The 62,940-nt window shown below is 30.4% G+C and overlaps 1 protein-coding gene across 2 annotated transcripts; it reads right to left on the bottom strand.

Moving 5' to 3' along the window:
* Window positions 1-6,962: 6,962 nt before the first annotated feature.
* On the bottom strand, window positions 6,963-46,541 carry pdgfd (platelet derived growth factor d). 2 transcript variants are annotated; one of them, XM_051130206.1, is made up of 7 exons: window positions 45,708-46,541; window positions 28,175-28,385; window positions 26,671-26,848; window positions 18,363-18,416; window positions 16,416-16,611; window positions 13,709-13,923; window positions 6,963-7,675 (listed from the first exon to the last, which is right to left on the bottom strand). In XM_051130206.1, the coding sequence occupies exons 1-7, from the start codon at window positions 45,916-45,918 to the stop codon at window positions 7,547-7,549; spliced, it is 1,194 nt and encodes a 397-aa protein (XP_050986163.1). In that variant the 5' UTR covers window positions 45,919-46,541; the 3' UTR covers window positions 6,963-7,546. The 2 variants fall into 2 exon arrangements, with proteins under 2 accessions (XP_050986163.1, XP_050986164.1); XM_051130207.1 differs by having other exon boundaries at window positions 28,175-28,361.
* Between the last annotated feature and the right edge of the window lie 16,399 nt (window positions 46,542-62,940).

Below are 62,940 nucleotides of genomic sequence, written 5' to 3'. Positions count from 1 at the left end.
TTTCATCTTCTCATGTGGCAGAGTGGAATGATAGAAAAAGCTGTGGAAATATGTCTTGTTCAATGCTTTTATGCTCATTAGCACATGCAAGTTTGTTCTAATGAATTCCTTCAAGAATTCCTTAAAGTTCAATACATCAGCATATCTGATTCTTTTTATTACCACTGAAAATAATTTAGAACACATATAAGTATATTTAGAACATATTTAACATATATTTATATATTAACACATATATATTATATATCCTTAACATATATTTAGAACATATACAAGCAAAAAAAATGTTTACAGTAATGAACAAATATCATGGAAATGTAGAGAAGATTGTTTTAGCATCAAAGAGCTTATTAATATTTTTAATTCAGTTTTAGATTTTATGCTTTCATTTTAATTTATATTTTAGGTAACTTTGTTTTTGCTTTTTTTTGTTAATTTTTTTTAAATATATAATTTTTATTCATGTAATTTAATTTTTAGCAATTGTAGTCAATTTAAGTGCAATAAAACTTTATTATTGTATAATCATGATGTCGGGTGCAGAGTTTATCATTTACCAAAACTAAAAACATAAAAACATTACTTAAAATATATAATAGACATTACCTAAAATTAAATAAAAAAAACAAAACAAAACTGAAAGGTAAAGTACTAACATAAAACTAAATAAAAACAAAACAAAAAAAAACAGTACAAACACAAATAAAACTGACAAAATCACAACAGAACTATTGAAACTTAAAAATTAGTTTGGTTTGAGATTGGATTGTTATTATTTTTTTAAACAAACGTTTACCTCAATGCATTCGCCACATTTTCTTACTGACATGCCCCCAGCTCACGCAATTAAAAACCATCAAATTTTCGACTCGTAATTACGACTTCTGCTGTCGTTCATGTGTGTTCAACTCATAAATGAACACACCAGTAATTCATTTAGTAATGTAGACTTAGTTTCTTGCGTAAAAACGCTAATATTTCTCATAATGACTTGAGAAAAAAATGATATGGTGCCGCCTTAGCTTCTCATAAAAATGTGTAAATTTCTCATAAAAATGACTTGAGAAAAATTCATGTAGTAATGACTTGCGTTTCCCATAAAAATTCTAATATTTCTGAGAATAATGATTTGTGCCAGTGACTTAGTTTACAATAAAAATGTCTAAGTTTCTCATAATAATGACTTGAGTAAAAAAAATAATGTGCTAATGACTAGTTTCTTGTAAAAATTCAAATATTTCTCAGAATAATGACTTGAGAAAAAAATCATGTGCTAATGACTTCAGTTTCTCATATAACTTTCAAAATTTCTCATATAATGACTTGAGAAAAAATTATGTAGTAATGCCTTAGTTTACAATATTTTTTTCTCATAATAACATAATAATGACTTGAGAAAAAAAATCATGTGCTAATAACTTAGTTTCTCATATAAATTAAAAAAATTCTTATATAAATGACTTGAGAAAAATTCATGTAGTAATGACTTAGTTTCCAATAAAAATTCAAATATTTCTCAGAATAATGACTTGAGGAAAATTCATGTTCTAATTACTTAGTTTCTCATAAAAATTCAAATATTTCTCATAATAATGACTTGAGAAAAAAAAACATGTAGTAATGCCTTAGCTTCTTATAAAAATGTGTACAATGACGTGAGAAAAATTCATGTAGTAATTACTTAGTTTTCTCTTACAAATTCAAAGTTTCTCATAATAATGACTTGAGAAAAATTAATGTAGTAATGCCTTTGTTTCCCAAAAAAAATTCAAATATTTCTCATAATGACTTGAGAAAAATTAATGTGCTAATGACTTAGTTTCCAATAAAAATTTCTACATTTCTCCTAATAATGACTTGAGAAAGAATTCATGTACTAATGACTTAGTTTCTCTTACAAATTAAAAAATTTCTTTTAATGACATTTGCTAATGACTTATTTTCCAATAAAAATGTCTAAATTTCTCATAATGACTTGAGAAAAAAATCATGTAGAAATGCCTTAGCTTAGTACATTTCTCATAAAAATGATGTAAGAAAAATTCATGTAGTAATGACTTATGTTTCCCATAAAAATTCAAATATTTCTCAGAATAATGACTCCAGAAAAAAACGTGTAGTAATGCCTTAGCTTCTAATAAAAATTTGTACATTTCTCATAAAAATGACATAAAAAACATTCATGTAGTAATGACTTACGTTTCCCATAAAAATTCAAATATTTCTCATAATAATGACTTCAGAAAAAATTAATGTGCTAATGACTTAGTTTCCAATAAAAATTTCTAAATTTCTCATAATAATGACTTGAGAAAAAATCATGTAGTAATGCCTTAGCTTCTAATAAAAATTTGTACATTTCTCATAAAATGACATAAGAAAAATTCATGTAGTAATGACTTACGTTTCCAATAAAAATTCAAATATTTCTCATAATAATGACTTGAGGAAAAAAAATGTGCTAATGACTTAGTTTCTCTTACGAATTAAAAAATTTCTCTTAATGACTTAAGAAAAAAACATTTGCTAATGACTTGAAAAATGTCTAAATTTCTCATAATTTCTCATTCTCATGTAGTATTGACTTGTTTCCCATAAAAATTTAAATATTTCTCATAATAATGACTTGAGAAAAAATTAAAGTGCTAATGACTTAGTTTTCAATAAAAATTTCAAAATTTCTCATAATAATGACTTGAGAAAAAAATCATGTAGTAATGACTTAGCTTCTTATAAAAATGTGTACATTTCTCATAAAAATGAGCAAGAAAAATTCATGTAGTAATGATTTAGTTTCTCATACAAATTCAACAATTTCTCAAAATAATAACTTGAGAAAAATGAATGTGCTAATGCCTTAGTTTCCAATAAAAAATTCTCATAATAATGACTTGAGAAAAAAATCATGTAGTAATGCCTTAGCTTCTCATGAAAATGACATAAGAAAAATTAATGTAGTAATGATTTAGTTTCTCTTACAAATTCAAAATTTTCTCATAATAATGACCCTCAAATTTTCCACTCACAATTACGACTTCTGCTGTCGTTCACGTGCGTTCAACTCATAAATGAACACACCAGTACTGACATTTGTGAACCCCAAAGAAAGTCCCGAACAAAAGTTGAATTAGAACTTGAATTCTATGCATCAGACATGCGCACTGCTCCGACAGAGACTCAATGACGTGAGACGCTCTCTACTCCACAGACCAGAAAGAATCATTGGTTTCATTTTGCGTGTCTTAAAGTTTAATAAAAGCACTTTAAAGCCTCGCAATTAAAGGCTAAATCCACACTGTCAACATCCGTCCCTGCGGCGCGGTGCTCCCGCTGTACCGCGGCTTACTGCAGAATGAACGAGTCCCGCAGGGCCGCGCCACGCTCCGCCACAGCCGCTAAATTAAACTCAGATCAGGGAACAGAGGAAAACGCGCGGATTTACAGCGGGATGAAGGAGAGTCCGGGGGCGCGCGCTGCTGGAGCCCATCATTACGGATCGCGGTGAACAGAGAGAAAAGACGGAGAACATCACGTCATCTGAATAAATATACAAGACAATTCTATGAGTACAAATATGCGTTATGAAGTGCTTTTGTTGGCTTATGAAACATCAACAGACCACTTTCATCTACTCCTGGGGCCCAACTCTGTGTGTGTGTTTTTTTTCTTGGTCCCTTTTGTTTTCATTTGTGTTTTAAAGTCATGAAATCTGACAAGAACATGTTCAGGCCATATTTTACCACAAAAAAAAAAGTTTTTGCTGGAAGAAAATAAGTCCTATTTTTAGGACCAGTTAGGGGGAAAAAGCTCCTAGAATAAAAAAGCTTCTTTTTATAATGTGAAAATGTCATGTAATGACTTCAGATATTCCCAAATGTCCCAAAATAATGATTTAGTTTCTTGCAAAAATTCAAATATTTCTCATAATGATTTAATAAAATTTCATGTAATGCATTTCTCATAAAAAAAAAAAAATCCAAACTTTGTCATAATAATGATTTGAGAAATTTGATGTAATGAGTTACCTGTAAAAATTTAAAAACGTCTTATAATAATGACTTTGTTTCCCATAAAAATTTCTCATAATAATCACTTAAGAAAAATTAATGTCGTAATGTCTTTGTTTCCCATAAAAATTCAAATATTTCTCAGAATAATGACTTGAGAAAAAAATCATGTAGTAAAGACTTAGTTTCCCATAAATTTTCTAAATATCTCATAATAATGACACAAGATTAAATTTATGTACTAATGACTTGGTTTCTCATATTTTCTCATAAAAATTAAAATATTTCTCATAATAATGACTTGAGAAAAAATCATGTAGTAATGCCTTAGTTTCTCATAAAAATGTAAAATTTTTTATAAAAATGACTTGTAAAAAAATAATGTACAAATGGCTTGGTTTTATATAAAAAATTCTAAATTTCTCATAATAATGACTTGAGAAAAATTAATGTACTAATGACTTAGTTTCCAATAAAAATTCAAATATTTCTCATAATGACTTACAAAATGACTTACAAATTTCAAAAGTTCTCATATTAATGACTTGAGAAAAAAAATCATGTAGTACTTAGTTTCCCATACAAAAATTTTTAAATTTCTCATAATAATGACATAAAAATGTCATAATAATAACTAATAACTCTTGTAAAAATTCAAATATTTCTCATAATAATGGCTTGAGAAAAAATCTAGTATTGACAGTTTCCCATGTAAATTTCAAAATTTCCCATATAAATGACTTAAGAAAAATTCATGTAGTAATGACTTAGTTTCTCATAAAAATTCTAATATTTCTAATAATGACTTGAGAAAAATTAATGTAGTAATGACTTTTTCTATACAAATTTAAAAATTTCTCAGAATAATGACTTGAGAAAAATGTATGTGCTAATGATTTAGTTTACCATAAAAATGTCAAATTTTTTTTATAGAAATGACTTGATAAAAATGTATGTGCTAATGGCTTAGTTTTACATAAAAAAAATCAAAAATTCTCATAATGAAAAATCATGTAGTCATGCCTTTGTTTCCCATACAAATCTCTAAATTTTTCATAATAATGACTTGAGAAAGTTCATGTATTAATGACTTAGTTTTCAATAAAAAATGTCTACATTTCTCATGACCTGAGAAAAACAAAACACGTGCTAATGCCTTAGTTTCTCATAAAAATGTCAAAATTTCTTATAAAAATAATTTGTGAAAAATTTATGTACAGATGGCTTAGTTTTACATAAAAAAATTTAAAATTTCTAATAATAATGACTTGAGAAAAAATCATATAGTAATGACTTAGTTTCCCATAAAAATTCTAAAATTTCTCATAATAATGACTTGGGGAAAAAACACGTAGTAATGCCTTAGTTTCCCATACAAATTTCTACATTTCTCATAATAATGACTTGAGAAAAATTCATATACTAATGACTTTGTTTCCAATAAAAAAAAATGTATAAATATCTCATGACCTGAGAAAAAAAAATCACCTGCTAATGCCTTAGTTTCTCATAAAAAAGTCAAAATTTCTTTTAAAAATGACTTAATTTCCCATAAAAATTCTAAATTTCTCATAATAACGACTTGAGAAAAACTCATGTAGTAATGCCTTAGTTTCCAATAAAAATGTCTAAATTTCTCATGACCTGAGAAAAAAAAAATCACATGCTAATGCCTTAGTTTCTCATAAAATTTCAAATATTTCTCATAATGACTTATAAATTTCAAAAGTTCTCAAATATTTATGACTTGAGAAAAAAAATCATGTAGTACTTAGGTTCTCATACAAAAATTGTACATTTCTCATAATAATGACTTGAGAAAAAAATCATGTAGTATTGACTTATTTTCTCATGTAAATTTCAAATATTTCTAATAATCATGACTTGAGGAAAAAATCATGTAGTAATGACTTTGTGTCCCATACAAAATTTTCAATTTTCTCATAATAATGACAAAAATGTATGTACTAACAACTCTTGTAAAAATTCAAATATTTCTCATGATAATGACTTGAGAAAAAATCATGTAGTAATGACTTTTCTCACAGAAATGACTTGTGAAAAAAAGAATGTACTAATGGCTTAGTTTTCCATAAAAATTTTAAAATTTCTCATAATAATTACTTGGGTGGGGGGAAAACACATAGCAATGCCTTTGTTTTCCATACAAATTTCAAAATTTTTCATAATAATGACTTGAGAAAATTCATGTACTAATGACTTTGTTTCCAATAAAAAAAAAAAAAAAAAATGTAGAAATTTCTCATGACCTGAGAAAAAAAAATCACCTGCTAATGCCTTAGTTTCTCATAAAAAAGTCAAAATTTTTTATAAAAATGACTTAATTTCCCATAAAAATTCTAAATTTCTCATAATAATGACTTGAGAAAAACTCATGTAGTAATGCCTTAGTTTCTCATAAAAATGTCAAAATTTCTTATAAAAATGACTTGTGAAAAAATAATGTACAAATGGCTTCGTTTTATATAAAAAAATTCAAAATTTCTCATAATAATGACTTATGTACTAAATTTATGTACTAATGACTTAGTTTCCAACAAAAATGTCAATTTCTCACGACCTGAAAAAAAATCATGTGCTAATGCCTTAGTTTTTCATAAAAATTCAAATATTTCTCATAATAATGACCTGAGATTTCCACGTAATAATGATAATGAAGTTTTATTAGAAACTAAAATAGTTCTCATAGTTACCTTGAGGAAAATGTGTTATAATAACTTGGTTTCTCATAAAAATTCAAATATTCCTCATAATTAATAGAGAAATTTCATGTAATTCACATAATGGCTTAATTTTTCATAAAAAGTCAAACTCAATTATAAGAACATTTCTCATTAGTATGGCTAAGCCATTATTCAGAGAAATTTTCTTATGATATCAGAAGTCAAAATTACTTACAGAATCCCATTTTTTTAAGATCAAAACAGGCATCCATAGTGGTTAAATGAGTTTATTTGTCATAAATTAATGCAAACAAAATAAAAAATATCAGACCTAAAAGTAGGCTGTTTATCTAATTTAAACAATGTTTCTTTCTTTTGATTTTGGGGTGAAATGAACACCTTTTTATGAGATTCACTCCAGTATGACCTTTGATCGGACAAGAAAGAGAATATGAAAACAAAAGCCACATACAACAGCATGAGCACAAATATAAAAAGACAATGACAGTTCTTTTAATAAATAACACTGGATTGGATCAGATTGGTGAAGGATCCGCCCCCCCTCAGGGAGCTCTGACTTCTGATTGGTCTCAGAGAGCAAAAGCCTCATTAATATTCGTTTACATTCCATTGGTGAGCTCCATGTGACTTTACTGGACACAATAACATCTAAACCATAAAAATAAAAAAGAAACAGAGAAGCTACATATCAGAGTCTCCCAATGCTGGACAGAAAACTGAAGACTTGTGTGCGCGAGTGTGTGTCTCGTGTTATTAAAAGGGTTTGTGTTTAGGTGGAAGTATGACCTGAAGATATATGTCTGAATGGAGTACAGTATGTGTGTGTATGTGTGTTCATCGCGGCGGTCTAGACTGACACACACAGTCACATCTCTCATGATGCTGCAGGTGAATCTCCTCTAGAACCCAGTGAGCACGTGTTTTCGTCTTGTAGAAACCCGGACCTGGAGAAAACTTCAGCACCTGACAACATACATACACACATATAAGAAATATTAAAAGAGAAATTCAGTATATTTTGCTCTTAACTAACAACTAAACATGAGTCAAATCATTTAGCAGTTTAAAAACCTAAAAAACAAATACAGAAAAAATGTGTTCTTTAACCACTGAACTATATACATCTGTACACACACACATATATATGTGTACACACAGCACAATGCCACAGATGTTGCAAGTTTTGAGGGAGCGTGCAATTGACATGCTGACTGCAGGAATGTCCAACCAGAGCTGTTGCCCGTGAATTGAATGTTTATTTTTCTACTGTAAGCCGTCTCCAAAGGCGTTTCAGAGAATTTGGCAGTACATCCAACCTCAGACCACCTGTAACCACACCAGCCCAGGACCTCCACATCCAGCATCTTCACCTCCAAGATCATCTGAGACCAGCCACCCGGACAGCTGCTGCAACAATTGGTTTGCATAACCAAAGAATTTCTGCACAAACTGTCAGAAACCGTCTCAGGGAAGCTCATCTGCATGCTCGTCGTCCTCATCGGGGTCTCGACCTGACTGCAGTTTGCCGTCGTAACCGACTCGAGTGGGCAAACGCTCACATTCGATGGCGTATGGCACTATGGAGAGGTGTTCTCTTCACGGATAAATCCCGGTTTTCACTGTACAGGGCAGATGGCAGACAGCGTGTATGGTGCCGTGTGGGTGAGCGGTTTGCTGATGTCACCATTGTGGATCGAGTGGCCCATGGTGGCAGTGGGGTTATGGTATGGGCAGGCATATGTTATGAACAGCGAGCACAGGTGCATTTTATTGATGGCATTTTGAATGCACAGTGATACCGTGATGAGATCCTGAGGCCCATTGTGACCATCTCCTCATGTTGCAGCATGATAATGCACGGCCCCATGTTGCAAGGATCTTTGTGTACATAAAGTCTTAGTCTTAGATCTTTGAGTTCAGCTCATGAAAAATGGGGGCAAAAACAAAAGTGTAGCGTTTATAATTTTGGTCAGTGTGTGTTTGTGTGTGTGTATATAAATATATATATATAATTAAAAATGAAATAAGTTGAGCAATTTTTGCTTAACTATAACAAACGTGTATATATATATATATATATATATATACACACACACACATACATACACACAACTAATTGTATAATAAAATGTATAATAATAAATAAACTCAGCTAAGTATGTTCTGTATTGATAATAACAATGCAAATTAATTATTTTTTTAAGCTAATTTTCAACAAACAAACAAAAAAAAAAAAAAAAAAAATTCAGCAAAATTGGTTCTTAATAAATTCAGTTAATTTATTTCTAACTATACCAACCAAACATGTTAATTTAGGGGTAAAATAAAGTATAGAAAAATAAATCACAAATTAAAAAAAAAAAAAAACCTTGCTAAACACAATGAAACTTAAAAGTCGGGCTCTAAATTTTATCAACAGCAATAAAAAAATAGTATTAGGCAACATATGCTGTTTATAAAAAATAAACCCAGAACATTTCATAAGAATGACTGTAAGAGTGTGTTACAATATTTATTCTGTATCAAAATAACCAAAGCCAAAGCTGCAGGTGTGTCTGGAGCTGCAATGCTGTTTATTTGTTCGATCAGAGCAGGAAATAAAAGATTTATCAGTCGATTTGTCTTCATTGATTTGCTTACCAATCGATATCCGTCCTTGACCCTTGACCTCTACATGTACTGAAGCTCATATATCTGTGTGTGTGTGTGTCTGTCTTACATTAGTCAGCACAGACAGCCGCAGCCAATCACATTTAGCAGATGTTGCCGTGGGTAACAGTCTGTTATTCGACACGACAACAGCACAGTGACAGCTGTCAATCACTCTGCAGCTGTCTGGGTCATGCTGATGTCAGGTGTTTATATGCAACTACAACTCCCAGAATGCCTCAGACACATCCTATGAGGCTTCACTCCGAATAATTAACACTAGATTGGGTCAGGTTAAAATTTGACTAAGTTTGTGTGCCTTCAGTTAATTGTGTTAATATGTTATGACGTTAAAACAGAATGTGGATGAATGTACACAGAGCTGGAGATGTGCAACAGATATTATTCAGGTGTTTCCTGCACTGCTACTGAATCTACAGTACCACAGTAACTCAGATGATGTTTTATATGAGTTATGAAGCATTTGTCCAGCACAAAATAATAAAAACACAATAAACCAAGCTCAGACACTTTCTATTGCTTTTTTCTCACCGGAGTCAAACGGTAACAACAAACACACAGCGCAGACCGAGTCACAAACAAACAACTCTTATAGGATACCTGAACAACTCACTAATCTATGCTCTAAATCTTGTAAAGACATTAGAAAGACTTATATATGACTTACATATCATCTGATATATGTAAATTAAGGACTAATCTGAGTGCATCTTTTTTGTTTTCATATGATCAGAGTTTTGTTGGTAAATGAATGTATAATTTATATAAATGTCTAAAAATTTCTATTTTTATATATTTAAAGTTAAAAATTATACAAAACATATATTTAAATGTATTAAATATTATAAAGTAAATAAAAATATATTTAAAAAATTATAATAAATAAATTAAAATGTAATGCTTCTCAAGCATACATCAGCAAAATAAATAAATAAATAACATGGACAATTTAATTCAATGTTATTTTGTGGTATAAATGGTTACTACCACAAAAAATAAATAACTTCCAGGTTTTTTTTTATCGTATTTCAGTAACACATAAGAAGCTTCCATTTGGTTAAAAGAAGATTAAAAATGATACAAAATATATATTTAAATGTAAATTCTTAAATATTATAAAGCAAATAAAAATGTCAAACATACATACATCAGCCACTGTTTAAAAAAAAAAAAAAAAAAAAAAAACATTTCGCTTGTTTTATTTGGTTAAAAGGTTAAAAATTATACAAAATATACATTTAAATGTAATTTATTAAATATTATAAAGTAAATTAAAATATAGAAAATAATTATAAATAAATTAAAATGTAATGCCTTTCAAACATACATACATTAGCCACTGTAAACTACATAAATAATAAATAAATAAATAAATAACATGGACAATTTAATTCTACACTCATTCATGGTATAAATGGTTACTACCAAAAAAAAAAAAAAAAAAAAAATCCCATCTAAAAAAAATATATATTTTTCAGTAACACTTAAAAATATTCCATTTAGTTAAAACTTATACAAAATATATATTTAAATGTAATTTATTAAATACAAATAAAACAAAACATAAAAATATATAAAATAATTATAAATTAAAATGTAATGCCTTTCCAACTTACATCAGCCACTGTTCTAAGAAAAAAAATAAAAAAAATACATTTACATGGAAAATTTAATTTAACATTATTTTGTGGCATAAATGGTTACTACCACAAAAATAAATAACTTCTAATTAAAAAAAAAATGTATTTCAGTAACACTTAAGATTAAAATGAGTTATTAAAATTAAAAATGAATGATTAAAAATGAATGTTTAAAATATAAGCATGTTAAACATTTAAATTATAAAATAATAAATATAACTAATATTGTACTATATTATATTTTATTATATTATATATCAACCTTGGCAGCTTAAAAAACACGAATAAAAATAGAAAAAATAAAATAAAACAAATAAATAAATACATAACCTACACTGAGCATAGTAAACACTGGGGAATAAAACTAATAAAAATGTTCACAACAAAAACAAAAGAAAAAAAAATGAAATTCAATTCAATAGATAAAAAATAGATATAAAACCTATATTCCTATATTGTCCTACACAGATAAATTAAATTCCTTACGATTCAGGTAACATTATTTATTAAACCTGAGTGTGTGTGTGTGTGTGTGTGTGTGTGTGACTGTGTTATTTCACAACATTAAAAAAAGGAAAGAAAACAGTTACAGACAGCACACTTCACTGCTGTCATCAGTTCAGATGAAACACTACTCTGTCAGAGTGTGATGTGTGTGTGTGTGTGTGTGTGTGTGTGTGTGTGTGTGTCTCGAAGGATTTCATGTGTCATTTGCTGATAATCTCAGACACACAAACAAACGTCACATTGGTCAGAGCTGATCAGAGGAAAACAGCAGCAGACGGAGAAACGAGTGAAGGCAGACGGAGACAAGGAAAAAGAAAGTGTGTGTGAGCTATAGGATAATGGAAAGCGAACGGATGGAGAGATACGCTGCAGTTTCAGCTCACAATATACAGTATGTGTGTGTTTGCAGCTGATAAGCAGAGAGAGGAACACACACTTCACTCGCTCAAACTCCACTGGAAAAACAAACGCCACTTCTGACAAACACATACAATTCAACATTTCATGTCTATACAAGAAGTCTACCGCACACACAAACACAAATGCTCAAAACTTCATGCCAAAACACTAACTTTTGTCTGCACCCACTTTGAGACGCAAAAGCAAAATCCAGTTCCTGAATGAGCTGATTCATTTAAGCGAATCGGTTCACAATTCGCACTAAATGATTCATTTGGATTTCATAATCAGACTGATCTGACTGCAGTGATTCTTGAGTCAACAACTTGATTCAGTGATCTGTTTAGTGACAAAATAAGCCAAGAAGCAGTTTATCAACATGATTACTGTCAATAAAAATTTTTTTTATACATTTTGTCCATAGATGTACATTTGTGTCAGTTTGTACAAGGTGGGCAATTTAAAGTAAAATAACTAATTAATTTTAAAAAAAATGTTACTGGAAATAAATGTTAACTGAAATTATATAAAAAGTTATTTATTAAATTAAACATTAAAGTTGTTATTTCAGCAATTAATTCAATATTTATTCCAAATAAATAGAATAAATAAATAATTAATAATAATTAATAAGTAATTTATTTATTAGATAAAATAAATCAACTATGTAAGAATACAGCATTTAAATAAATATAAATAAAATAAAATATAAATATAAAATAAATTAAATTTAAGAAACTTCATTTCCCAGAATCCTCTAATTTTATTCAAAATCAGTATATTCAAATATACAAATATGCTAATGTATAAAGTTTTATAAAGTACAAAATGTGATATTTCTATACGCTAACAAAGATAAAATAATAAAAATAATAAATTAACTAAATTAACTAAAATGGTTAATGTACATCAAGGAAATTTTTATTTTATTTTTTTGTAAATGTATATTTTGTATCAAAACATATTTCCTGTGAATCAAATTCTGAACTGAAATAATAAAAAATTATTTATTAAACTTAATATAAAAATTACAATTTCATCACATATTTAATTTGTTTTATTTGGTTTAAATAAACTAAAACTAATAAATAAAAATTAATAAAAACTACACAGATATTTTTTTTAAAAAAGCAAAACCAAAATTACCACAACTTAACTAAACTCAAAATATTAACAAAAACTGATCAATGATACTAAAATAATTAAAATAATATGATACTAAAATATTAAAATTATATATACATTATATATACATTATATATATATATATATATATATATTTTTTTTTTTTTTTTTTTTTTTTTTTCCACAAACAGGACAAAAATTACCAAATAAAAAATGTAATAACTAGAATTATAGTAAAAAGAAAAAAAAATAAAAATAAATTCTAACTTGAAAAATAAATAAATAAATAAAATATATATGTATATAGTTTTATATTAAATTTCTGCATTAATCTCTTATTGACTACAGCTGGTTGGAATACATAAGCCTAGTTTATCAGTCAACAGTTTTTACATTAATTACTTACAGTAAGTACATTTTGTACTATTATTCAATTGAAATGAAAAAGTAGTACTTATACTTTTACTAGAGTAATATTTTATTAGAGCATCTAATACCTGAGTATTTGATTTGTGTATTTCATCAATCACTGGACTCAACCAATGGCATGAGTTTGGGGGCGGGACTATCTGTCTGACCAACCAATGGCAGACAGAGGGAGTATTTGGGAAACCTGTTTGGAAACAGTCATTTATCAGAGTGCACTGTGGGATACCTCGTGTAGTTTCGTCACGGTTTTTCCGGCACTGCAGCTGCAGGAGTTCCAGTTTTCAGTGCCGCAGGCGCAGTTTCCCCCACAGCGCTGCACCAGGAGGCATCGTGGGAAAAACACAGAGTTGGTGGCCTTCAGCTCCTCACGGAGATTCACCGAGAAATTGCGCGGCGTGCAGCTGTACTGCTTAACGTCGTCATTGAGACGGTCCAGATCAACTGAGAGCGAAACAGAGTGAGATAGATGGGTTTACTACAGCCATAGTAAACATGGAATTACATCCTGATCCTAGTAAAAACAAGTAGTCGGTACAAACCCTAACAAACATACTCTCCTCTTGGGAAAGTCGTTTAAAACCTACAACGTTTCAGGCCACAAGGTCAGTGTGTGTGTGTGTACTTTGTGAAGGTGTGTGTGTGCGCGTGTGTATGTGTAAGAACATTCCAGTGTTGTTTTGGATTTTTTTTCCTCACTTATGACTCACATAATCGCAATCTGTTCTGGATGGACAGAGAGGAAGGGAGGTATAAATGAAGAGACGGGAGGAAATCACCTCAGTCTGCCTCATAAAAACAGAGAATGGTTAACGGTGCCTGTCTCTGCACTGTCTGTGTGTGTGTGTGTCTGCCATGTAGAACTAAGTTAAAAATCCCTTTAAAATTAAATTCCTGAAGAGGAACCGAATAAAAAGTAATGTTTCAAATTTGAGTTCAAGACAGTAGAATTTAAATGAATTCAAGAAAATGTGTTTTTAGTATAGTAGTATAGCTTTGCGTGTGTATAATATATATATAAATAATATATATATCAATTATATATAAAATATATATATTATATTCCATTATTAATGAAAATACTTCTGTAAATAACCTTAAAAAAAAACACATAAAAAATAAATTTAATTTCATAATTTTAATTTCTAGACAACTATGAAACTTAACTTCCCAGAATCCTCTAATTTACTCAGAATACAAAAATATAAAAACATATAATTTATGTATTAGATAAATGATCTGAAAGAATACTTCATCAAATAAATAAATGCATAAAGCACTACATAAAATAAATTACCTTAAATTTATGAACAATGATGGAAGAATAGTTCAAATTAATTAATTAATTAATTAATAAAAGCACTATATAAAATAAAATACCTTTGATATCTGAACCATGACAGAATAATACTATAAATAAATAAAATAAATAAATAAATAAATGGACTATATAAAATATATTACCTTTAATTTCTGAACAATGATGGAAGAATACTATAAATAAATAATTATATAAATAAATAAAAGCACTATATAAAATAAAATACCTTTGATTTCTGAACCATGATGGAAGAATAATACAAATAAATAAATAAAATAAATAAATAAATGGACTATATAAAATAAAATAATATACCTTTGATTTCTGAACCATGATGGATAGATAAATAAATAAGTATATAAATAAATAAATAAATACATAAATGGACTATATAAAATATATTACCTTTAATTTATGAACAATAATGGAAGAATACTATAAATAAATAATTATATAAATAAATAAAGCACTATATAAAATAAAATACCTTTGATTCATGAACTACGATGGAAGAGTTCTTCAAATAAACAAATAAATAATGCACTATATAAAATATATTACCTTTAATTTATGAACCATGATGGAAGAATAGTTCAAATAAATAAATAAATAAATGAATGAATAAATCACTATATAAAATAAATTACCTTTAAATTTATAAACCACGTTGAAAGAACAGTTCAAATAAACAAATAAATAAATAAATAAATAATGCACTATATAAAATAAAAAACCTTTAAAAAATCTGAACCATGATGGATAAATACTATAAATAAATACATAAAAGCACTATATAAAATTTATGAACCATGTTGGGAGAATAGTTCAAATAAATAAATGAATAAATAAATAAATCACTATATAAAATAAATTACCTTTGATTTCGGAACCATGATGGAAGAATAGTTCACAGATATAAATAAATACATACATACATACATACATAAATCACTACATAAAATGAATTGTCTTTAATTTATAAACTATGATGAAATAATACTTCAAATAAACAAACAAACAAATAAATAAATAAATAAATAAATAAAATAAAGCACTATATAAAATAATTACCTTTAATTTATGAACATTATTAAAGAATACCTAATTTCCCAGAATCCTCTTATTTTACTCAAAATCAGTACATTCACATTTTAATATTAGATGTATGACCTTATCTGTTTGATATTTTTTAGCTGCTAAAAATAATATAATTTAATTACAAAAAAATTATCTATTAATTCAAGTCAATTAACTAAAATAGTTAACAAAAAAGTTAATGTACATCAAGAAATTAAATCATTGTGGTTTATTTATTTTGTATCAAAACATAGTCAATTTAATGTTGTGTGTGTGTGTGTGTGTGTGTGTGTGTACCTACTTAAGCATATTTTGGGGACAAATTTGTACTTAAAAGTGAACAAAATCTCCAAAATCATCCCTTTGGAGACGTCCTCATTTGTAAACCAAAGCTTTTTTTAATTGTAAAAATGCAGAAAGTGTTTTGGGAGGGGTAGGTTTAGGTTAGAAAATGTATAACGATCTGTAAAAACAATAGAAGTCTATGTAATGTCCCCATTTAGATAGCTAAGTAAATGTGTGTGAGTGTGTGACTCACGTTTGTGTTTGCGGTCGGTGTGGAAGGTTCGTGGTCTGTAGTAGTGTGTGTGCGTGTAGAGCTGCTCCAGGTCTTCCTGCCAGGTGAAGGGGTTCATGTGTCTCAGTAACTCCTCCACCGTGCTGACGCTGGAGATGTCGCTGTCCAGCGCGGCCGCAGACAACGGTGTGTCCGTCCCAGGAACCTGCCCAAAATCCTACAAAGATACAGACATGAAATTCAGACTGTAAAAACTCACTTTCCTATAACACACAGAGCAGTGTGAACATTCTGCTAAACATCTCCTTTTTTGATTTACTGAAGATATAATGTCATACGGAACTGATTTGTGACAAGTGATTTCTGAATACTGAAATTCAATTAAAAAGCCAATGTTTAATCATGTAGTAGTGTGTAATAGTGTTGTCACAATACCAAAATTTTGACTTTGATACGATACCTGATTAAAATATTACGATACCATTACAGAACCGATACTACGAAAAAACATAGAACACCAGGAAAAGTAAATGAATCATAGATGATCCAAATGGAGATCATAGTTATTTTATCTCTTAAAACAAAGCATTTCATGCCCATTTGAAAAAAAAAAAAAAAAAATATATATATTATTTTATATATATATATATATATATATATATATATATATATATAATTTAATGATATAGTAATTTTATTTCACAACAACAATTTATATCATTACATAGTCATTTTTTGTTATTTTGTCTGTTATTAATAAGAACCTATACTATAAATAAATAAATAAATAAAAGCACCATATAAAATAAATTACATTTGATTTATGAACCATGATGGAAGAATTGTTCAAATAAATAAAACAAATAAACTGCTATATTAAAAAAAAAAAAAACTTTAATTTATGGACCATGAAGGAAGAATACTACAAATAAATAAATAAAAATAATAAATAAATAAATAAATATATCTATATATATATATATATATATATATATATATATATATATATATAAATAAAAGCACTATATAAAATAAATTACCTTTAATTTAATTTATATGCAAGGAACAAACTAAAGGACAACTACAATAAAACAGAGACACAATAAAGAGGGCCCTATGAAATCTGTTTTATTTTTACCTAAATTCCATTTTAATTTATCTAGACTCTATTTTAATGGTTACATTAAAAAATATTTATCAGAAAGCATCTCTAATTAATTTAAATCATTAAAACATGTAGAATTTAACAGTAATTTATTAAAAGTTTAACAAAAATTACTATACTAATATTATTTTTATTTTTCTCAAATTCAGTTTTGTTTGTGAATCTCTGTTTTCCATTAATTTTCTGGATTCTATTTTAATTGTTTCATTACATTTTAATTATCAAAAGCATGTCTAATGAATTTATAAAGGATAATGAGATTTGATGAAGAATCCTTTTTATTTATTTATTTATTTATTCAGAAATACTGTGTTGTATATTTACAATTGTCTGGTAAATAAATTCTGGTAAATAATTTTTTCTGGTAAATATTCCTTAAACGTTGTTTTAATAATATTTTTAATTATTCGTTTTTATTTATTTTTATTATTAGTAGTAGTACTATGTTTGCATTAAGTAATATATTAATATATTTCTGACTGTCTAGTTAAATTGAACTTTTATTTTGACAGGTTGCTGTGAAGACCTTTAGGGTCTTCATTATATGACGATAGTTTTCTGTGTTTTTCATGTACTTATATATTGAGGCGGCAGAGTCTGAAAACACTGTGAGCGTGACGCGTATGTGTGTAGTAAACAAAACTGTGCATCTGCGCCATTCACTAACACAGACGCGCAGAAATACGGCTCTTATTAAAATGCATTCTTAAAGTACCGGTGCTAGTAAAATGTGGAATCATACCGTTTTTAAAAGCAGGGTATCGCGATACTTTTATCGTCCAACACTAGTGTGTAATACTTACTGACATCATTGTAACTGCTTCCCAGTTGGTGAGAGACGCGAGAGGTGAGCTGTCCTGGAAAACACACAGAGATTTCAATCTTTTGAAACAATTTCATTAATTTGTCACAGGAATTCCTGTATTTAACATCAGCGCTGAGGGAAATCTGGGAAAGTCATTATGTGCGCTGATAAATCCTGACTGGAAACACTCTTGACACGCAGCAGCAATCAGCTCCACAAACACCATCGCTCAGACGAGAATCATTAGTCATGAAGTCACCGACTGAGGAGGCGGAGCTACAGACATCACAGCCCTGACATTTAAAACCGACCGTAAACGCCAGGTCAACATTACACAACCATCGTGAGACCCGAATTAACAAGATCATCAATGCACGTCCACTGTTATTCAGCAATAATGAGGAGAGAGAGAGATGGACAGAATTTAACGAGCGTGTTGAGAACGGTGTTTGTTGTTGTATTTGCAACGATCATTTATATAAAAACTATTTTTGTATATTAAAATGCAAAATAATTTACTAAAAAATGTAAAACTTACTTTTAAACAGTGGTTGGAAAACTAAAATGACTATTAAGGTGGTCGATACTGAAAGAAATGAATGAAACTTTAAAAACCTTCATACGCTGAACTAAAAACTATACATATTAAAATGAAATAATTTAAGTATAGATGTCTATACTGAAACTGCAAGAATTTTAACTTTGAGAGAAAAAAAGAAAAAATAGAATTAAAAGTATAGAAATAAAATAGTTCAAATAGAACTTAAAAACATCCATATGCAGTGAACACGCATTTTTAAACATTTTAGAAATCAAAAAAATGAAATAATGCAAAATTAAACAAAAAATGCATAAAAAAAGGACATTATTCAGACTGAATGCACAATTTTAGAGCATCACAAGAATAAACTGCATTTTAAAATGTATTAAAATAGCAAGAAGTTACTTTAAAGTGCAATAATATCTGTTCATACTGTATATTTTATCAAATAAAGGCAGCCTTTGTAAGAGATATTGTTCAGAAACATTCATGTATTTTACCAACCACAAAACTTTTTACACTAATTTGCATGCACTTCATGCATATCATTTCTCTACAATAATGGAATTCCACGAACAAAATTGAAATTCATTATGTGCTGCATATTCAGTCTCACTCAGAAATATATATATATATTATTCAATACAGCACTTAATTTAAATATTTAAACTTTACATTAACCTTAGGTTAGAAATGTAAAAATTAAAGAACACTTTAAAACAGGAGAATGAAATCTGTGAAGTTGATTTGGGAATTTCTCATTCTCATTTTAGAAAGCAAAAAATAAAATAATTGCAAAATTAAACTAAAAACTATACTTAAAAAAAAAAAAAACAGTGGAAACTGAAATTAAATAAACTACAAGGAGTTGTCAAATATATTTTAACATTTAAAGAATGATACAACAAATGTCATTATAATTTAAAAAATAATATTCAAAGACTAAAACAAACAAATAAAATAAAAAATGTATTTTATAAGTGCAAAAGTATAACAACCTTGGTCTGAAGACTGACTTCTCAATTTTTCATTGCAGTTTCCTTTAAAATTTTCATATGTTGGAACTCATTTTAAAAGCTCATATAAAACACAAAAATAAACAAAAACTAAAAACTTTTTTTTTTTAATCCTGTGGTTAAAAATAAATAAATCATACTAAAATGTGATCCTGCACCACAAAACCAGTCGTAAACAGCATGGGTATATTTGTAGCAATAGCCAACAATACACTGTGTGTTTCACAATTATACATTTTTTTAATGCCAAAAATCATTAGGATATTAAAGATCATGTTCCATGAAAATATTTTTAAATTTCCTACAGTTAATTTATCCAAACTTAATTTTTTATTAGCAATGTGCATTGCTAAGACCTTCATTTGGACAACTTTAAAGGCGATTTTCTCAATATTTTGATTTTTTTGCACCCTCAGATTCTAGATTTCCAAATAGTTGTATCTCAGCAAAATATTGTCCTATCCTAACAAACCAACAACAAAACAAATAAACAAACCACACATCAGTGGAAAGCTTATTTATTCAGCTTTCAAATGATGTATAAATCTCAATGGCCCTTATGACTGGTTTTGTGGTCAAGGGTCACAAATGAAAAAAAAAGAAACTATTGTATAGTTGTTGATACTAAAACTAAAAGCATTAAAGGTCCAAAAGCATTTTATGTGTTAACGTAATTTCAAGTGAAACAGGAAAACAGGGCGGAACATATCAAGTAGCCACGCCCCCTTTTTTAATAGCCAGTAGCGTTTAGTTTATATCACAGCTTCAGCCTCTATTTATAGAGTAGAGGGCGGGGCACTTCGGATTCTAGAGAGCATTTGATTGGACAAAGTTCGATGAGAAGCTGAAGTGCAGGGTGATGTCATCAAAATCATTGATCCATATTGGTGGAAGCTAGAGACAAAGTTTTGAATGCGTATATCTTCTAAATGCAAATTTTGTCATTGTTTTGGAGCACACTAGCTTATAGATAACCTTAAGGCTACTGTAACATTCATGCTAAAAGCCAAAAAACTTTACACTGGGACTTTAAGAAAGACAGCTTTAACTAAAATTCTAAGACCCAAAATAACTTCAATACATACTGTATTTAAAAAAAATTAAAAGTGCAAAAGTCTGAAGACTGACATGTTCTCTATTTTCCCCTGCAGTTTACTTTAAAACCTCCATATGCTATGAAAATACACTTCCCTGTACTGCCAGTCTCGTTACATAAATCTGCTCCTGTGGCAATGCAAACAATAGAAGGAGGTCAGAGGTCGCGGGCGGTCTGTTATGATGATGTTTCCCATCAGAGATAACGTCTCTACGGCCTCTGATGTCACACACACAAACACACAGAGCGAGACCTTCTGCTGGTGTCCTACAGAGACGTCCGGAGCAGAGCGGGAATGTGGAAATGTCAGGAATACCGCAGATTCAGGGAATTACACATGACGGATCAGGCCGAAACAAACTGCCACCCCTGAACCTGACGTCCAGCAGCTGCAGGGTTCAACCATGTGACTCTGTTTACCTTCTAAACATGTTCCTGGACTCATTGTGCAGGATTCATCAGCGCATGTTGTTTTGAAAGGAAAATTACCTTTCATCGAAATATAATAACATGCTCTACCTCTGAAATTAAGTTTCTGCTGACTTACCCATGGTTATGTGGGTGGAGAAAAATATTACATTATAGCAAAGATTCATGAAAAGGCTCAATTCAGACTGAATGCACAATTTTAGAGCATCACAAGATTAAATTGCCTTTTAAAAATGTATTAAAATAGCAAGAAGTTACTTTGACACACAATAATATCTGTTCATATTGTATTTCTAATCCTTTGTAGGAGATATTGTTCAGAAACATTAATATATTTTACCAACTACAAAGCTTATTACACTAATTTGCATGCACTTTATAATCATGCATATTTCTCTACGATAATGGAATTCCATGAACAGAACTGAAATTCATTATGTGCTGCATATTCAGTCTCACTCAGAAATATGTTAATATATTATTCAATACAGCACTTAAGTTAAATATTTAAACTTTACATTAACCTTAGGTTAGAAGTTTAAACATTAAATAACACTTTAAAACAGGAGAATGAAATCTGTGAAGTTGATTTGGGAATTTCTCATTCTCGAGGAAATAAACTAAAAGCACTTTAGACCCACAGAATTAGAATCACTTCTAGTTCCATTTAGGAAGTGAACTGAATTTACTTCTGATGCTCTTTGTTACGTAATCTGAATTCATTTTTTATTCTCCTTAGGAAAGTAATCCAATCCAATTCACTTCTCTTTATTTTTAGAGAAGAACTAAAGTCACTTTAGATTCTATTAAGATCCAAAGCAAACTAAATTCACTTCTGATTGTTTACAAAAAAAAAAAAAAAAAAACTTTTAATTCTGTTCAGGAAGCAATATTTGTTCATTTCTGATGCTCTTTGGGTATTGATCTGAATTGACTTCTGATTCACTTCAGGAAAAGAACAGAATTCACTTCTGATTCTCTTCCCCAAATCTATCATTTTAGATTCTCTTCAGATCCAAAGCGATTTGAATTCACTTCTGATTTACTTTACAGAAAAAAAAAAAATCTGATGCTGATGCTCTTTGGGAAATTATCTGAATTCACTTCTAATTCTCTTCAGCAAAAAAGCTAAAGTCACTACTGATTCCTAATATGCTTTTGAAACTTATTAGAATAAGAAATTAATTCACTTCTAAATAAGTTCACTAAAGATGTGAATTTACATCTAAAGTTGTTTGTGAAGTGATCTGAATTCATTTTTTGATTCTCCTCAGGAAACCCAATTCACTTTTTTTTTTTGGCAGAAAAGAACTAAAGTCACGTTAGATTCTAATCCAAAATGGTTGATTTGTGGAAGAGAATCTGAAATGAATTCTGATTCACTTCAGGAAAAGAACAGAATTCACTTCTGATTCTCTTCCCCAAATCAACCATTTTGGATTCTCTTCAGATGCAAAGCAATTTGAATTCACTTCTGATTCACTTTACAGAAAAAAACTAATGCTTTTTGGGAAATGATCTAAATTCACTTCTAAATAAGTTCACAAAAGATGTACATTTACATCTAAAGTTCTTTGTCAAGTGATCTGAATTCATTTTTGATTCTCCTCAGAAAAGCCAATTCACTTTTTTTGCAGAAAAGAAGTCACTTTAGATTCTATTCAGATCCAAAACAAACTAAATTCACTTCTGAGTCAGAAACATTAACATATCTTACCCCCCACAAAACTTATTACACTAATTTACATGCACTTTATAATCATGCATATATTTTCCCTACAGTAAATCCCATGAATAAAATCGAAATTCAATGATACAGGAACATTACGTCCTGCTGGATATTCAGATATTAGAAATTTAAAAATTAAATAACACTTTAAAACAGGAGAATGAAATCTGTGAAGTTGATTTGGGAATTGTGACATGGATTTTCTCAAAAGAACGTGAATACTGAATTCATATCATGGCTGAAATGATCTTGATTTAGGTCAACATGCCTCTGACAGAAAACCAAATAACAAATGTGACCTCAGACCACAAAACCAGTATTTTTTAAATTAAGATTAGAAGAGAATAGGACTATATTTGGTCGAGATGCAACAATTTGAAAATGCAAAAAAAGCTGAATATTGAGAAAAGTTGTCCAAATGAAGTTCTTAGCAATGCATATTACTAATCAAAAACTAAGTTTTGAAATATTTACGGAAAGAAATTTACAAAATATCTTTATGGAGCATGATCTTTACTTAACATCCTAAAGATTTTTGGCATAAAAGAAAAAAACGATCATTTTGACCCATACAATGTATTGTTGGCTATTTTTTTACAAATATACCTGTGATACTCATGACTGGTTTTGTGGTCCAGGGTCACATACATAAACTAAAACCCCTCATGCATTGTTAGTTTACGACAATGAACATCAAAGATGCAAATCCTAAAAACATTCAAGGAAAGTTCTGTAATTATAATTAAAGACCCTGAACAAAAAAAAACACAATTATGATATACAAACATCCACTAATCCCAAAAGAAAAGCTAAACAAACATCAATGTTGGAAAGAGGACTGCATTTTACAAGAACGTGAAACAATGCTTAAAGAAAGCCTATGAAACAAACACATCATAATCATCCTGTAGAAAACTTCCACATCTGTTTGTGCCATTAACATGCTCACCAACGGATCCTCTGTAGTGAATGGGTGCCGTCAGAATGAGAGTCCAAGCAGCTGATAAAAACATCACAATAATCCACAAGTAATCCAAACCACTCCAGTCCATCAATTAACATCTTGCAAAAACAAAGCTATAATGAAGTTGTTTTTAACTTCAAACCATTGCTTTTGACTAAAAATCCATAATCCATAATAACTCTTCCTCTAGGGAAAAAGTGGTCTGGTCTGAATCAGGAGAGAAATCTGCACAGATCAAACACATTTTATGAGAAATATGTTTATATATTATTCAATACAGCACTTAAGTTAAATATTTAAACTTTACATTAACCTTAGGTTAGAAATTTAAAAATTAGCTAAAACAGTCCAAAACAGCTTTAAACAAATATTTGAATGGAGTTGGCTTTTTTTTTTTTTTTTTTTTTTTTTTTTTTTTTTTACTGGAGGAAGGGTTATTATGCATTATGGAATATTTTAGTTAAAAAACATCATTATGATGGATTTGTTTCTTACAAACGCACAGCTTTTGGCTTTACAAGACATTCATTGATGGACTGGAGTGGTGTGGATTACTTGTGGAGTGATGTTTTTATCAGCTGTTTGGACTCTCATTCTGACGGCACCCATTCACTACAGAGGATCCACTGGTGAACATGTTAATGTCAGTTAATGACACAAACAGATGTGGAGAGTTCTCTACAGGATGATTATGATGTGTTTGTTTCATAGGCTTTCTTTAAGAATTGTTTCATGTCCATGAATTAATGTCTTGTGAAGCCAAAAGCTGCGCGTTTGTAAGAAACAAATCCATCATACGAGTCCATAATGCATCTTAACGCTTCCTCAAAAAAAAAAAGCTCCAGCCACATATTTGTTTAAAGTTGTTTTGGACTCTTTTGGCTTGTAAACGGAGCTTGATCTGTGCAGATTTCTCTCCTGATTCAGACCAGACCACTTTTTCCTTGGAGGAAGAGTTATTATGGATCATGGACTTGTATTTTAGCCAAAAACAATGGTTTAAAGTTCAAAACAACTTCATTATAGATTAGTTTCTGTCTCCTCAAGATGTTAACTAATGCATTTGAGTAGTGTGGATTACTTGTGTATTATTGTGATGTTTTTATCAGCTGTTTGGCACCCATTCACTACAGTGGATCCATTGGTGAGCATGTGATGCAATGCGATATTTCTCCAAATCTGATGAAGAAACAAACTCATCTTCATCTTGGACGGCCTGAGGCTGAGTACATTGAGCAAATTTTCATTTTCGCATGAACAATTCCTTTAATGAGTGTGTGATTCTAGAGTTTTACTCTCAGAACAATAACAAAACATGCTGTTAGCTGTCATTTCTCATTATAGAGCTTCTCCATGTACGTGTAATAAAGACACTAAACTCAAACAATTCAATTAAAACAGGGTGGATCTTTCAGCATTACATCAGCGCTTTTACCGCAGTAACACGCTCACACGTTCACACCGAACGCTCACTTCAGTCTCACGGCCTCTCACTTTCTTGTACTGTCGCCCACACCTCTCTTCATCTTTCTTATTTTGGCTCGGAAACAAATGTCTTAATTAAACCAAACTTTTGCAAGTTCATCTAAGGTAAAACAGCATTTCAGGTAAGAAGCTGTTACTTCAGGAAGAAACTACCTAGCAACACCCTGCCAACCTTCCACAGCCCACAAGTTTTACACAAAATCCCTAAAATGAAGTTTCATCACGTTTATGTTCAGTGTCTGTTTACATTGTTTCTGAGTATGGAAATGCAAGTACAAATTTTACACACAGAAAACATATTGAATATTTATGCTGACAGCTAGCACCAGATTATTGCCGTTTTGGCCTGTGTGAAGAAAAAAGCCATGAGGCAGTCGTAAGGCAGGATGGCTTTAGTCCCAATAAATGTTGTAAAATATTTCACACACCATCTGCTATCGTTCCACCATCCACTAGAATCCACTTTTCAGCATGTATACAACAGCTACAGTAAATAAATCTGATATTAAACAGATTCTAGAGCAAGAATTCATTTTACATGATGACTGGTGTGCGTGTAATATTTTATATTATGTTTGGGGTTAGATTTTTCTCTCTTCTGCTCACCAAGGCTACAATTATATGATCAAAAACACAGTAAAATAGTAAAATATTATTAGAATTTAAAACAGCTGTTTTCTATGTGAATATATTGTAAAATGTAATTTATTCTTGTGATCAAAGCTGAATTTTCAGCATCATTACTCCAGTCTTCAGAGACACTTGATCCTTCCGAAATCATTCTAATATGCTGTTTTGCTTTTAAAAAAACATTTAAGATTATTAATGTTGAAAACTATTCATATTTAAAAAAAAAAAACTGTGATGCATTTTATTTTTCGGGATTCTTTGATGAATAGAAAGTTCAAAAGAACAGCATTTATTTGAAATTGAAATTGTAAATGTTTTTACTGTCACTTTTGATTAATTCAATGCATCCTTGCTGAATACAAGTGTTAATTCTTTCAAAAATAATCTGCATTAATGCAACCAGTGGTGAAACTCACCAGCAATGAGTAGCAGATTTTGAATCCCGGTTTCGCTACAAAATAATCATCTGACTTGAAGGTGATTTTGATGAGGTTTGTTTTGGATGTGATCCTTGATGGAGCTCTTTGACCGCACCAGCGGCCCCAGATGATGGTGCTGGTTTCAGAAATATCTTCCACTTCCACATAATCATACCTGCAAAACAAACACACACACCTGTCAGTACATGACCTGCACAGGTATAACATATACACCTGTTGGGAACAGATTATGTTCCCAAATGCATTTAATTAAATGAAATAAAAATTGATTATAGTATCCGTACTAAATTGTCTATGAAAAAAGCATATTATAGAATAGTATTATTTGTATGCTATTATAGTATTTATTAATATTTTAAATTAGCTTTTATTTTTATATTTTCAGTCTTAATTTCTTTCAATTTTATTTTAAATAAAATTGACATTATATTTTTCTATTTAGCATTAATTTATTTTTGTTTCAGTTTTAGTAATTTGTTGATCAACTTAAACTTATTAGATATTTTAATTAAAAAAAAAAAAAAATATATATATATATATATATATATATATATATTAGTTTAGCTTTATTTCAGTTAACAATTTTTTTCTAATAATTTTATTTTTAGTAATTTTATTTTAAAATAACATGGAAACCACAAAACCATCATTGATCAGCAATGCAGTCGTGCTGTTTTTGTCTCATGTAAATTATTAGGCTTTACACAGTAAACATAATATAAAAATATTAAACAACAACAAAGCTTAAGCTTCTTTTCTTGTATCCGTCCTCGTTTCACTTCTTGCCTCTTTCTCATCCTTTAAATCCACCTCATCTCTCATCTCTGTTTTTTCCTGCTTTATTTTTAGTCTCGATGTCTCGAGGGTCTTTATAAAGTATCAGATTCACTGTAAAACCTCTAACCTCAAGGACAAACCCGTAACCCGAGAGTCACCCCACACACGCTGCGGTCAAATACTCGCTCTGATTGGCTTTCTGCTCATTAAATATTCACAGCATGTTTTAACTCTTCAGACCTTTAATTTCTAGTGCAGAAATGCAGAATGAGAACAACAGGAATCTGAGAACCAAACCTGTTATTCTCTACCACGTGTTACAACATGATTTAACCATGTAGGACATGCGCCTGGAGGTCCTGGATCAGCGTTCCTATGAATTAATCAGATTTATAGCTACGGTAAGAGCTTTAGGTTTAAATGCTTGTTAAACTGTTAAATATTTACTATGTAGACCAACCCAAAGAATCAAAGTAACACTTTCTCAACTAGATCCAATTCATTATTTATGAATAGCTCCATCAGAAGCTCCACCCTATTCTCTGCCTCTGCTTAAAAATGTTACATAGATCTAATTCATTATACATGAACTGCATTTGAAGCCCCGCCCCGCCTGAAAATTACATTCTTTGCCTCTGCTTTACTCTTAAATAGATCTAATTAATTATTTATGAACACATACATTCCGAAGCTCCGCCCTCACCTGCAGACTCCATTCTCCGCCTCCTCCAGTCCAAACTGAGCATCGAATTCCAGCAGGATGCGCGTGTGGGGCGGCGAGAGCAGTTTCCATGACAACAGCAGGTTCCGGGGGTATGAGCTGGGGAAGCGTGGGCTCTGGACATGACCTCCGCCCTTGACCATTATGACCTCTTCCTTCCGGTACAAGTCTGTGAGGCGATTGCTGTCTGTTACTGGTCACAACTCGGACAGGTTAGTGCGTTTACTCTCGGAGACAGACAAACACACACAGATATACACAAATACAACACATATAAAAGGTTAGAATTTGTTTCATTTCAGTTCATCCCAGTTCAGTTTGGAGAACGGCATAAATTCTAATTCATAAAATCTAATTTTCTTCAAAAAAAAAAAAAAAAAAGACCAATTCAGTTCTAATTCTCTTGAGGAAATTAACTAAAAGCACTTTGGACCCACATAAATTAAATTCCCTTCAAAATTCACTTCTAGATCCATTTAGGAAGTGAAGTGAATTTACATCTGATGCTCTTTGTGAAGTGATCTGAATTCATTTTTGAATCTCCTCAGTAAACAATTAAAGTCACTTTAGATTCTATTCAGATCCAAAGCAAACTAAATTCACTTCTGATTGTTTAGAAAAAAAGAAAGATTTTTTTTTAATTCTGTTCAGGAAATGATGTTTATTTATTTCTGATGCTCTTTAGAAATTGATCTGAATTGACTTCTGATTCACTCCAGGAAAAGAATACAATTCACTTCCCCTAATCAACATTTTACATTCTCTTTAGTTCCAAAGCAATTTGAATTCACTTCTAATTCACTTTACAGAAAAAATAAAATCTGATGCTCATGCTCTTTGGGAAATTATCTAAATTCACTTTAGATTGTCTTCTGGAAAAGAACCCAATTCGCTTTTAATTCTCTTCAAGAAAAGGAAAAGTAACTTTTGATTCTTAATATGCTTTTGAAACTTAATAGAATAACAAAATGAATTAACTTCTAATTCGGTCCACAAGTGATGTGAATTTACATCTGATGCTCTTTATGAAGTGACCTAAAGTCATTTTTTATTCTCCTCAGAACACTAACCCAATTCACTTTTTTTTTTTTCAGAAATAGCACTAAAGTCACTTTAGATTCTATTCAGATCCACAGCAAACTAAATTCACTTCTGTTTCACTTTACAGAAAAAAAATCTGATGCTGATACTCTTTGGGAATCTGAATTCACTTTAGATTCTCTTCTGGAAAACAACCTAATTCACTTTTTATTCTCTTCAGGAAAAAAAGCTAAAGTCGATTCTTAACATGCTTTTGAAACTTATTAGAATAAGAAATTAATTCACTTTAATTCAGCTCACAAAAGATGTACATTTACATTTGATGTTCTTTGTGAAGTGATCTGAATTCATTTTTGATTCTCCTCAGGAAAGTAACCCACTTCTTTTTTTTTTTTCAGAAAAAGAACTAAGGTAACTTTAGATTCTATATTTAGACCCAAAGCAAACTAAATCCACTTCTGATTGTTTACAAAAAAAGAAAGGAAAAAAAAGAATTTCAATTCTGTTCAGCATTTTAGATTCTCTCCAGATCCAAATCAAGCTCAATTTGCTTCATTTTACAGAAGAAAAAAATCTGATGCTGGTGCCGTTTTGTTAAATTATTTGAATTCACTTCAGATTGATACTTATTACAATGAGTAAATTAACTCGATTGTAATTCAGTTCACAAAGGGATGCGAATTTACATCTGATGCTCTTTGTGAAGTGATCTGAATTAATTTTTGATTCTCCTCAGGAAACGTACCCAATTCACTTCTCTTTTTTTTATAAAAAGAATTAAAGTCATTTTAGAATTTAATCAGATCCATAGCAAACTAAATTCACTTCTGTTTCACTTTACAGAAAACAAATATGATGCTGATGCTCTTTGGGAAATTATCTGAATTCACTTTATATTCTCTTCTGGAAAACGACCTAATTCACTTTTTATTCTCTTCAGGAAAAAAAGCTAAAGTCGATTCTTAACATGCTTTTGAAACTTATTAGAATAAGAAATTAATTCACTTTAATTCAGTTCACAAAAGATGTACATTTACATTTGATGTTCTATATGAAGTGACCTAAAGTCATTTTTGATTCTCCTCAGAACACTAACCCAATTCACTTTTTTTTTTTTTTTTCCAGAAATAGCACTAAAGTCACTTTAGATTCTATTCAGATCCATAGCAAACTAAATTCACTTCTGTTTCACTTTACAGAAAAAAAATCTGATGCTGATGCTCTTTGGGAATCTGAATTCACTTTAGATTCTCTTCTGAAAAACAACCTAACTCACTTTTTATTCTCTTCAGGAAAGAAAGCTAAAGTCGATTCTTAACATGCTTTTGAAACTTATTAGAATAAGAAATTAATTCACTTCTAATTCAGTTCACAAAAGATGTACATTTACATTTGATGTTCTTTGTGAAGTGATCTGAATTCATTTTTGATTCTCCTCAGGAAAGTAACCCAATTCACTTCTTTTTTTTTTTTTCAGAAAAAGAACTAAGGTAAATTTAGATTCTATTCATAGCCGAAGCAAACTAAATTCACTTCTGATTATTAACAAAAAAAGAAAGGAAAAAAAGAATCTGATGCCGTTTTGTTAAATTATCTGAATTCACTTTAGATTCTCTTCTGGAAAACAACCAAATTCAATTCTAATTCTCTTCAGGAAAAGAGCTAAAGACACTGTTGATTCTTAATATGCTTTTGATACTTATTACAATAAGAAATTAACTCCATTCTAATTCAGTTCACAAAGCTCTGCAAATTTACATCCGATGCTCTTTGTGAAGTGATCTGAATTAATTTTTAATTCTCATCAGGAAACTTACCCAATTCACTTCTCTTTTTTATAAAAAGAATTAAAGTCACTTTAGAATTTAATCAGATCCAAAGCAAACTAAATTCACTTCTGAAGGAAAAAAAAATGTTCTGTTCATGAAGCGATATTTATTTATTTTGATGCTCTTTCGGAAATTATCTGAACTGACTTCGGATTCACTTCAGGAAAAGAACAATTTTGATTCTCTTCTCCAAAATTACCATTTTAGATTTGATTTACCATTTTAGGCCATTAAAAATCTGATGCCGATTCTCAAATCTGGATTTACTTCAGATTCTCTTCTGGAAAGCAACCCAATTCACTTCTAATTCTTTTCAGAAAAAGAGCTAAAGTTAATTTAGATTTTGAATGAGCTTTTTTTCTTAAAAATAAACTTACAAGAATAAGAAATTAACGTATAATTCAGTTCTCAAAGTGATACAAATTTACATCTGATGCTCATTGTAAAGTGATCTGAAATTACTTCTGATTCTCCTCAAGATAAGAACAGAATTCACTTCTGATTCTCTTTAGGAAAAGAAGTCACTTTTTAGAAAAATGACCTGAACTTGAAGTGAAAGTGTATTTACTCACATTTTTTGGGAAGCGATCTAAACTGACTTCTTATTCTCTTGAGGAACAGAACATGATTCACTTTTGATTCTCTTCAGAAAAGTGAACTGAAGTAACATCTGATTGTAAGGAAATAACCTGAAATCCCTTCTGATTCCCTTCAAGGCAATTCACAATTAATATTTGAGCTTAATATCTGAACTGAGTTCACTGAAATGGACAACAGAATCTCTGACAGAACACAAACACACAAACATGAGAGAATTAAGACAGAAAAAATGGCGACAGGTCTATAGAAAAAGACAGGCATGCTTTTAGCCCACAAAAGTAAAATATTAAAAATAGCAGATGTTATGCAGCAGGAAAACAAAGATCATTTAATGTGACAGTTCATGAATCTTTAAATCAGACCAATGAGCATATCCGATCGCTGTAAAGAAAACTAAAGAATTCATGATACGCTAACTGAAAGTGACGACATCGACGGTGACCTGATCTGATGTAAAAATGATGCATCCACGATGATGTTTTTATTTCCAAAAGATCCTTGACTCATGACCACCACAGACTTCACTTACTCACTCACACACACACACACACACACACACACACACACACACACACACAGTGATTACTGATCCATGCATGCAGCAAACAGTTGTGATTATGGCTGTACTGCAGGAAGAGGGCCACCATCCATCACCATGACAACTTGCTGACCAATGAGCTTTTAAATGAACTTAACACATAGGAATAAGGCCACTGTAGCTCACACACACACTCACACACACACTACTCGCTTATGTCATTTCTATAAGTGTGATACTGACAGACAGTCTAGCAGCTTTGAGTTTAACAACCTCATTTACACAATCTCTCAGAGACACTGTATTTCTTTAACACCAATTTGCTTCAACTTTCTGAGAACGAACACACACTGTACATACACACTCATCACACACAGTTGTAAAAGCTCTTAAAGTTTGCCGTGTTAAAGTATGAGCTGTTATCTGTTACTGTGAAGAGCTAAATACATCAGATGAAACTCTTATGACAGGCATCAGGACAGAAGAAAGCAGGTTCCGTTTCAAGAAGTAGTAAGCTGCCTTGCTGTCTACTGAATAAAGTGCACAATTCTAAGGCAGAATCTTAGTAGGAACAGAACCTCATGAGTGACTGATTTAGAACGTGTTCTAGCAATTAACAATAATGTAGTAAGTATTAAAATACACAGCACACATTAATTAGATAATATGGCCAATTTTTTAACTCAATTTATTTCATTTTACCATTCAAACCTGGATTAAGTGAACTAAAAGTATATTTATTTAGGTAATATGGTCATTTTTTATTTGATTTCATTCATTTTATGACTAAAATCTGGATTAAGTGAACTACAAGTACATTTAATTAGGTAATATGGTCATTTTTAATTCGATTTAATTCATTTTATGGTTAAAATCTGGATTAAGTAAAATACAAATACATATAATTAGGTAATACGGTAATTTTTAATTTGATTTAATTTTATGATTAAAATGTGGATTAAGTGAACTACAAGTACATTTAATTAGGTAATATTATAATTTTTCATTCGATTTAATTCATTTTATGATTAAAATGTGGATTAAGTGAACTACAAGTACATTTAATTAGGTAATATGGATAATTTACAACTTGATTTAATTTATTTTATGATTAAAATCTGGATTAAGTGAACTACAAGTACATTTAATTAGGTAATATTATAATTTTTCATTCGATTTAATTCATTTTATGATTAAAATGTGGATTAAGTGAACTACACGTACATTTAATTAAGTAATATGGTAATTTCTAATTCAATTAAATTCATTTTATGACTAAAATCTGGATTAAGTGAAACACAAGTACAAGTATATTTAATTAGGTAATATGGATAGTTTATAACTTGATTTAATTTATCTTATGACTAAAATCTGGATTAAGTAAAATACAAGTACAAATACATTTAATTCGGTAATATGGATAGTTTTTAACTTGATTTAATTTATTTTATGATTAAAATCTGGATTAAGTGAACTACAAGTACATTTAATTAAGTAATATGGTAATTTTTAATTCAATTTAATTCATTTTATGACTAAAATCTGGATTAAGTGAAAAACAAGTACATTTAATTAAGTAATATGGTCATGTTTAATTCAGTTTAATTCATTTTATGATTAAAACCTGGATTAAGTGAACTACAAGTACATTTAATTAGGTAATATTATAATTTTTCATTCGATTTAATTCATTTTATGATTAAAATCTGGATTAAGTGAACTACAAGTACATTTAATTAAGTAATATGGTAATGTTTAATTCAATTTAATTCATTTTATGACTAAAATCTGGATTAAGTGAAATACAAGTACATTTAATTAAGTAATATGGTCATGTTTAATTCAGTTTAATTCATTTTATGATTAAAATCTGGATTAAGTGAACTACAAGTACATTTAATTAGCAAATATGGACATTTTTTAACTCAATTTAATTCATTTTATAATTAAAATGTGGATGAAGTGAACTACAAGTAATTAGATAATGTGGTCATTTTAAATTATATTTAATTCTTTTTACCATTAAAATCTGGATTAAGTGAAATACAAGTATATTTAATTAGGTAATATGGCAATTTTTTTCTTTGATTTAATTTGTTTTATCATTGTTCATATGTTCTGATATTAGGTAAATCACAAGTATAAATTAAATAATACAGTCCATTTAACCTGATTTAATTCATTTTATCAAGTGCTGATATTACCTGAATTACAACTATATTTTATTCTGTATTTAGTCAAATTTTAATTAAATGTATTTTGTTCTATCATTTAGTTCTGATTTTAAGTGAATTACAAGTATACTAAAAACTATCCAATAATAATAAAAATAATAAAACACCAAAAGGACATAATTACGAAAATTAAAATGCAAATAAAATTAAAATGAAAACAGCGAAACTAAAAAAAATAAAATAAAAAAAAAAATTCAAAATATTACTAAAACTATAATAATGTATAAATAATACTAAAAATAACACTGCCAGCCATCCTGGATGGATTGCTTTTACTGAGCTTGTTGCAATGCATTATGGGGTTGCCAATTGAGCCTTAGAATTTGGTCTGTGATAAATGAGTCTTTCACTGTAGTCAGAATAAATAACAGATTGATCTCATTATACATCATCAAAATGTGTGTGTGTGTATAACAGCCTGTTGAAGTGTTTTGTACAGACATATTTCACCATTGCTGAAGAGGGGGAGAAAAGAATAAAACAAATCGAGACACACATTCATCTGTGAGATCCTGAATAATGCCTGACTGTGTTTGAGTGTGTGTGTCTGGTCCACAATGAAGGTCATTCTGGTCAAGATCCACCCACTTAGACAGGAAGAGGCTGTCTGATTGACATATATAGCAATCAATCACAGTTCATTGTGTTTTAATGTGCCTTTTAGTGTTAAATTTATCAGAAATAGATGATATCACACCTAAAAAATAACACATTCAAACAATCCAATGATAGCGACCATCGGTGGTTATAGGAAAAGCATGAGAAACGGTTCCACGACTCACAAATATGATCTGCTGGTGTATTTCATTTCAACTACTCAGGCATCTCAACAAGAACTAAAAAATAATATAAAATGTAAAAAAAACAAAAAACATAATAAAAAATAAATATTTAAAAAGCAATAAAAATATAGAATAAATATAAAACAAAACAAAACAAAACAAAACAAAAACATGCCTAGGTCATATTTCATTTCAAAATTAGAAATAATAACTCAAAAAAATAAAAATATAAAATAATAAGAAAAGAAATACATCAAATAATAAAAAATATAAAATATATAAAAAAAAACAATGAAATACAATAATAAAATAAAATAAAATAAAAGTCATGCTCAGGACATATTTCAATCCAAAATCCAAAATAAAAATAAAAACTCTAAAATAAAGACTAAAATAATATATATATATATATATATATATATATATATATATATATATATATATATATATATATATATATATGTAATGAAATAAAAACATGCCTAGGTCATATTTCATTATAAAATAAGAAATAAAAATAAAACATAAAATAATACAAATATAAAATATATTTTAAAAAGCAATAAAAATATAGAATTAATATAAAATACAGTACAATAATAAAATAAAACAAACAAATGCCCAGGTCATAACATAAAATAATACAAATATAAAATATATTTAAAAAGCAATAAAAATATAGAATAAATATAAAATAAAATAAAATAAAATAAAAACATGCCTAGGTCATATTTTATTTCAAAATTAGAAATAAAAATAAAAACTCCAAAATAAAGACAAAAAAATATATAATATAAAATAATAAAAAAGAAATACATAAGATACATAAGCTAAAATATATTACAAAGCAATAAAAATACAGAATTAAAATAAAATAAAAACAAGCCCAGATCATATTTCATTCCAAAATTAGAAATAAAAATAAAAACTCTAAAATAAAGACAAACAATAATAATATAATAATAATAATATAAAATAATAATAATAATAAAAAAAAACCCCCACAAAATTATAAAAACAAAAAAGCAATAAAAATAAAGAATAAATATAAAATAAAAATATAAAATAAATACAGAACTATATTTTTCATATTTTTCAAAACGGGCAGTAAAATTACACAAAATATATTCTCTTTTTTCCAATTTTTTTTTTCTTTTGATTTTAGGGTGAAATACGACATTTCTGTACAAATAAATCCACCTGACGACATGAAGAATTGCTTAGCACAGAAGTTCAGAAAGCATGTGTTTCTATTGACAGCTAGAGGTCAGAGGTCAAACACGGGCATAAAACTTTATGACTCATCAGTGTGTGTGTGTGTGTGTGACCCTGCTGTCTGACAGTTTCAGCTGAACTTACAGGAACATCAAGACACGACACACTCTGACTTCCACCCTGAGGACGCGTGTGCGTGTGCGTGTGCGCGTCCATCTATTTGTAGTTTCTCTCACCTCGCGTGCTGCTCTGCGCTTGAGTGAGAGATCATGCTGAACTGTTACACAGTTGGAAACCAAAACAGATTCTATTCCTGGACGTCTAGAGCCACACATTATATCAGCACACGCATCTCAGTTTATTAGCGCACTAATATTCTATTGGAACGTTTGTTCTTGTATCCATAGCAACTGGATGTTCCATTAGAATTTATTGTAAGGCATTAACAGAAGAGTTGAATGACATCATAAACAGACTCCTGTATTCCACTGCCTTCACTGCACTACCAGTAAATGTTTAAAGAGTTTAAATATTTGAATGATTATTTTGATATATTTTAAGATTTAACAACATAATACTAAAAAATCGTGTTAAAGTTGCATAAACAAACAAACAAACAAACAAAAATACTTTGCATTAAATAAATAGAATTTTTCTTATTAAAATTCGGTCAGGGTTATTATAGTTACAAAACGTTTATTTTATTTAGTTGATTAATAACTGAATTAATAATTACTAAAAAGCTGCAAAAAAGAGTTTTTGCATAATATATAAAACGTGGCATATGAAATTGCATATATGCACATTTTATTCATTCAAATTATATATATTTTGCAAAGAAAGAAACAATAGATAAATTAATCAATATTTAAATAATTGAATTATTATTTTTATTTATTTTAAAGATTTAACAACATAATACTGAAAAATATTGTGTTAAAGTTGCATAAACAAATGCATAAATATTTTGCATTAAATAAATAGATTTTCGCATTTTAAAATTCAGGGTTATTAGAGTTAACCCTATATAATATAATATTAATGTTTATTTTATTTAGCTGAGTAATAACTGAATTAAAAATTACTACAGTCGAAAACGCATATATGCACACACTTTATTCATTCAAATTTTATACATATATATATATATATATACACACAGATACATATATACACACACACACACACACATACATATAGCAAAGCAAATAAATAAATAAATAAATCAATATTTAAATATTTTATTTTAAAGATTTAACAACATAATACTGAAAAATCTTGTGTTAAAGTTGCATAAACAAATAAATGCATAAACAAAAAATAAATGCATAAAAAATATTTTGCATTAAACAGAAATGTTCATATTTAAAAAAGAATCAGGGTTATTATAGTTATTATAAAACTTTTAAAACTATAAATATTTTATTTAGTTGAGTAACAACTAAATTAAAAATTACTAAAAAGCTGCAAAATTTAGTTTTTTCATAATATATATAATATATAAAATGTTGCATATGAAAATGCATATGCGCACATTTTATTCATTTAAATTATATATATTTCGCAAAGAATAAAACAAATAAATCAATCAATATTTAAATATTTGAAATTATATTTTATTTATTTTAAGATTTAACAACATAATACTGAAAAATCTTTGTTAAAGTTGCATAAACAAATAAATGCATGAACAAAAATAAATGCATAAATAAATATTTTGCATTAAATAAACAGATTTTTGCATTTTAAAAATCAGGGTTATTATAGTTAATAAATGTTTATTTTATTTAGTTGTGTAATAACTGAATTAAAAATTAGTAAAAAGCTGCAAAAATGAGTTTTTTCATAATATATATAAATATATAAAATGTTGCATATGAAAATGCATATATGCACACATTTTATTCATTTCAATTATATCTATTTTGCAAAGAAAGAAAAATAAATACATATTTAAATATTTGAATTGATATTTTTATTTATTTTAAGATTCAACAACATAATACTGAAAAATCTTGTGTTAAAGTTGCATAAACAAATAAGTGCTAAAAAAATAAATGCATAAATAAATATTATGCATTAAATAAATATAATTTTTCATATAAAAAAAATCAGGGTTATTAGTTATTATAAAACTATTTTATTTAGTTGTGTAATAACTGATTTAAAAATACTAAATACTAATGACTATAATACACGATTTTGGAAAAAAAATATATATTAATTTGATCATTTTAGAATTATGGTAATGACAATCAAAAGGGCTTGTGTTAGGAAAAAAATTACTGATTTAACCAAACCACAAATTTATGCAATAAATCAAGTCTTACCTTTCATTAATTTCAAGTACATAATTATTTTGCTGTTCAAAAGTCCATTTACTTATTTTTTATTTTTTTTAATAACCTATTGTACCAAGTTTGCTATTGGGATTAAACTGTACTGTGTGCGCTACTGTAATCTAACAACCAATATGCTCTTATTGATTGACTCTGAATCACTTTGCTGCATTAATTATGGCAAACACAAGCCGCCATATTCCTGGGAGAATTTAGGAAAGAGTTTCACTCTGTTAATATTCCTTACAAGGCATAGATGTTGAACAATACATACATATTAGTGCAAAAATAAAACTCACAGGAAACAAGCCTCCAGAGCACAGAACACATGTTCAACACAGATAATGAAGCATTTGTGTGTGCATTTTGTTATTTTTCCATCCTTGATATAAGATTATTCTTAGTAGGAGGACAGTGTTGATAACACACACACACACAGAGTCCAGAGCATCACTTGTGAGAAAGTAAATCAATTAGTGTTCAACTGCAGCGTAATGAAACCCAAGCCTTTAACACTCCAGCCAGCTCGTATTAACACACATGCTGGATAATGACCACACTCACATCCACTAAATACATCCGTTCTGACGTCTCTCAGTTTCTTCTTTGTCTGTCATTTACACACACTCTCCTAATCACCCACCACTTGTGTTTTAGACACATGCTATTTGACTAAAACAAGGTTTCATACTGTTCACAGCCACACTACCTGAGCAACTTCCATTATGATAATTGGGAATGCTAATGGATGAGTTTTTCCTTGTTTGCAACATGCTATAGCTTGGAAGAGGCATATAAAAACAGCCTTTTTTCCCCAAATTCATTTTTTATATTTTCTCTAAAATTTCTCAAAAAATATTTTCTCTGTTTTTGTTTTAATGTTTCTGATTTCCGTTTTTTAAATATATATTTTTTATATTTTTAATTTTTTTATTATTTTAATATACTGTGCTGTATATCAACAAAAAATGAAATTTAATTTATTTGAAATTACAAACTTTAATATTTTAATAAATTGAAGACAATTTTAACAATATTAAGGCACAATTGTTTTTTTTTTTTTTGTCGTTTTATTTCAAATTCCATTTTTTCACTAATCATATTTTTCTAAATTCTGTTTTATAACTAAATTCATTCATTAAACTTTACTAATTTAATAATTTAATATTTTAAGAATATTCGGGCCCTATAAAACATTTGTTTTGTTTTTTCTTAACAGAAATCTTTTTTATTTATTTTTCATTTTATTTTCCCCATATTTTTGTTTAATTTTTAAGATTCTGTGTTTTATGATGTTATACAAATATATCATCAAAAACTTTTGGTAATTAAATGAATTCATAAAACTTTAATAATTTAATAAATTGAATAAAATGTTAACAATACTAGGAAACAATTGTTTATTTATTTTTTCAAATTCCATGTATTTCACAAATCCTATTTTTCTACATTCTGTTTTACAACTTTAAAAAAAATTAACTAAAAACTGTGACAATTAAATTAATTAATTAAACTTTACTAATTTCATAATTTAATATTTTACGATATAAGGACCATATATATATATATATATATATATACACACACATAATATATGCATATAACATACATAAAACATATAATATAAATATTTTCATATATTAAATATATAACATATATAATATAAATAAATAATTCTGTTTTATAATTTTCTTTATTAATTATTATTTTTATAAAACAATAATTTTATAAATAATTTGCTAATAATTTAATACCATTTTAACAATAACAGGGCCCCATGAAATTTGCATTATTTTTCACAAATTCTGTTTGAATTTTGTCTGGATTCTGTGTTTTACCAATTAATATATATATATATATCATCAAACTTGTGATAATAAAATGAATTCGGTAAAAGAATCAAATTTTTTAAAATGCAATCACCTGAAAACAATATGACAACAATTCCTTCAGAACTAAACAATGCATTTTTCTATTGTTGTCAAATAAAGTACTTAAGCGAACAGCTGGGAATGCATAAGGAAAATAGGGATTTGCACAACATCGTGAATGACATGCAATCAAATTCCGCAGTGCTAAGAGTATCTGATCTACTCCTCCCTATTTAACACCATTGTTTCTGGAATAAGTGGTTTGCATGCTCTAAACTCACTAATATAAAGGGAATAGGAGACATACAGATGTGCAGCTCACAGATGTCGGATTGCATGAGGGAAACATTGAGCTAATGGAGATGAAACACCCAGTGTTGAAACATGCCCACCCTGAGACAGAGACGCACTCGCATGCCGAGATCAAACGACTTAATCATACAGATCTGCAACTGAGGACTCTGTCATTGTGTGTGTCAAGGTTTATAACTAGTTTTACAGTCATGATTCCTCCATCGCACATGCACACGCTGTGAATAACTGGAGCCTGATGTGTTTTCTGTTCGAAACGATGAAAGAATGTGCACTAGCAGACAGCTGCGTGTGAGAGACAGACAGAAATATGCTGAGTAAAGATGCATCTTCCTGTCTGCATGTAAAAATGACAGACAACAGAACGGAAACACCTTCAAATGCTGAAGTTCATATACAAATACAAAATCAGACCACCTGCAAAACACACATACACACACACCCAATGCAACTGGAACGGCAATTCCTTCCACAATCCAAAAAATGTGCATGTCTTGTGGGGAATCGCATACCAGATTCCTCATCACTGATGGCTGGGTGTGAACCGGGACACCCTGTGACTCACCGCCCTAAAATAACTATAATTCAGCTGTTTTACAACACGCACACACACATTTCTACAAAGGTAGTTGACACGTCAAATATTGTGATACTTCAAGTACAACTATTCTTTCAAAAAAAAATGTTATTCATGCAAAGAACTATGCATGCAATTTTTAAGGTAAAAATATCAACAGTCAACAATTACTCTTGCACGTCAGTAGGCGATCAAAACACTCAAAAAAATAATTCACTGGATGAACTCTTTAATTTTTATGCTTGTTGAACTCAACTGGAAAACAACTAGCAGGAATCCTCCTACGCTCAAAAAAATGACATTTTTAATTATTTTTTTTTAAATAAACTGAACAGTGTTGTAGAATCATTTTTTGAGTGTAGATGCGTAGGATAAAGGACCAAAAACAGGTCATACATCAAAGCAAATAAAAAAAAATAAATAAATCCTGCACACTATCTGTACTTGCAAATGTTTCAAAAAATATATATTCACAACATTTTATTCCTATGACCTTCATCTATGGTAAAAATGTCAAAAAAAAAAAAAAAAACACACAAAAAAAAAGAAAATATGACCAAAAACTATATCTAAATAGTACTAAAATAAACTGATTTTAAAGTCTTATTAATTGAGATCAAGGTTATTATAGTTACTAAACCTGTTAAAAAAAATGTTACTTGAGATAAAAAAAAATAAAAAAAGTTAACTTAAATGAGAAATGTACTTATTTTATTTTAGTTGCCGAAGCAGCTTTCTAAATTTATTTATTTATTTATTTTAAGGCTGTCAAACGATTAATCACGATTAATCACATACAAAATAAAAGTTTGAATGTGCCTAATATATGTGTGTGTACTGTGTTATGTATGTATAAATACAAAACATTCATAAATATATTTAGGAAATATTTACAAGTATATGTATTTATTATAATTTTTATATAATTTCTATTATATATAAACAAAAATATTTTGTAAATATTAAATAACATAAATAACATTTCTCTTAAATATACACATTAATATATTTATTGTATATTTATGTATATTTATACATACATAATAATTACACACAGTACACACACATATATTAGGCAAACTCAAACTTTTTTTTTTGTATGCGATTAATCATTTGACATCCCTAATGTATTTATATATTTATTTAGTTTGTTTTTTTACGAGTTCTTTGGTGTATATATATATATATATATACACACACACACACATATATAAACCAAAGAACTAATAAAAAAAAAAAATTAAATGTTAAAAACACAACAAAATCAGTGAAACTTTAACTAAATTTAAAATTAAAACAGAAAATACGGGGGGAAAAAAACTATATCTTGTGGTGCTAAAATAAAACTGATTCAGATATTACATCAAACATTTTTTTAATAATTTATGGTTCATTTAAATAGTCTTGCAGTGCGACAAGTGAATTTTTTAAAAGTACAAACTACAAATTATGCACTGCAAGACTATTTAAATGAACCATAAATTATTTAAAATAAATTTTAAAAATTCCAAAATAAATTCAAAAAAAGATTCCAAATAGTAAAACTCATCAAGTTGGAAAGATCCATGTTATTTGTCAACAACCCTAAAATTCCCAGAGGACATTTAAACATTCATTGCAGGTGTCAGACACCTGTTGGAGAACTAGCACACACAGCTGACCTCAAAGATCACAAAAACCAGGTCAAAACAATTTGTGTATAACAACACATTAATCAAAGGCCACTAATATTGCATTCACACAATCCCTGGGAATTGAACCAGTGACCTTGTGCTGCCAGCATTACACTCTACTGTTAACTACTCTAAGAGAAATCCATGAACAGGTTAAGTATGCTTCTATCACACTAACTGTAGAGAAGAGCAACGCTGTTGAAATCCGGCATGTGAAATGAGCAGAGAAGATCAGAGAGCTGTAGACCTGTCATAACACGCTCCAGCTGATCACAACATCATGCAAAACTGAGGAACATGCATGCCCGTTCACATCCACAGTGACCACAGAAAGCATTTGCAGCACTTCAGAATGCCTAAATGTCATTCATGAGATCACGAAATATCAAAGCAAGAGTTCTGAGCTGAAATAATGGCACTTGTCTGAAGCATTTGGCAATGACTTTTAAGTAACCGCTGTCAAAGTATTTTAGCACACACTAGAAAATGTCTGAATGTCACTGCATTAGATAATAAAACACAAGTGACATTTATTGAATTCACAGACAGCGCCGGCACTTTTTACAAGCAAAACACTGTTTTGCATTGTTTGAAATGATAAAATGATAGATCTGGTGTTGAATATTTGTGCTTGTCTGTGGTTAAACAGCTAATGGAACGTTCTCATAACTTTCCTAATGTTAAAGTAAGGTTCCCTCAACATTAACAGAACGTTCGCTCAACCTTATTATTGTTTGCAGAACGTTAGTACAAAAAACATTTTGTACTTCATTCATGCAATGTTCTTCTGAAACGTTTTAGTTGAACATTCATCTAACATTTTTTAAATGTTGCTACTTGTTTCAGAACATTCAATGAACATAATACTTTCAAAATGATAAACTGGAATGTTAACTTAATGTTCGCACAACCAAGAAAAAAATTTTGTTTTTTTCTGAAACGTTTTAGTTGAACGTTTATATAACGTTGCTACTTGTTACATTTGAACATTCTAAAACGTTCCCATAATGTTCGGAAAATGATAAAATGGAATGTTCATTTAACGTTTGCACACCTGAGACAAAATGTTTTAAAACATCAATCGATAAAAATGCTTAAAACAATACTTTACAGAATGTTTTTCTTAAACATTTTACTTGAATGGTTTTCTGGCATTCTTTAATCTTTTGCTACATTTTAAAGAACGTTCAGAGAACATTTAAAAGTAACATTCTTATGATAAAATGGAATGATCCTTTAACGTAATGTAAAAACACTAATCATTTAAAACAATGTTTCATTCATGGAATGTTTCTTTCTGCACATTTTAGTTCATATAATTTTAAATGTTTCTACTTGTTTCAGAACATTAAACAAACAAATCAAACGTAAGGTTTCCATAATACTTTCATGATTATAAACTGGAATGTTAACTTAATGTCCGCACAACCAAGAAAAAAATTTGTTCATGGAATTTTTTCTGAAACATTTTAGTAGAACGTTCATATAACGTTGCTACTTGTTACATTTGAACATTCTAAAATGTACGCATTTTCATCTAACATTCTTACTCATTGCTTCTTTTTAAAGAACATTCAGAGAACATTTAAAAGTAACATTCTTATGATAAAATGGAATGATCCTTTAACGTAACGTAAAAACAATGTTTTATTCATGGAATGTTTCTTTCTGCAACACTTTAATTCAACATTTATCTAACACTTTTTAAATGTTGCTACTTGTTTCAGAACATTAAACGAACAAATCAAACTTAATGTTTCCATAATACTTTCAAAATGATAAACTGGAATGTTAACTTAATGTTCGCACAACCAAGAAAAAATTTACTTCATGGAATGTTTTTTTTTCTGAAACTTTTTAGTAGAACGTTCATATAACGTTGCTACTTGTTACATTTGAACATTCTAAAATGTACCCATAATGTTTGCAGAATGAGAAAATGGAATGTTCACTTAACGTTTGCACAACTGAGAAAAAAATGTTTTGAAACATCAATCTTAAAAATGATAAAAACTAAACTTTACAGAATGTTTTTCTTAAACATTTCAGTTGAATGTTCATCTAACATTCTTTAATCATTGCTACTTTTTAAAGAACGTTCAGAGAATATTTAAAAGTAACATTCTTCATGGAACTTCTGAAACATTTTAGTTCAACGTTTATCTGACGCGCTTTAAATGTTCAGAGATCATTCAAAAGTAACATTCCCATGAGGTTTGCAAGATTTGGCTTTTTAAAAATACTTTAAACTGCATTTTAGAACTTTCAGAAATAACTAGGTCAAAACTTAAACGTTCTTCGAACACTTTGACAGTTAATGTGATGAACTACTACACCTGCTAACTAGGACACCTGTGTGAACTTCAGGCTTCATCCATGCACTAAAAAGTTGATTAATAAGACAGTGAGACTTTAAAAAGACAGCATTTGAGCTCATACGACACTTGCTTTGATATTTCTAAGCGTCCTAACACTTTCGGGGTCACTGAATCTTCCAGACTCACCATTGCTGCGTGCGTTTGAAGCCCTCAGCGCTTTGGAGGACATCACCTGGGCCTGTGTGGCGTAATTCTCAGCGCTCAGCACCGCGATGAGGGAGCACACGAGCAGCCACATGATTTGGAAGGGAACCGTCCGCTGATCCGTGAAGCGCCACATGGACCCGGAGTTTCCACCGCTGCGCAGCGCGTCCGCAGATCCGGAGAACAGGTTCATATAAACAAAGCCGCGGAATCCAAAACCTCCGACTTTATCTGTTTCTGTGCCGTTTGACCCCGAGCTTATAATTCCACCAGAATACTTTCCATTCCTTGAACATTTACGGAAACCCGAGGACGCGAGGAAAGTGTCCTGGCAACAATAACGCGCGCGGTGCCGATGGATTCCCAGAGTTCACACATCAAACTCCTGCTGAAAGATCGGGTTGCCGAGCTGCTGAGAGATGGAAGGAGAAAGAAAGGAAGCCCAGGAGGGCTGGACCCCCTTCATCCAGTCAGGACGAGGAAATAACGCCCGTGGGGCGCGTTTTACTGACTGTTTGCTGGAATATTTTCCCTCGGTGCGTAACGCTACCGCTCTTTTCCTGTTTGTTTCGCCGCAAGGAAAGTTTTGCGTTTCCCTGAAGAGAAACAACAAACGCGGCGGCGTTACGCGGGGGATTCAAACACTCAGCAAACTGCAGGCCATGACTTGAATTCAGTGTTCAAACTCGTTCTCACCGAATAATAAGAGTGTTTATAAAAGTCTAATGGGAAGAAATATAGTTTATTAAGTGCTTACTTAAGGGCTTTCTCATGAACAATTGCACCTTATCACATAAGGACATTTCCGCTCTGGGATCTGAATTATTGGCTGTGTTTGCTACGGAATAATAACTATTTCCTACACTGTATACTGCATACTACTTAAATAGTCCAACGTTCCAAACAGAAGTACGCTACTGTCACATGACCTCATCACGTGTTTCCGCAAGTTGCGTCCAATTATCAACTTAGAATTTACATATTTTGACCACCAATGTTCTGCTACAGATTGAATGTATCTCTTACAGTTTAAATGTAATTTTAAATTTTATAAATATTTATATATATATATATATTACAAACTTAAATTTATTTTAAAAAAATCTAAAACTATCAACTCAGAATTCACATATGTTGGCCTGAAATGTTATTTATCAAAAATATTTATTTAAAAAATCATCATCTCAGAATTCACCTGCAATGTTCTGTTACAGTTTGAATGTAATATTTAAAAATATTTATTAAAAAAGAAAAACAACCTCAGAAATTAAAAAAAGTAAAACTATTTAAAAATATTTCTTTAAAAAGGAACTAAAAAATACATTTTTTTTTTAATCTTAATTTTAATTTTTTTTTTTTTAATTAAATTACAAAAAAGAAAAACTACCAGCTGTCATCTATCAACACATGTTAGTCTGAAATGTTGTTACAGTTTAAGTGTAATGATTACTTATATATAAAATCATCTCAGAATTTGCATATGTTGGCCTGCAATGTTCTGTTACAGATTGAGTATAATAATTATTTAAAAAATATTTATTTAAAAAGTATCATGTCAGAATTTGCATATGTTGGCCTGTAATGTTCTGTTACAGAATGAGTGAAATATTAATTTCAAAATATTTTTCAACTCAGAATGCACATATTTTGGCCTGCAATGTTCAGTTACATTTTAAATTTAACATTTAAAAATATTTATTAAAAGGAAAAACTCACATATTTTGGTCTGCAATGTTCTGTTACAGTTTAAATTTAATATTGAAAAATATTTATTAAAAAGAAAAAACTATCAACTCAGAATGCACATATGCTTGCCTGCAATATTCTGTTACAGCTCAAGTATAATAGTTATTTAAAAAATATTTATTTAAAAAAATTATCATCTTAGAATTGCATATGTTGGTCTGCAGTGTTCTGTTACAGTTTGAATGCAATATTTGTTTCAAAATATTTATTAAAAAAAAATTGTCATCTCAGAATTTGCATTTGTTGGCCTGCAATTTTCTGTTCAAGTTTGAATGCAGTATTTCTTATCTAAAAAAAGAAAGAAAAAGAAAGAAAGAAAAATTAAAATTGATGTTAAAATCACAGTACTGTTCATTTGTCACTGGAAATGTTGGTCAAGGTCAAGTTGAGCACAATGCATTGTGGGATTGTATGCTTTTTTGTCAGATGTCATTTGGGTTCTCAATGCGTACAAAAATATTTACAATTTCCCAAGAGGACATAAACACAGCATATGTAAACTCACAGAATCAAGCAATTAAAATGCAATTACCTTAAAAAATCCTCGAATTTGGATGCACAAACAGCATTGCTTTGGTCATGTAAATATTCCCTTAAAGCACAAACCTCTAAATGCATTCTAACTTATTTTGCTAAATGAAACACTGGCAGCATTAACAATTAGATTAGAGACTATGAAATCATAAAGCGCCAATGTGTAAACATTTAATCTGAATCTAGATATAGATTTCTGGAGGACACAAGAGATTATATCATCCATAACAATGGGGGTAAACAGACTTGACTGTATGTGGCAGGTTCTCACATGCATTTTGTGCCAAGTTTGTGGAAACCCTCCAGAATTCAGGTCTACGCCTGAGTGAGAGTAATAAAGCTGGTCTGATCCAGACTGTGCCCGCTTTTCCCGGGCCGTCCTGTTCTGAGCTCAGGGTGTGTCACGATTTACCTCCTGAGGGACTCTGTGTGTGTGTGTGTGTGTGAGCGTGAGGTGTTGTGGGTAACAAGGGCCAGTGTACATAGTGTTGACACAGAAACTCTAGCGTACATCCTGATGTTTATCTTCATGTCTTTGTATTTCTTTCTCTCACACACACACACACTCTGAGTTTATCTAAATGTGTTTGTACAGGAAACAGCCTGTTTATATTCTCCCTTTGCACTAAACACAGGTTTGCACGGCTACACTAGTGGACAACACATCTAATGAGTGTTTTATCTAAGAGTTGCATGTGCCATTTGTAATAGTGTTTACTCATTCTTATAGTTCTAAAGTATGAAGTATTAAACATCCCACAGTGTTTATGCTTCAGACATGAATAATTACTTAAATCTGTCTTTTTTTACTTTAGCCTAGCAACCACTGACAACACCCTAGCAAGCAGAACATTTTAGTAACCCATGGCAACACCTTAGCAACATTATAGTAACACTGTGGCAACCATTAAGCAATGCACTAAAAACCACTAGAATTGCCCTAGAAACCAGAATATTTTAGTAACCCCATAGCAACACCTTAGTAACATCATAGCAACACCCTGGCAACCGTTAAGCAATGCACCTGAGAACACCTTAGCAACATCATAGCAACACTCAGGCAACCCTTCAAGCAATGCAGTGAAAACCACTCAGAATACCATAGAAACAGAACATTTTATTGACCGTGTAGCAACACCTTAGCAACATCATAGCAACACCCTGGCAACCGTTAAGCAATGCATCTGAGAACACCCTAGCAACATCACAAGAACACCGTGGCAATCATCAAGCAATGCACTGAAAACCACTCAGAACACCCTAGCAACAAAACATTTTAGTAACCACATAGCAACACCTTAGCAACATCACAACAACACCCTGGCAACCATCAAGCAATGCACTGAAAACCACTCAGAATTCCCTAGCCACCAGAACACTTTTGTAACCGCATAGCAACACCTTAGCAACACCCCAGCAACTGTTAAGCAAACGCAGAGAATACCCTAGCAATAGAACATTTTAGTGACAACACAGCAACACCTTAGCAACATCATAGCAACACCCTGGAAACCATCAAGCAATGCGCTGAAAACCACTAGAAACACCCTAGAAACCAGAATATTTTAGTAACCCTATAGCAACACATTAGCAACATCATAGCAACACCCTGGCAATCATCAAGCAATGCACTAAAAAACACTCAGAATGCCCTAGCAACAGAACATTTTAGTAACTGGATAGCACCATCTTAGCAACATCATAGCAACACCCTGGCAAACATCCAGCAATGCACTGAAAACGACTCAGAACACCCTAGCAACCAGAACATTTTAGTAACCACATAGCAAAACCTTGGCAACATCACAGCAACACCCTGGCAATCATTAAGCGATGCACCTAAGAACACCTTAGCAACATCATAGCAACACCCTGGCAACCATCAAGCAATGCAGTGAAAACCCACTAAGAATGCCCTAGCAACAGAACATTTTATTAACCGTATAGCACCACCTTAGCAACATCATAGCAACACCTTGACAACCATTAAGCAATGCACTGAATACCACTCAGAATGCCCTAGAAACCAGAACATTTTTAACTGCATAGCAGCACCTTAGCAACATCATAGCAACACCCCAGCAAGCGTTAAGCAATGCACCTGAGAACACCTTAGCATCACCCTGGCAACCATCAAGCAATGCACTGAAAACCACTAGAAACGCCCTAGAAACCAGAATATTTAGTAACCCCAGAGCAACACCTTAGCAACATCATAACAACACCCTAGCAACCGTTAAGCAAAACCCTAAAAAAAGCAGAGAAAACTCTAGCACCCAGAACATTTTAGTAACCGCATAGCAACACCTTAGCAACATCATAGCAACACCCTGGCAACCATCAAGCAATGCGGTGAAAACCCACTAGGAATGTCCTAGCAACAGAACATTTAGTAACTACATAGCAACACCCTAGCAACCATTAAGCAATGCACTAAAAAACACTCAGAAGGCCCTAGTAACGCCCTAGCAACCACTCTGCAACACCATAGCAGCTACTTAGAACACCCATGCAACATGCATGCTGCAGTAACATTCAAAATTGCATAGCAACGCCCTAGCAACCATTAGCATTGTAATGGTGAGACATGCATGCTCAAGCAACTCTAATATGTTTTAATGTTTTTAAATCTAGTTCTAACAGACTGTCCTGAAAGAGTTAACACTCAGACAGTCTGGAATGATTCCTTGATTCCCGTGGCATTCCGCCACATTCCGTGGGATTCCTCAGTGGCGACATCATAATCAAAGACGGCGGATGACAAAGACACTTTGTGTCGCATTGAACAACTGCAAACTCCTAATTATTCACAAAGACACAGACAAGAGCCACACACACAGACAAGTTTTCCATGAGAAAAATATGCTTAATTGTCACAAAAATAATGTCACAAAGCAATAAACATTAATGTTAGCTTCATTTGTGTTATGCAAAATATAATTTATTTGTTTTTCTTTTGGTTTTGAGGCAGCATATGACCTACATGTGTTTTCGTGACATTGTGGAGTGAATCTTGTGCATCCAGCCATGAGTTCCTTCACTTTTAACATGCAGTAGGTGGAAGGTTTTATGGCAGAAGTCACATGATCAGTCAGGTCTGTATTTATATCATGGGTTAAAGCTCCTGAAGCCTTTAGCAAGACAATTACAGGCCAAGTGTGAATTTTATTCACTACTACTAATGAAAATTACACTTGTGACTCCCCTTCCCTCTCATCCCCTGTCTTGCTTTAGTTGGACAAACAGATATGACATTGATAAAATAAAATAAAATAAAATAAAATATGAGCAATTGCTTGGAAATCAAGTAGTTATATAAAAAATGGGATTATATTATTGTAAAAAAATATATATTTATAAAAAAAATATATGAATAATTATTTGGAAATTAAGTATTCATGGAATGTGAAATATTCTAAACATAATTTATATTTAAATGTATTAATAATACTTGAAATTAATTAAGATATTACAGGTTATAAAATAATATTTAAAAAAATAATTATTAACATGGAAAGTAATCATTGTGAAAACTGTGAAATAACAAAATATGTTAAATATATAAAATCAAGTAATTCAGAAACATGGCATTATATTATAAACAAATAATATAAAAATATGAATAACTATGTAATTATAAAATAGATTATATTATAAAAATGTATTATTTAAAAGTATATGAGAATATACTATAAAGAATAAATAATAGAAAATATTAATAATTACTTGGAAATCAAGTAATTATGTAATATGAAATTATAATACAAATAAATAATCATAAAATATCAATAATTACTTGGAAATCAATTATGAAATATGAGAAGATACTACAAAGAATAAATAATAAAAAATATTAATAATTACTTGGAAATCAAGTATTTATGTAATATGAAATTATAATATAAAAATAAATAATTATAAAATATCAATAATTACGAAATGTGGGATTATATCATAACAACAATATACATATTTATTAATAATTATTTGAAAAAGATGTAATTATGAAATGTAAAATCTAAAAATAACTGATGTACAAATATATTAATAATACTTAGAAATTAATTAGGAAATTTAAATTAATTATATTTAAATTACAAAATATGGGATTCTATTATAAACAAATACTTAAAAATATATTAATAATTACTAGGAAATCAAGTAATTATGAAATATTAAATATTAAGTAAATAATTTTAAATATATTAATAATTATGTAATTATGAAATATAACATTATATTACACAGATGTATTATATAAAATATATAAATAATTACTTGGAAATAGGGTAATTACGAAATACGGGATTATATTATAAAAATAACAAAAATATTAATTATTTAAAAAAGGGAGTCATTAGACATTGTGAAACATAATTAGTATATAGATATATTACTTAATATAATTAATAGAAATTAATTACCACATTAAGAGATTATATTACAAAAAACTAAATTAATGAAATGGAAATTAAGTAATTATAAAAAAAAAAATGCAAAAATACATTAATATATACTTGGAAATCCAGTATTATGAAACATGATATTACATTCTAAACAAATATGAAAAATATTAATTATAAAATATATTATAAAAAATAATTATATAAAATCTATCAACAACTGCTTGGAAAAATATTTGATTGTTTTATTTAAAAATATGAATATGATAATATTAATGTTAATATTAATACATATTAATATTATCAATAATGAATGATGGTTGTTGCTATTGTAGTTTAAGTATATCTGTAGATGTTTTTTGCAGTTTCTCCATGGATAAAGGAGCATGTGGACAAAAACAACATTAACCTCAACAAGCTGGCCAGCTAGATTTCTATTCTCTCTGACATACAAGTGGACTTCAGTAGGATCTTCTGACAAGCACCTGAAGGCAGACGAAGAGCAAAGACGGCAGCATGCAGCACTGAGATGAATAGGAATGCTAACAGCCATCACCTGAATAACATCTGGATTAATGACAGGCAGGAAACTCTATCGCCCCCTTGAGTGCTGAGGTTGATTAGCGCCACACAACATGCAGTGCATTGACCAGTTTGCATCTTTCTGGCCTGACCTTTAATTGCACCGCAGGAAATATAAACGCAACTTAAATATATTGCATATAGACCCAACACAGCTATTTTTAGCCCCACACTCTTTTATTTTATCCCATCAAGATCATCTTCTCTGTGTGATTTATGATCAGCCAGAGGTGCGGTGTCGTATTAATGCGAGGTTTGATAACTAAGCCCACCCGCAGCAGGATAAATACGAGTCCTTTACCGCAGCAGAGAGGCGGTAATTCTGTCCCGCGTTTATGGAGTCGCATCTCCCGCTAGATAAATCTGACAAACGGCGGGAAGGTGAGAGCTCGGACCTCATTTGAAGGCGCTCAGACACGTGTGTGTGTGTGTGTGTGCGCGCGCAGCGAGTTATTGATTGAGACCATTGAGTGGATTTGTATGGTTTATGACGTCCTGATGGGCGATAAATACGTGTCAGAGAGTGTGTTTTGAATTTCCCTCAACACTAAGCAAACTCCATTAGATTAACGTGAATTTAAAGTATCTCAGCTCCGCTGTGTGTGTGTGTGTGTGTGTGTGTGTGTGTGTGCGTGTGAGTGGTTATCACATTAGCTTTATTCAATCAGATCTCACCTGTGTTCCTGCCAGATGGCGGGAAAAACGCTGACTAGGTACCTTAAACACACACACACATACACACACACAGAGACAGAGTGTCTTCGGCGGCTCTGCAGCCTTAATTAGATAATTCATCAGTCCATCATTTAAAACTAGCTCATAATTAACTAAATCTTTATGGCTGGACACAATGCAATGGGCTAAAACTCTCAATTAGCATAATCTTCAGACATAACTTTGGTTAAAGAGACATCTTAGGTATAGTGTGTGTGTGTTGGTGCAATGACCTTGAAGGTTTGTCTCTGTTCAGCTTCTCTCTCTATCCATTACACACACAAACCTAGCGTGTTGCCTACTTAAACAGCGTTTTTAAGGCTTCTTCAATGCAATTAAGATGCAAAGGCTGTGCAAAAGGTAGACGTGACGTCATGCTGATTTATAAGATGCATTCTTATCACTGCATTTTAAAAAATCCCATGCAAAATGCATTGCGGCGAGCTCAGTGTCAATGAGTCGGTAAGAGTTTTAAATAAGAATTCATTTTATTCAGCAGCGATGCATGAAATTGATCGAAAAGTGACAGTGAAGACATTTTATGTCAAATAAATGCTGTACTTTTGAACTTTTTTTATTCATCTGTCAATCGTGAAAAATAAACGGCATCATTTTTTCTGCAAAGTATTAAGCAGCGCAAATGTTTTCAACATTGATGATAATCAGAAATGTTTCTTAAACAGCAAATCAGCATATTAGAATGATTTCTGAAGGATTACTGATTACTGAAGACTGGAGTAATGATGCTTTGATCTCTGGAATAAATTTAAAATACATTTTAATGAAATACAAAAAAATTCTATACATTTATAATGTATAACAAATAAATATATAATAAAATAAATGTAAGATTTGTTAAAAATAAATTAAAAAAATACTATTTTACCTTATACTTGTGCATACTACAGTTCAAAAGTTTACACCCCCCCCCCCCCCCCTTTCAGAATCTGCAAAATGTTAATTATTTGACCAAAATAAGAGGGATCATGCAAAATGCATGTTGTTTTTTATTTAGTACTGACCTGAATAAGACATTTCACATAAAAGATGTTTACATATAGTCCACAAGAGAAAATAATAATTGAATGTATAAAAATTACCCTGTTCAAAAGTTTACATACACTTGATTCTTACTACTGTGTTGTTACCTGAATGATCCACAGCTGTGTTTTTTTGTTTAGTTGTTCCCTTGTTTGTCCTGAACAGTTAAGCTGTCTGCTATTCTTCAGAACAATCCTTCAGGTTCCGCAAATTCTTTGGTTTTTCAGCCTTCTTGTGCGTTTGAACCCTTTTCAACAATAACTGTATGATTTTGAGATCCATCTTTTCACACTGAGGACAACTGAGGGACTCATATGCAACTATTACAGAAGGTTCAAACACTCACTGATGCGCCAGAAGGAAACACGATGCATTAAAAGCCGGGGGGTGAAAACTTTTGAACTTAATGGAGATGTGTAAATTTTTCTTATTTTGCCTAAATATCATATTTTTTATTTAGTACTGCCCTTCAGAGGCTACAGCAGATAGTTGCATGTTTCCTAGAAGACATAATAAATTTAATTTATCCTGAACTTTAAATTCCAAAAGTTTTCACCCCCGGCTCTTAATGCATTATGTGAGCATCAGTGAGTGTTTGAACCTTCTGTAATAGTTGCATATGAGTCCCTCAGTTGTCCTTAGTGTGAAAAGATAGATCTCAAAATCGTACAGTCATTAATGGAAAGGGTTCAAACACACAAAAATGCCGGAAAACCAAAAAAGGATTTTTCTGAAGAACAGCAGGCAGTTTAACTGTTCAGGACAAACAAGGGACTCATGAACAACTATCACTAAACAAAAAAACAGCTGTGGATCATTCATGTAACAACACAGTATTAAGAATCAAGTGTATGTAAACTTTTGAACAGGGTCACTATTATTTTCTTTTGTGGACAGTATGTAAACATTTTATGTGAAATATCTTATTCAGGTCAGTACTAAATAAACATTAACATGCATTTTGTATGATCCCTCTTCTTTTGGTAAAATAATTAACATTTGGCAGATTCTGTAAACTTTTGACCTAAACTGTATGTATTTGTATGATTATTCGAGCTGCACATTCAGTAGGTTTTGGACCAGGGCTGATGTCTGTGCAGACGTTTAACGTTCAGAACAAAGAGCTTGACTGTCAAAGCGGTTCAGGCCTTTTCCTGATGAAATCCACCACACAAATCACAACTCATCAGTCAGAAGCGTCATCACAGACGCCGCACGCGTGCTGAATATCAACCAGCGCAAACCATCCGTGTAATACACCACAGCCGCCAAAAAGATTCATAATAATTAATGTTTTAGCTTCCGTACATATTAAAAACAAATTGCATTTACAGTAATGAATCTGCAGTAGAAGATAGTCCAGGAACTGGAACTACAAAAAGCATTTTAAAGAAATCAACAGTGAATAATACAAACTCTCATTTTCTCTTCATCCTTCAGGGTTTTCAACCAGCACCTCTCAAATAACACTAATGGTGTAAGTGTGTTACACATCTGTTTTTGTCTCTTGGTGATGTGGAATAGGTAATTATGTCTTTCTCATTTCTAGGTAGATTCATTGGGTATTTGCAGCTGGTTAGAGACATCTTTTGTGCAGTTTCTTAGCATTATTAATTAAGCAAATTTTCAGTACCAAACGCCAGCCCTTTAAAAAATACTGTGACTGTGTGACCTTATGGGTTATTGATTGTATAAAACACAGTGTTGTTATCCTTTAACTACAGCTAAAATTATTAAAAGCATTTTTGCTCATTGAATTGAATCTGAAATAAATAAAATTTAAATATTAGATGAAAAACCTCAATTAAAAACAAGAAATTTACATTTTGTTGTATAAGTACTATAGTAATTAAAATAAATTCAAATTAAAAATAGCCGAAATAAAATATATAATGAAAATATCTAATACAAATCAACAAAAATATTTAGAATTAAAAACAAACAAACAAACAACAACAACAACAAAAAAAACAAATAAAAATTGCCATTAACAAAATGACAAAAAATGAACTAAAAACTGAACTAAAAAAATGAACTCAAAAAAAAATTGGTAACACTTTACAATAAGATTAGTTAATGTATTACCTAACATGAACAAACAATGAACAATACATTTATTACAGTACTTATTCATCTTTGTTATTGTTAGTTAATGAAAATACAGTCATTCATTGTTAGTTCATGTTAATTTACAGTGCATTACGTGTCGAAATCAACATTAACTAAGATTAATAAATGTTGTAGAAGTATTGTTAATTCTTAAAGTGAAAGTAGTTAACTAATTAACCTTATTGTAAGTGTCACCAAAAATAAAATTAATTTAATTATAAAATTAAATTAATAACAATGTAGTGTTGGCACATTTATTTAAAATTCAAATTATGCATATTTACAGAAAAAAAAAAATTACATATATATATATATATATATATACAGTGGGTACGGAAAGTATTCAGACCTCCTTAAATTTTTCACTCTTTGTTATATTGCAGGCATTTGCTAAAATCATTTCAGTTCATTTTTTTTCCTCATTAATGTACACACAGCAGCCCATATTGACAGAAAAACACAGAATTGTTGACATTTTTGCAGATTTATTAAAAAAGAAAAACTGAAATATCACATGGTCCTAAGTATTCAGACCCTTTGCTCAGTATTTAGTAGAAGCACCTTTTGATCTAATACAGCCATGAGTCTTTTTGGGAAAGATGCAACAACCTGGATTTGGGGATCCTCTGCCATTCCTCCTTGCAGATCCTCTCCAGTTCTGTCAGGTTGGATGGTAAATGTTGGTGGACAGCCATTTTTAGGTCTCTCCAGAGATGCTCAATTGGGTTTAAGTCAGGGCTCTGGCTGGGCCATTCAAGAACAGTCACGGAGTTGTTGTGAAGCCACTCCTTCGTTATTTTAGCTGTGTGCTTAGGGTCATTGTCTTGTTGGAAGGTTAACCTTCGGCCCAGTCTGAGGTCCTGAGCACTCTGGAGAAGGTTTTCGTCCAGTATATCCTTGTACTTGGCCACATTCATCTTTCCCTCGATTGCAACCAGTCGTCCTGTCCCTGCAGCTGAAAAACACCCCCACAGCATGATGCTGCCACCACCATGCTTCACTGTTGGGACTGTATTGGACAGGTGATGAGCAGTGCCTGGTTTTCTCCACACATACCGCTTAGAATTAAGGCCAAAAGTTCTATCTTGGTCTCATCAGACCATAGAATCTTATTTCTCACCATCTTGGAGTCCTTCAGGTGTTTTTTCATGTGTCTTGCACTGAGGAGAGGCTTCCGTCGGGCCACTCTGCCATAAAGCCCCGACTGGTGGAGGGCTGCAGTGATGGTTGACTTTCTACAACTTTCTCCCATCTCCCGACTGCATCTCTGGAGCTCAGCCACAGTGATCTTTGGGTTCTTCTTTACTTCTCTCACCAAGGCTCTTCTCCCCCGATAGCTCAGTTTGGCCAGACGGCCAGCTCTAGGAAGGGTTCTGGTCGTCCCAAACGTCTTCCATTTAAGGATTATGGAGGCCACTGTGCTCTTAGGAACCTTAAGTGCAGCAGAAATTTTTTTGTAACCTTGGCCAGATCTGTGCCTTGCCACAATTCTGTCTCTGAGCTCTTCAGGCAGTTCCTTTGACCTCATGATTCTCATTTGCTCTGACATGCACTGTGAGCTGTAAGGTCTTATATAGACAGGTGTGTGGCTTTCCTAATCAAGTCCAATCAGTATAATCAAACACAGCTGGACTCAAATGAAGGTGTAGAACCATCTCAAGGATGATCAGAAGAAATGGACAGCACCTGAGTGAAATATATGAGTGTCACACCAAAGGGTCTGAATACTTAGGACCATGTGATATTTCAGTTTTTCTTTTTTAATAAATCTGCAAAAATGTCAACAGTTCTATGTTTTTCTGTCAATATGGGGTGCTGTGTGTACATTAATGAGGGAAAAAAAATGAACTTAAATGATTTTAGCAAATGGCTGCAATATAACAAAGAGTGAAAAATTTAAGGGGGTCTGAATACTTTCCGTACCCACTGTATATATTTCAGTCGTGAAGAAATTTTTCTCCATATAATGGACTTCATTGGTGCCCGATTTTGAACTTCCAAAATGTAGTTTAAATGCAGCTTCAAAAGTCTCTAAACGATCCCAGCCGAGGAAGAAGGGTCTTATTTAGCAAAACGATCCTATTAGGTTCTGTACTGGAATTAGTTCACCTGTTTCGAGTCTTTGGGATTTTCGAGTGGTTCGTTCTTCTTATGGGGCTGTCACGTGATGAACGAATGACTCGAATTCGAAAACTTGTCAGATAAGAGGTGAGGTGAGCTAATCATAGACTAAAGACCCAGGTAAACAATGAATGAATCTTTTCTTTTTCTTATAGCATTATAGTTTTGTCTTGTTTGTAGTGTGATCAACGTTTGTGTAAGCAGTAGATGTGTTAGGGAAGTACACTGTAAAAAATAAAAAACACAAATTGTTGAGTCAGCTTAAAATAACTTGTTACCTTGCTGCCTTAAAATTTTAAGTTCAGTCAACTAAAATAAGTTTATTCAACTTGAAATGTTAAGTTGTACTAAGTAACAACCCAGCTGCCTTAAAATTTTAAGTTGATTCAACTCAAATATTTAAGTTGTCACTTAGTATAATTTAACATTTCAAGTTGAATAAACTTTTTTTGAGTTGACTGAACTTAAAATTTTAAGGCAGCCAGGTTACATATTATTTTAAGTTGACTCAACAAATTGTTTTTTACAGTGTAACACGTAACATTTTAATTATATTTTGCTAAAATGAACGAAATGACTCGAAAAAAGATTTGTTCATTTTGCTGAACGAAACTCAAGGTCCGAGTCGGTAAAATGATCCGAACTTTCCATCACTACTACGAATCACGTCTAAGTTCATCGTCTGTGTACTCCGGCTCAAAAAGGTAGAGTATGGCGAAAAACTCCATCTAATTTTCTCCTACAACTTCAGAATCGTTCAACATCGTTGTACCTTTTTGTTTGTAAACAGCGTTTGACTTACTCGCACTTTCTTAGTCTTTGCACGTTCACTTTGTAAACACTGGGTCTGTAGTTCCACCTACATAAGTAGCGTCGTGAACGTGCATCCCAGAGCCTGTGCTACACGGGCTTTTGTGCTTAAAAAGTATACAAATTTTTATTTTCCGAAAAAAATGACCAATCGTTTCGCTAGATAAGACCCTTCTTCCTCGGCTGGGATCATTTAGAGCCCTTTGAAACTGCATTTAAACTACATTTTGGAAGCTCAAAATCTGGGCACCAATCAATTCCATTATATGGAGAAAAATCCTGAAACGTTTTCCTCAAAAACCATAATTTTTTTACGACTGAAGACAGAAAGACATGAACATCTTGGATGACAAGGGGGTGAGTAAATTATTTGTGAATTGTTGTTCTGGAAGTGGACTTCTCCTTTAAGCTTGTTAAGCTTCCTGCGATTGCATTTTCTGTTTCAATACACTTTTCGTGTCATTGCTATTACACCGCAGTTAAACTAATGAACTATATCACCTGTTGGAAGAGCTGTTAATTTTTTTTAATGATGAAATTGAAACTGGAACTGTTTCTTGAAAATGATCCAAATAGTGTTGTTACTATTGCAGCAGTTTCATTAAACCAAAAAAGGAACTGAAACCATATTTTGCTATCATTTTACCACATCTTAGTCTCTCAGCCGTGGTAAAATCGCTGTAATGCATGGGTTGAAAGGAGATTTCACGGCTGAAAGTTTTCAAGATATAAACCTCCGTCAACAAATGTTCAAAAATTGTGATAATTTTACATACAGTAAGATAAAAGGGAAGCTGAGGAGGGAATCCTGTGACAGCGGGAATCTCTCCTGAAGCATCAGAAAGCATCAGCGCTTTGATCTGTGGTCTGCTGTCTGCGCGTGTTTGCGCGCGCGTCTGTCTCTTCTCATCTTTTGTTGTGCAGAAGAATCAATGGTTGGATGATCTTTATCGCACAAACTTCGGAGAGATGACAGAACAAAACGGAGGCACAATGCGCTCGCGCTCAGACTCTTATCTACTTCAGTTAATTAAAGCGGCGCGTGTAACGAGTTTATGTGCTTCACTCTAACTGAATTAGGCAGACAGATAAGAGTCCCTCTGAATGCAGACGGAGTCTCTGCGCTTAGACCAACACACACACTGCGCTACAATAGGACACACATCAGTGTGTGTGTGTGTGAGATCTGTTCTTTATTCAGAGAGCGTCCTACTGCAGAAAGCCTCGAACTGCCCCGCCTCCCTCTCTCTCTCTCTTTCTACAGATAGAGGGAAGAACAGAGAGAAAAGAAGTTGCGTTCAGATTCACAGGGTCCCTACAGAGCGTTCACTGCTCTCTACACACTGAGCACGAGAGATCTCGACGAGTTCACTCCACAAAATACTCTCAGCGATATCAAACACATACAGATCTCTGGGTGGATCTTATGACATCATAAATACACACACAAAATATATTTAAAATAAAATAAATATGTTTAAATAATGTCTATTTATATAAATATTATAAAAAAATTATATAAATATAATATAGAATAACTAATATAAATAAATAATATATAAATGTGTGATACATTATAAATAACAAATTGTACATTTAAGTATATATATATATAATGATTAAAAATATAAAATATGTTCAAATGTAAAACTAAAAATAATATCAAAACTAAAATATATATTGTAAATACCATTCAAAACATAATATATATTTAAATTTTGTTTCTCTCTCTATTTTATATAATGCACGAGGGTTTTAGGTTTTATGACATCATAAATACACACACATAAAAAAATTAAATAAATATATTTAAACAATATATAATTGTATAAATATAACAAATAATATATAAATGTATGTGTATATACTTAAATATAAAATATGTATTACAAAAATAAAACATAAAATATATATTGAAAATACTATTTAAAAAGTAAAATATATTTAAATTCTGTTTTTCTCTCTATATAATGCATGAGGGTTTTAGGTTTTATGACATTATAAATGTCATAAATTATAAAAAATTAAATAAATATATTTAAACTATATAATTATATAAATATTTTTAAAATTATATAAATAATGTATAATAAGTAATACAAATAAATTATATATAAATGTATGTGTGTGTGTGTGTGTGTGTGTGTATATATATATATATATATATTAAAAATTGTATATTTAAGTATATTTATAATGATTAAAAATACAAAATATGTATTACAAAAATAAGACAAAATATACATTGTAAATACTATTTAAAAAGTATAATATACTTAAATTCTGTTTGTCTCTCTATATATTGCACAGAGGTTTTGGGTTTTATGAAATCAGAAATACACACACACACACACACACACACACACACACATATATATATATATATATATATATAAATAATATCTCATATAAATCTAATAAAATATTATATATAAATATAATATATAATAACTAATATAAATTATATATATATATATAATAAAATTAGTTAAATATTATATTATAAATATTAAAATATAAAACATAAAATATATATAAATAGTATTTAAAAACTAAAATATATTTAAATTCTGTTTTTTTCTCTCTCTCTCTCTATTTATATATTTCACAAGGGTTTTAGGTTTTATTACATCAGAAATACACATATGTATAAATATATATACTTAAAAATATTTAATTATATAAATATAATAAAATATAACTGTAATATATAATATTACATATTAAATAATAATTTAAATGTTTATATATATTTTTTTTTTATTGTACCTATATTATATATTTATTTCTATATATATTTAACAACTTAAATATTTATTATCATATATTTATTTAATAAACACACATTTTTATTCTATTTATTTATATATATATATATATATATATACCTCAATTCTGTTTGATGTTTATATGCCATGTTGAACTGTTTGCTCTCCTCTATTTCAGAGTGTGTGTGCGTGTGTGACAGTAATGTTCAGTAATAAACCGTTTGACCATAATTACTGGAGACGCAATCATTCCGTCCAAAGCATTAAACACCGTTTAACATAATCAGCTCATTCTGCAAATGCCACTAATTACATCGGCGCGACACGCTCAGTGTGTGTGTGTGTGTGTGTGTGTGTGTGTGTATGTCATTATTTAGATTCCAAATC

Source organism: Labeo rohita, chromosome 15 (assembly GCF_022985175.1).
Source record: "Labeo rohita strain BAU-BD-2019 chromosome 15, IGBB_LRoh.1.0, whole genome shotgun sequence".
Lineage (NCBI taxonomy): Eukaryota > Metazoa > Chordata > Actinopteri > Cypriniformes > Cyprinidae > Labeo > Labeo rohita.
Note: the sequence above shows the minus strand (reverse complement) of the source record. Positions and strands in the feature narration are given on the sequence as shown.

What these genes read in the sequence shown, in the direction of transcription:
- pdgfd (XM_051130206.1), bottom strand. Translation starts at nt 45,918, where the DNA reads ATGAACCTGTTCTCCGGATCTGCGGACGCGCTGCGCAGCGGTGGAAAC. An exon ending in TTCAAACGCACGCAGCAATG is followed by an intron (nt 28,386 to 45,707) that starts GTGAGTCTGGAA and finishes AGTTGTGACCAG; the next exon opens with TAACAGACAGCAATCGCCTC. An exon ending in AAGCAGTTACAATGATGTCA is followed by an intron (nt 16,612 to 18,362) that starts GTAAGTATTACA and finishes GTATCTTTGTAG; the next exon opens with GATTTTGGGCAGGTTCCTGG.